Source organism: Oncorhynchus keta, chromosome 20, assembly GCF_023373465.1.
Source record: "Oncorhynchus keta strain PuntledgeMale-10-30-2019 chromosome 20, Oket_V2, whole genome shotgun sequence".
NCBI classification, from domain to species: domain Eukaryota; kingdom Metazoa; phylum Chordata; class Actinopteri; order Salmoniformes; family Salmonidae; genus Oncorhynchus; species Oncorhynchus keta.
Genome location: NC_068440.1, coordinates 20,002,050 through 20,074,138, shown reverse-complemented (window position 1 = coordinate 20,074,138; position 72,089 = coordinate 20,002,050). Strand labels below are relative to the sequence as shown.

Here is a 72,089-nt window from a genome sequence, read left to right as displayed (position 1 = left end):
ATTGTCCTGAGTGTCTTGATGTCCTTGTGCTGTGTTAGTTGACAGAAGTATAGGCTGTTTTCGGTTTTCATTTCGTTTATTGTTTTGTAGTGTTTATTCGTGTTTACGTTGTTTGATTAAACATGGATCGCAATATACACGCTGCAGTTTGGTCCGACTCTCCTTCACCACATGAAAACCGTGACAGATATCCAATTCAAGATATTGATAATATGGGCCATGCCTGGCTCTCCTCACTAAATCACATCACTATTTCTTTTAATGGTCCATCTCTAAAGGAAAAAACCCATCGCACCAAATGACGGTGCCGTTCGTTTGCAGTTTGTTCACTGTTCGTTTGGCGCAGTGTGTTGTTTCTAGGTGTAGAATCGGTTTGTACTCGGTTAACACACTGCTCAGAGGTGCTAAGTACTCTCAGCCGGAAAACGCTACCGGTGTGTCCGTGCCTTTATGACAGACTTCTGGGTTCCAAGATGACTTAATGGTTAATCAGGGGTTGGACCAAATACCGTAGGGATCGGAAAATGTAGAACTCATCTGTTTATGTGTAATTAGAAAACAGGATAAAGACTCTTGGTTTGATCAAATCAAACGTAATGACTCATGAAGAGAAGAAATGCACAGTATGACACGTATGTTCATGAACCAGGAGCCCTTATCAAAATCAAAGTCATGGTAATAAACAAAACAAACTATCCAAGGTAATAGCTTTCACTGCTTTGGATGACTAACGAGACCTTTGTACTGTTGAACGTTTCTGCATTGTGTTTCTGTAATCTACAAGGGTCGTCTTCTACTCTCTCTAAGTGTGAAGACTCAGTGACTCACAGATGCAGTGCCTTCAGAAAGTATTCATACCCCTTGTCTTATTACACATTTTGTTGTGTTACAGCCTGAATTCAAAATGGATTAAATAGATGTTTTTCCTCTCTACACACAATAACCCATAATGACAATGTGAAACCATGATTATAGACTTTTCATCACATTTATTGACCATGAAATACAGAAAAATCTCATTTATATAAGTATTCACATCCACGAGTCAATACTTTGTAGAAGATCCTTTGGCGGCGATTACAGATGTGAGTATTTTGGCAGCTAGACGTAACAGGGAGAAAAAAAAATCACAAGTGCAATACACCAAAATAAAGCTTCACTTGTTGTTAATCCAGCCACCGTGTCAGATTTCAAAAACCCTTTACGGCGAAGGCAAACCATGTGGTTATCTGAGGACAGCACCCCACCATACAAACACATGAAAATCATATTTCAACCAAGCAGGTGCGACACGAAAGTCAGAAATAACGATATAATTCATGCATTACCTTTGAAGATCTTCTTTGGCACTCCAATATGTCCCAAAAACATCACAAATTGTCCTTTTGTTCGATAAACTCCTTTTTATATCCCCAAAATGTCCATTTATTTGGCGCTTTTGATTCAGAAAAACACCGGTTCCAACTCGCCCAACATGACTACAAATGATCTAATAAGTTACCTGTAAACTTGGTCCAAACATTTCAAACAACTTTCCTAATCCAACTTTAGGTATCCTAAAACGTAAATAATCGATACAATTTAAGACAGAATATACTGTGTTCAATTGCGGATAAAATCAACGTGGAGCGCCTAACCTGGAGCACGCACCAAACAAGAGTACACTTGGCTTGACACTCATTCTGAACAGCCGTACATCTTCATTTCTCAAAGGAAAAACATCAACCAATTTCTAAAGACTGACATCTAGTGGAAGTCATAGGAACTGCAGCTTGGTGCCTCATAAATCTAGTTACCCATAGAAAACCAATAGAAAACACAGTCACCTCAAAACAAAATTCCCTGGATTGTTTGTCCTCGGGGTTTCGCCTGCCAAATAAGTTCTGTTATACTCACCGACAGTATTCTACCAGTTTTAGAAACTTTAGAGTGTTTTCTATCCAAATCTACAAATATATGCATATCCTAGCTTCTGGGCCTGAGTAGCAGGCAGTTTACTTTGGGCACGCTTTTCGTCCGGACGTGAAAATACTGCCCCCTATCCCAAACGGGCTAAGAGCCTTGCAAACCTGGATTGTACAGTACTTGCGTGTCAAGTTGATTGTTGATCATTGCCAGACAGCCATTTTCAGGTCTTGCCATAGATTTTCAAGACGATTTAAGTTAACTGTAACCTGGTCACTCAGGAACATTCAATGTAGTCGTGGTAAGCAACTCCAGTGTAGATTTGGCAGTATGGTTTAGGTCATTGCCCTGCTGAAAGGTAAATTAATCTACAAGTGTCTGGTGGAAAGCACACTGAACCAGGTTTTCTTCTAGGATTTTGCCTTTGCTTATAGCTTATAGTATTCTGTTTCTTTTTGTCCTAAAAACTCCCTAGTCCTTGCCATTGACAAGCATACCCATAATATGAAGCAGCCACCACCATGCTTGAAAATGTGAAGAGTCGTACTCAGTGAAATGTTGGATATGCCCTAAACATAACACATTGTATTCAGGTCAAAAAATGAAATTCTTAAAAAAAAAATCTGCAGTATTACTTTAGTGTCTTGTTGCGAAGAGGATGCATGTTCTGGAATAATGTTTTATTCTGTACAGGCTTCCTTCTTTTCACTCTGTCATTTAGGTTACTATTGTGGAGTAACTTCAATGTTGTTGATCCATTTTTCTCCTATCACAGCCATTAAACTCTGTAAAATCCCCATTGGCCTAATGGTGAAATCCCTGAATAGTTTCCTTCCTCTCCGGCAACTGAGTTAGGAAGGACACCTGCATCTTTGTAGATGTTGTGACTAGATGTTGATACACCATTGAAAGGCGAATTAATAACTTCACCATGCTCAAAGGGATATTTAGCGTCTGTATTTTTTTTTTTTAAACATCTACCAATGATTTTAAAAACCTCCCTGGTCTTTGTTGTTGAATCTGTGCTTGAAATTCACTATGCTACTTATTATGTGATTTGTTAAGCACATTTTAACTACTGAACTTATTTAGGCTTGTCATAACACAGTTGTTGAATACTTAGCGACTTAAAAGACATTTCAGCTTTTAAATTTGTATTAATTTCGAACACATTTCTACGAACAAAATTACACTTATTATGGGGTATTGTGTGCAGATCAGTGACACAAAATCTCAATTTAATCTATTTTAAATTCAGGCTGTAACACAACAAAATGTGGAAATAGTCAAAGGGTGTGAATAGTTTCTGAAGGCTCTGTACACACGGATCGGATCGTTAGTCATGCAGTTGGAGCAAACTGTGGTGCAACTGCAGGAAACAACACATCCAGATACTCTCTGTTTCTGTGAACAGGTTTCATTTACCCCAAGGCTCAAATTCAGTGGTTCCCAACCTTTTTCGGTTATTGCCCTACCAAATTAATTTTGCTCTACCCGGAGTACCGCCTGTGTGCATTTTACCAGTAAGCCTACGGAGTCTTCTCAAGTACCTCCTGTGGATAGGCCAAGTACCCCCAGGGGTCCTAGTACGGGTAAGATATTATCATAAGTGTTCATTCATTAAACACTGCATCATTAATTTCACATAACTCTCGGCAAGGTTTTAGATCTCAGGTCGGCTGTAACACACACACACACACACACACACACACACACACACACACACACACACACACACACACACACACACACACACACACACACACACACACACACACACACACACACACACACACACACACACACACACACACACACACACACACACACACACACACACACACACACACACACACACACACACACACACACACACACACACACACACACACACACACACACACACACACACACACACACACACACACACACACACACACACACACACACACACACACACACACACACACACACACACACACACACACACACACACACACACACACACACACACACACACACACACACACACACACACACACACACACACACACACACACACACACACACACACACACACACACACACACACACACACACACACACACACACACACACACACACACACACACACACACACACACACACACACACACACACACACACACACACACACACACACACACACACACACACACACACACACACACACACACACACACACACACACACACACACACACACACACACACACACACACACACACACACACACGGCCCCTGTGTGAACCCAGGGCAGCTCACAGGGGTCCTGATGTGATGTCAGTGATTGATGAGGGTCTTATCATGTTCCCAGAATGCTTTTTCTACTTCCTCCTGCGAGAACAAGGCCACTCTGACGCACCCATTACACGCCTCTAGTGTAAGGGCTAGCAGAGGACGGATATACACTGTGTATACAAAACATTAAGAACACCTGCTCTTTCCATGACCAGGTGAATCCAGGTGAAAGCTATGATCCATTACATTTACATTACATTTAAGTCATTTAGCAGACGCTCTTATCCAGAGCGACTTACAAATTGGTGCATTCATCTTATGACATCCAGTGGAACAGCCACTTTACAATAGTGCATCTAAATCTTTTAGGGGGGTGAGAAGGATTACTTATCCTATCCTAGGTATTCCTTAAAGAGGTGGGGTTTCAGGTGTCTCCGGAAGGTGGTGATTGACTCCGCTGTCCTGGCGTCGTGAGGGAGTTTGTTCCACCATTGGGGGGCCAGAGCAGCGAACAGTTTTGACTGGGCTGAGCGGGAACTGTACTTCCTCAGTGGTAGGGAGGCGAGCAGGCCAGAGGTGGATGAACGCAGTGCCCTTGTTTGGGTGTAGGGCCTGATCAGAGCCTGGAGGTACTGAGGTGCCGTTCCCCTCACAGCTCCGTAGGCAAGCACCATGGTCTTGTAGCGGATGCGAGCTTCAACTGGAAGCCAGTGGAGAGAGCGGAGGAGCAGGGTGACGTGAGAGAATTTGGGAAGGTTGAACACCAGACGGGCTGCGGCGTTCTGGATGAGTTGTAGGGGTTTAATGGCACAGGCAGGGAGCCCAGCCAACAGCGAGTTGCAGTAATCCAGACAGGAGATGACAAGTGCCTGGATTAGGACCTGCGCCGCTTCCTGTGTGAGGCAGGGTCGTACTCTGCGGATGTTGTAGAGCATGAACCTACAGGAACGGGCCACCGCCTTGATGTTAGTTGAGAACGACAGGGTGTTGTCCAGGATCACGCCAAGGTTCTTAGCGCTCTGGGAGGAGGACACAATGGAGTTGTCAACCGTGATGGCGAGATCATGGAACGGGCAGTCCTTCCCGGGAGGAAGAGCAGCTCCGTCTTGCCGAGGTTCAGCTTGAGGTGGTGATCCGTCATCCACACTGATATGTCTGCCAGACATGCAGAGATGCGATTCGCCACCTGGTCATCAGAAGGGGGAAAGGAGAAGATTAATTGTTTGTCGTCTGCATAGCAATGATAGGAGAGACCATGTGAGGTTATGACAGAGCCAAGTGACTTGGTGTATAGCGAGAATAGGAGAGGGCCTAGAACAGAGCCCTGGGGGACACCAGTGGTGAGAGCGCGTGGTGAGGAGACAGATTCTCGCCACGCCACCTGGTAGGAGCGACCTGTCAGGTAGGACGCAATCCAAGCGTGGGCCGCGCCGGAGATGCCCAACTCGGAGAGGGTGGAGAGGAGGATCTGATGGTTCACAGTATCAATAATAAGTATGATCCCTTATTGATGTCACTTGTTAAACTTTAATCAGTGTAGATGAAGGGGAGGAGACAGGTTAAAGAAGGATTTTTAAGCCTTGAGACAATTGAGACATGGATTGTGTATGTGTGCCATTCAGAGGATGAATGGGCAAGACAAAAAGTGCCTTTTAACAGGGCATGGTAGAAGGTGCCAGTCGTTCTTGTTTCAAGAACTGCAATACTGCTGGGTTTTTCGTGCTCAAACGTTTCCTGTGTGCATCAAGAATGGTCTACCACCCAAAGGACATCCAGCCAACTTGCCATAACTGTGGGAAGCTTTGGAGTCAACATGGACCAGCATCCATGTGGAATGCTATCGACACCTTGTAGAGTCCATGCCCTGACGAAATGAGGCTGTTCTGAGGAATAATAGTAAAGTGTTCTTAATGTTTTATACACTCAGTGTACATGAGAGTTCAAATCAAAGAGATGACACTGATGAATGGGTCTCCCTCCTTCTCTTTCCCCTTCTCCCACTCCTTCTCCTTCTTCTGTCTCAAAACTCTTTCAGTTACCCAACAACCCCAGGGCCCTGCAGGCAACATTAGCTCCACACACTAAAATAAAACATGAAATGAAGGGAACATATTAGCACCTCCTAGTTTTAAACAGCTACACTGATGCACCAGACTGATTTCAGAAGCAGTTTTGTGAGCCAGTACGACTTACAGCCTCTAGGAACATCACATGAACCATGGTTTAGCTCCTCTAAAATTGGGGTGTAGGGACCAGTTATACTGTGCTCTACTGTAATAATAATAATAATAATAATATATGCCATTTAGCAGACGCTTTTATCCAAAGCGACTTACAGTCATGTGTGCATACATTCTACGTATGGGTGGTCCCGGAAATCGAACCCACTACCCTGGCGTTACAAGCGCCATGCTCTACCAACTGAGCTATGGTTCACCGCTCTTTGTTCCTCCCGACTTCTGCCTTTCCCCTCCTTGCCTCTTTTGACCTCTCCAACTCACAGGGCAGGCAATAAGCTTGACCTCATCTTTACTAGAGGCTGCTCACCTACTGACCTCACTGGAACCCCCCTCCAGGTCTCTGATTACAACTTTTTTCCCTTTTCTGTCTCCCTTTCCTCCAACTCTAACCACATGATCATGTGCCATCGCAATCTTTGCTCTCTCCCACCACGCTCTCCGCTTCTATCCCACAATCTCTCCCTTCTGCTAAATCCTTCTCCCTCCCCGCTCCTCATTCTGCCTCTTCAACCCTACTCTCCTCCCGTTCCGCATCCTATGACTCGCACTGTCCCTTTTCCTCCCGTCCGGCTTGGCACACAGGCAACTGAGTGAAAATGGAGTAAAACTAAACTTCCGGAGGACCTATCTTCCTTTCACTCTACGTTCTCTTCCTCTGTATCTGCTGCTAAATCCACTTTCTACCACTAAATTTCAATCTTCTGCCTCTAACCCTAGGAAACTCTTTTCCACCTTCTCCTCCACCGCCTCCCTCTCTGCGGATGACTTATCAACCACTGTGAAAAGAAAGTTGATGACATCCAGTACTCATTCACTCAGCCTATTGAGTCTCACGCACACAGAACTACCCTATGCCTTGACCTCTTTGTCCCCTTTCTCCAGATGACATCCTGCAACTAGTGTGGTTTGGTTGCCCAACAACCCGCCAGCTCGACCCCATCCCCTCCTCTTGGCCATCTCTGGAGACCTTCTCCCATTCCTCACTTACCTCATCCCTGACCACAGGCTGCGTCCCCTCTGACTTCAAAATGGCCCGAGTCGCTCCCCTACGCAAGAAACCAACACTCAACTTATCTGACTTCATAAACTACAGACCTGTATCCTTCTTTCCAAAACACTTGAGCGTGCGGCCTCTGATCAACTTCCTCGTTATCCCTCTCAGAAACATATTCTTAACCCTAACCAGTCAGGCTTCAAGATAGGCCATTAAACCGAGGCTGCTCTTCTATGTCACGGAGGCTCTCCGCACTGTCAAAGCTGACTCTCTCTCCTCTTTTCCCATCCTCCTAGATCAGTCAGCTCCTCTCCACCCTCTCAGGGCTGGGCATCTCAGGCTCTGCACACTCTTGGATTGCATCCTACCCGTGTGTGCTGCTCCTACCAGGTGATGTGGACAGGATCTGTGTCTGCACCACACTCACTACTGGCATCCCCCAGGGCTCGGTTCTAGGGTCTCTCTTCTTCTCTCTATGCATAGTCACTCGGCCTTGTCATATCCTCACATGGTTTCTCCCATCATTGGTTTGTCGTTGACATTCCACTACTTCCCCCTTCTGAGACCCAGGTGGCGACATGCATCTCTGCATGCCTGGCAGATATCTCAACTTATGTCGTCCCACCACCTCAAGCTCAATGTCGACAAGACCAAGCTGCTCTTCCTCCACAGTGTCACCCTCCCAGGGTAAAAATAACCTTGATGTGACCCTGGACAACACCCTGTTGTTCTTTGCAAACATCAAAGCAGTGACACACTCCTGCAGGTTCATGCTCGACAATATACGTAGAGTATGACTCTACATCACACAGGAAGCGGTGCAAGTCCTAATCCAGACACTTGTTTCTCCTGTCTGGACTACTACAACACACTGTTAGCTGGGCTCCCCGCTTGCGCAATCAAACCCCTGTAACTTATTCAGAATGCTGCAGCCCGCCTGGTTTTCAACCTTCCCAAGTTCTCTCGTCACCCCGCTCCACCGCACACTGGACTGGCTTACAGTCGAAGGTCGCATCCACTACAATACCCTAGTGCTTACCTACGTAACAGCAAAAGGAACTGCCCCTCCCTACCTTTAGGCTATGCTCCAACCCTACACCCCAAGCCGAGCACAAGTTCTATCACCTCAGTTCTCTTGGTCCTCCCACTAAGAATTGACTGTGATAACTTACACTACCGGTCAAAAGTTTGTCTACTCATTCAAGGGGTTTTCTTTATTTTTTCTATTTTCTACATTGTAGAATAATAGTGACAACATCACAACTATGAAATAACACATATGGAATCATGTAGTAACAATAAAAGTGTTTCAACAAATCTAAATAGATTTGAGATTCTTCAAATAGCCACCACTTGCCTTGATGACAGCTTTGCACACTCTTGGCATTCTCTCAACCAGCTTCATGAGGTAGTCACCTGGAATGCATTTCAATTAACAGGTCTGCCTTCTTAATGTGTTTGAGCCATTCAGTTGTGTTGTGACAAGGTATACAGAAGATAGCCCTATTTGGTAAAATACCAAATCCATATTATGGCAAGAATAGCTCAAATAAGCAAAGAGAAATGACAGTCCATCACTACTTTAAGACATGAATGCCAGTCAATACGGAACAATTCAAGAACTTTGCGCTGTGATGAAACTGGCTCTCATGAGAACCGCCACAGGATTGGAAGACTCAGACTTACCTTTTGCTGCAGACGATAAGTTCATTAAAGTTACCAGCCTCAGAAATGTTTGCCCAAATAAATGCTTCACAGAGGAACAGACCCATCTCAACATCAACTGTTCAGAGGAGACTGTGCATCAGGTCTTCATGGTCAAATTGCTGCAAAGAAACCACTACTAAAGGAAACCAATAATAAGAAGAGACTTGTTTGGGCCAAGAAACACAAGCAATGGACATTAGACTGGTGGAAAGTTGTCCTTTGGTCTGTTGTCCAAATTGGAGATTTTTGGTTCCAACAGGTGACACTATCAGTGATTATTTAGAATTCAAGGCACACATAACCAGCATGGCTACCATAGCATTCTGCAGTGATACGCCATCCCATCTGGTTTGCACTTAGTGGTACTATTATTTGTTTTCAACAGGACAATGACCCAACATACCTCCAGGGTGTGTAAGGGCTGTTTTACCAAGAAGGAGAGTGATGGAGTGCTGCATGAGATGACTCGGTCTCCACAATCCCCCGAACTCAACAAAATTGAGGTGGTTTGGGATGAGTCAGACTGTAGAGTGAAGGAAAAGCAGCCAACAAGTGCTCAGCATATCTGGGAACTCCTTCCAGACTGTTGGAAAAGCATTCCTTATGGAGCTGGTTGAGAGAATGCCAAGAGTGTGCAAAGTTGTCATCAAGGCGGCAGGTAGCCTAGTGGTTAGAGCTTTGGACTAATAACCGGAAAGTTGCCAGATCAAATCCCCGAGCTGACAAGGTAAAAATCTGTTGTTCCTACCCCTGTTCCTAGGTGTCATTAAAAAGAAGACATTGTTCTGAAATTACTTACTTAGTTAAAAAAAGGCAAAGTGTGGTTATTTGAAGAATCTCAAATATATTTGGATTTATTGAACACTTCTTTTGGTTACTGCATGATTCCGTATGTGTTATTTTAGAGTTTTGATGTCTTCACTATTATTCTATAATGCAGAAAATAGTCAAAATTAAAATAAAAAAAACTTGAATGAGTAGGTGTTCTAAAACTTTTTAACGTTAGCGTATTGACAGGAAAGTCTCAAGGTGAGGGGGGCTGACCAGGGGCGGACTGGCCATCAGGCATTTTTAGCCCAGATGGCCTGTATAACAAAATGATCATTATCTGACTAATAATGTCAGCCTCAAGGGGAAAAAATGGGACGGCGTGGGGGCTTGAGGAAAAAAAGTATCTCGTATGTGGGCCTCAAAGAAAAAAAATTAAATGCCAGAATTTCAGAATGCCGAATTCTGGTCCCATTCCGCTCCTGGGGTTGACCCTCAAATAGCAATCCCTTTGTGTTTGTAAAACAGCTGATTGAGATGACAGGGGAGCCCCAGCTTGAGCCTCAGCTCCTGCCCAGTAACGACTGTGGGTATGCTTGGGCCCCTGACTGTGTCCCTGGCTCCCTGGCAGCATCCCCCTCCTGCTGCTGCCCTCTTTACAGAGTCAGAAGAATACATTTCCCTCCTCTCAGTCCCCTGCCATTGTTATCTGAGCTCTCAGGTCAATAACATTAATACAATATCAACACACTGGGCTGACAGGGGAGGGAGGGGGAGTGGGGTAAGGGGAGGAAGGGGAAGTGAGGGACAGGGGAAGGAGGAGCAAAACGGGAAAAATGTTTTGTTTTCATAAAGATCAGCTTCAGGGTGGCTTAACTATTCACTTTTGTTTGCAAACATTTACAGTGGACAGGGCTACTGTATATTGTAGTGTGGTAATGTTGGAGAGTTTTCACATGAAGTACTTTTGAGGATATTTGTGGCCTGTGTTTATAGTGGATTTACAACTCAGTTTTCCCATTGTAAAAGAATAGGGGTCTGACGCCCACTGTTAAAATATATGCAGGGATTCAGTGGTTGAAAAAGTATTCCAATGTCATACTTGAGTAAAAGTAAAGATACCTTCATAGAAAATGACTCAAGTAAAAGTGAAAGTCACCCAGTAAAATACTACTTGAGCAAAAGTGTGAAAGTATTTGGTTTTAAATATACTTAAGTATCAAAAGTAAATGGAATTACTAAAATGTACTTAAGTATCAAAAGTAAATGGAATTACTCAAATGTACTTAAGTATCAAAAGTAAAGGTAAAAGCATAAATAATTTCAAATTCCTTATATTCAGCAATCCAGACCGCACCATGTTTTATATATTCTTTATTGCCGGATAGCCAGGGGCACACTCCAACACTCAGACATATTTTACAAACAAAGTATATGTGTTTAATGAGTCTGCCAGATTGGAGGCAGTAGGGATGACCAGGGATGTTCCCTTGAATTTGTGTGTCAGGGAAAATTAACGGAGTAAAAAGTACATTATTTTCTTTTGGAATGTAGTGAAGTAAAAGTTGACTAAAATAAAAATAGTAAAGTAGGGTACAGATACTTTAAAAAGCTACTTAAATGACTCTCCAGTACTTCACAACACTGCAGGGATTACTTGCCTATCATAAGTAAAGGCCCAATGCAGCAGTTTGATGTCAATATCAAAAAATTACTAAGTAACAATTAAGTACCTGAACATGCTGGTTTGAATTAAAATGGTCAAAAATAAACCAATATAGCTTCTTAGCAAAGAGCAATTTCTCAAGCTAGATTTTGCTTGGACTGTGTGGGAGTGGTTTGAGTGAGGAGGGGAAAACCGAAATTGTTATTGGCAGTGACATTTGGAACTCGCTTTCTTATTCGTCTATTAACTAACTGGTGATGTCACCACGCAGATCAAAATTCCATCCCAATTAAACAAGCTGTAATTTCAGGCGGCCTTTCAAACCGCTGTTTCACCAAAAGGGTATTATCATAATTTTCACAATTTCACGGTATTATTCCAACCTCTTAGTGTGGAAATATATATAAAACACAGGAACGTCTCATTAGTGACTGCACCGGGCCTTTAAAGCATATTGTTTAGTAAATTAAACTGATTTAAAACTTAGTGTGTTTTCAGCATCAAAAATCAACATACAACTGTTGATGAATATTAACAATCTGAAATGACAGAGAGGACTGTTAGAACAGGCAAAAGTAATTAAACATGGCATGAGAATCAGCCGTTACTCAACTCAGCCCTTCCAAAATATTATTCCTCTGAGCCAGACAGTGTGCTGAAGGCTCAGTCTGTGATTGGTGAGTTGGTGCCAGAAGCGCACTGGGAAAGAGTTGTGGCCTATCTTACAACAACACCGCTACACAAACAGAGAGACGCACCCCCACACACACAGATGCACGCACCCATTCACACACACACACACACAGATTCATGCATGCATCCATGCACTCAGACACATTTTGGACAGTAAAAATGTTTGACCATTAAAAAACGTATTCGAACTTCTAAACCTAAACCCCTAAACTATCCCCAACCTCCAAAACCCTAACCCCCAAAACCCTAACCTTCACCACAAAACTCTCATGACTTTTGGGTGAATTGTTAGGACATTGGGGTACGAATAAGGTAGGAAACAAGTACACACACACACACACACACACACACACACACACACACACACACACACACACACACACACACACACACACACACACACACACACACACACACACACACACACACACACACACACACACACACACACACACACACACACACACACACACACACACACACACACACGTCTCCTGCTGGAGCATGTTCCAGAGCCTCATTTGGACATACCACAGCAGAGACGCTGTGGAGGGAAACTACACCAGCGTTACATAACAGTAAACGGCCCTGGAACAGACTACACTGTTGTGTTGTGTTTTGTCATCTTAGGGACACCTGATATGTGTACACTATCACAGATCTACCCTGTTTGATGTCCTCAAACATACACACACACACGCACACTCGCACACAGACACACACACTGTATTGTATAAGACTTAGAAAGGACAAATATTTAATTTCAAGGAGATGTGAGGAGGAACTGAATGTTCTTAAGCTGCTGTGGGATGTAATCCATTCCAGGTGGGATTTGTTTGTGTCAAATACTTGGCAACAGGAAGTCGTATATCTGAATACCTTTAAACATGTGGGGCTTTTTTGAAGGATACCTCATTGTCTTTGAGTAAACACATAGTCTATTTGAGGATTACATGTGTCTGTTTGAAGGTGTGTGAGCTGTTGCTCCTCCTGTCGATGTATCCATCAAAGATGATAATGAGGTGTCAGTCAGTGGCTCTCTGCATGTCCCATCCTGGAACTATATCTGTTACCTGCCAATAGGTAATCCTGTTGGTTCACCTCCGTAAACAGCCTTCCCATGGGCGTGTGTATGAGTGTGTGTATGGGTGTGTGTGTGTGGATGCGTGTGTTTGTGTGTATTTCCAGATAAAACATGGCTCTCCCAGTAGCACACGTGACACCTGTCCATCACCCTTCAGCAGGCCCAGTTGGGGTGTCCCTCGTTGGGGTGTAACAATAGATATACACTAGATTCAACACAGAACTTCTACCTAGGAAGTCTACTGTGTGTCTGCTGGGAGGAATCTCTTTGCGTGTTTTCACAGTGGTCTGCCTACCTGGTGTTTCCCTGATCATCGTGCCAACAAGTGTTGCATAAACCAAGCGACGCCATTTCCCTCCACTCTCCAATACCCATCAACCACACAATCTCTTTACATGGTATAGAATGGTACCATAGGAGGTTTGTGGCTCCTTAATTGGTAATGGATGGACCGGAAAAGTGGAATGGTATCAATTACATCAATCACATGGTTTACATGCCATTCCATTTGCTCCTAACCAGCCATTATTATGAGCCGTTCTCCCCTCAATCAAATATGGTGTAAAGGAAACGCTTCCTTGGAAACAGTTAACCCAAAATACTCCAAAAACATCTATGCCGCCTCCAGAGTGGCGCAGCGGTCAAAGGCACTGCATCTCTCAGTGCTTGAGGCGTCACTACAGACCTGGGTTTGATCCCAGACTGTGTCACAACAGGCTGTCACCGTGAGTCCCATAGGGCGGCGTACAATTGACTCAGTGTCGTCCGGATTATTGTGCTCTAGTGACTCCTCGTGGTGGGCTGGTCACCTGCAGGTTCACTTTGGTCGTCAGTTGAACTGTGTTTCCTCCGACACATTGGTGCAGCTGGCTTCTGTGTTAAGCGGGTGGGTGTTAAGAAATGCGGTTTCACGGGTCATGTTTCGGGGGAGGCATGACTTGACCTTCGCCTCTCCTGAGCCCGTTGGGGAATTGCAGCGATGAGACAAGATCTGAATTATATCAAAATGGTATGTGAAAAAGGGTGTGAAAAAGAAATCCTCTCTGCCTTTATCATTGTGGGTTTGAATGATTTTGATTTCAAGGCCCAAGCTAGCATACTTTTTGAGTCACACCGTCACGCCTTGAGAAAAGGTGGAAGGTGTAAGATGTGGTGGAGAGGAAACATTCAAAATCACTTTATTACAGCGCCTTTTATAACCTGCCTGTTTGTTTAATCTGGGATAGGCGGGATAATGCAGAGAGCCAAATTCAAGAAAATACTATAAAAATCTTAACTTTCATTCAATCACACATGTAAGATATCAAATTAAAGCTACACTTGTTGTGAATCCAGCCAACATGTCAGATTTCAAAAAGGCTTTTCGGTGAAAGCATAAGATGCTATTATCTGATGATAGCACAACAGTAACAAAGAGAGTAGCATATTTCAACCCTGCAGGCGCAACACAAACCACAGAAATAAAATAATCCAATATGTCCCATAAACATCACAAATGGTCCTTTTGTTTGATTAATTCCGTCGATATATATCCAAAATGTCCATTTATTTGGCGCGTTTGATCCAGAAAAACACAGCTTCCAATTTGCGCAACGTCACTACAAAATATCTCAAAAGATACCTCTAAACTTGCCAAAACATTTCAAACTACTTTTGTAATACAACTTTAGGTATTTTTAAATGTTAATAATCGATCAAATTGAATACGGGACTATCTGTTTTCAATACAGGAAGACAACAAACTGACGCTACTTTTCTAGTTATGCGCCTCTCTCAAAAAGGCCACTTCAAATGACTCTCATTCAAGATGGCCGTACTTCTTCATTACACAAAGGAATAACCTCAACCAATTTCTAAAGACTGGTAACATCCAGTGGAAGCGGTAGGAACTGCAAACAAGTCCCTTAGAAATCTAGTTTCCCAATGAAATCTCATTAAATAGACAGTGACCTCAACAACAAAAAAATCTGAATGGTTTGTCCTCTGGGTTTTGCCTGCTACATCAGTTCTGTTATACTCACAGACATGATTCAAACAGTTTTAGAAACGTCAGAGTGTTTTCTATCCAAATCTACTAATAATGTGCATATCTTATATTCTGGGGATGAGTAACAGGAAGTTGAAATTGGGCACGCTATTTATCCAAAAGTGAAAATGCTGCCCCCTATCCCGAAGAAGTTTGTTAAAGTGACTGAAAGTTGCATGAAGGGCTAACAGGGCACACAATACTGTCCACATACCTTGAATACTATAAAACAGCAAGCATGCACAGGGAGTAATAAACATGACATTATATAAGGTTCCTACACTGGTTGAATTAAAATTAAATTAAAATTAAAATGTATTTGTCACATGCGCCGAATACAACAGGTGTTTAACTTAAAGGTAATACTTACTTTCAAGCCCTTAACCAACAATGCAGTTTTAAGAAAATGAGAATAACAATATCGGGCTATATACAGGGGTACTGGTGTCAAGGTAATTGAGGTAATTATGTACATGTAGGTAACGTTTTTAAAGTGGCTATGCATAGATAATAACAGAGAGTAGCAGCAGCATGGGGGGGCAATTCAAATAGTTTGTGTAGCCATTTGATGAGCTATTCATGAGTCTTATGGCTTGAGGGTAGAAGCTGTTTAGAAGCTTCTTGGACCTAGACTTGGGGCTCCGGTACAGCTTGCCATGCGGTAGCAGAAAGAACAGAAATGAGTGGCTGGAGTCTTTGACAATTTTTAGGGCCTTCCTTCTGACACCGCCTGATATAGAGGTCCTGGATGGCAGGAAGCTTGGCCCCAGTGATGTACTGTGCTGTACGCACCGCCCTCTGTAGTGCCTTGCGGTCGGAGGCCAAGCATTTGCCGTACCAGGCAGTGATGCAACCCCTCAGGATGCTCTCGATGGTGCAGCTGTAGAACGTTTTGAGGATCTGAGGACCAGTGCCAAATCTTTTCAGTCTCCTGAGGGGGAATAGGATTTGTGGTGCCCTCTTCACGACTGTCATGGTGTGCTTGAACCATGTTAGTATGTTGGTGATGTGGACACCAAGGGACTTGATGTCAACCTGCTCCACTACAGCCCCATCAATGAGAATGGGGGTGTGCTCGGTCATCCTTTTCCTGTAGTCCACAATCATCTCCTTTGTCTTGATGCCTTCATGTTGAGGGAAAGGTTGTCCTTGCTCAACATGGTCAGGTCTCTGACCTCCTCCCTATAAGCTGTCTCATCATTGTCGGTGATCAGGCCTATCACTGTTGTGTCATCGGCAAACTTAATGATGGTGTTGGAGTTGTGCCTGGTCATGCAGTCATGAGTGAACAGGGAGTACAGGAGGGGACTGACCACGCACCCCTGAGGGGCCCCCGTGTTGAGGATCAGCATGGCGGATGTGTTGTTACCTACCCTTACCACCTGTCGATGGCCCGTCAGGAAGTCCAGGATCCAGTTGCAGAGGGAGGTGTTTAGTCCCAGGGTCCTTAGCTTAGTGATGAACTACTGAGCTGTAGTCAATGAATAACATTCTCACATAGGTGTTCCTTTTGTCCAGGTGGGAAAGGGCAGTGTGGAGTGCAATAGAGATTGCATCATCTGTGGATCTGTTGGTGAGGTATGCAAATTGGAGTGGGTCTAGGGTTTCTAGGATAATGGTGTTGATGTGAGCCATGACCAGACTTTCAAAGCATTTCATGGACATGAGTGCTACAGGTCGGTAGTCATTTAGGTAGGTTACCTTGGTGTTCCTGGGCACAGAGACTATAGTGGTCTGCTTGAAACATGTTGGTATTACAGACTCAGGGAGAGTTTGATAATGTCAGAGAAGACACAGCGCATGCACGGAGTACACGTCCTAGTTATCTGTCTGGCCCAGCGGCCTTGTGAATGTCGACCTGTTTAAAAGTCTTACTCACGTCAGCTGTGGAGAGCGTGATCACACAGTTGTCCAGAATAGCTGATGCTCTCGTGAATGTTTCAGTGTTCCTTGCCTCGATGCTAGCATAGAAGTAGTTTGGCTCGTCTGGTAGGCTTGTGTCACTGGGCAGCTCTCGGCTGTGCTTCCCTTTCTTTTCTGTAATAGTTTGCAAGCCCTGCCACATCTGACGATCGTCGCAGCTGGTGTAGTACGATTCGATCTTATTCCTGTATTGATGCCTGTTTGATGGTACATAGGAGGGCATAGCCGGATTTCTTATAAGCTTCTGGGTTAGAGTCCCACTTCTTGAAAGCGACAGCTCTACCCTTTAGCTCAGTGCGAATGTTGCCTGTAATCCATGGCTTCTGGTTGGGGTATGTACGTACGGTCACTGTGGGGATGACGTCCTCGATACACTTATCAATAAAGCCAGTGACATGTGGTGTACTCCTCAATGCCATTGGAAGAATCCAGGAACATATTCCAGTCTGTTCTAGCAAAACAGTCCTGTATTTCAGTATCTGCTTCATTTGTCCACTTTTTTTATAGACCGAGTCACTGGTGCTAAGCAGTAATCAGGAGGATAGAGATATGGTCAGATTTGCCAAATGGAGGGCGAGGGAGAGCTTTGTACGCGTCTCTGTGTGTGGAGTAAAGGTAGTCTAGAATTATTTTCCCCCTCTGGTTGCACATTTAACATGCTGATAGAAATTCGGTAAAACTGATTTAAGTTTCACTGCATTAAAGTCCCCGGCCACTAGGAGCGCTGCCTCTGGATGAGCTTTTTCCTGTTATTGAGTTCGGTTTTAGTGCCAGCTTCAGTCTGTGGTGGTATGAAGACAGCTATGAAAAATACAGATGAAAACTCTCTAGGTAGATAGTGTGGGCTACAGCTGATCATGAGATACTTTACCTCACGCAAACAAAACCTTGAGACTTCCTTAGATATTGTGCACCAGCTATTGTTTACAAGTATGCATAGGCCCCGGCCCTGTGTCTTACCAGAGGCTGCGGTTCTCTCCTGCCGATACAGTGTATAACCTGCCAGCTGTATGTTCTTAATGTCGTCATTCAGCCACGACTCGGTGAAACATAATATTTTACAGTTTTTAATGTCCCGTTGGTAGGATATATGTGCTTTCAGTTCGTCCCATGCATATTCCAGCGATTGAACATTAGCTAGCAGAATGGAAGGCATGGGCAGATTAGCCACTCGTCGCCTGATCCTCACAAAGCATCCTGATCTCTTTCCGCAAAACCTACTTCTACATTTCCTTTTCCAGCAAATCACGGGATCTGGGCCTGGCCGAGTGAGTAATCCCAGTTCTAATGTCCAGAAGCACTTTTTGGTCATAAGAGACGGTAGCAGCAACATTATGTACAAAACAAGTTATGAACAATGAGAAAAAACTAACAAAATAGCATGGTTGGCTAAGAGCCGATACAACAGCAGCCCTACCCTCTGGTGCCATCTTCTACAATAAAATTATTTTGAACCAACGTGGAGTAGACGTTGAATTGACGTCTGTGCCCAGTGGGTTTGGTGGAGAGAGGTGGAGGAAGGTACAACAATACAAGCCATCACACCTTCAGTTAGATCTGAGATCAGTATTAATAGTCAGTTTTGCTATTCAATGTTTAGAGATACACTGTACTGTAGATATAATTATATAGGGCTCAGTATACAGATAGGGCACAGTATCGAAAGACAAACATTTGAGCCTCTTCCTTAGAGTTGAACAGCATTGCATTGAAGGAAATCTTAAATCCTGTCCTCTCAGTGGGCTACCTCTTTCCGAGGAACACGTCAAAGACATCAACTCCTAACCCCAGTGTTACCCAGTGGGCTGTGTGTCGAGGCCGGGGTCGGGACAGAGAGCAGGAAGCTCAGGACATCCCCAACCTGTAAATGAACAAAAAACGTACAAATTCCTGGACTGATTCAGCAAGCTCCTGTTATATTGACCTCCTCTGCCCCTACTTCCATACTGTTCTACCCCAATGCTCCTCTGCCGTTCCCCTCTAGTTCTCCTCACCCCTCCTCACCCTTCCCAACCTATACTTCTACCACTCCCTTCTTCCACCTCCTCCCCACCCGTCTTAGTTCTCATCACCCCTCCTCATCCCTCCCTCTGCCCCTCCTTATCCACCCCTTTTCAGTTACTGCTTCCACCAGTATTAGTTTACTCTAATAATGCTCATAAATACTCTGACCTTAAGAGTCTGGAGCCATTAAAGACAAACAGACAATCAACGTCTTGACTGGCCCGCCATATTAAGACATAGAACTCACATATTGTATATTATCACTACATGCATTATGCTTCTGGAAATCATGTTGGATTCTGAACATGGTGGTGAACAATTTAGAAACATTTTCAACAAAACATCACTTAATTAATGTTGAATTTATTGATTTAACCAGAAAGACCCGTTGGAGTCACATGACCTCTTTGCAAAGGGTATTGGTATCTTATGTTTTGCATTTTCCCCTACTACAAAGAGAATTGATAAAAGGGCCCAAAGTACTATACCCGTTATAGAACATGCTCTTTTATCACACGAACAGGACAAGATGGTGTGAACTCGTGCTCTCCGAGCTGCCAAAGTGCCAACTGCCAACACTCCAGCTTTCATGTTTGTTTTATTTAACCCTAAACTTATTATGGAAATTGACTGAGAAGAGAAAACATTCTCATTCACAGCAACTTCTTTGAGGTTTTGTGGTGGTGTGCAAACTAATAAAAGGTGCATTCACAGCACCAATCTTGAGTAGAAAGGAGAGGAGATGGGTTGAATGAGCCAATTGGAAGGGGGACATGATTACGTAACCAATGATGGCCATAATAGTATGAGGGCCAGGGTGGCAATGTAACCAGAACACCAGGGTTAACACTCATACTACTACATATTGTTTATTTAGCCAGAACACCAGGGTTAACACTCATACTACTACATATTGTTTATTTAGAACACCAGGGTTAACACTCATACTACTACATATTGTTTATTTAGCCAGAACACCAGGGTTAACACTCATACTACTACATATTGTTTATTTAGCCAGAACACCAGGGTTAACACTCATACTACTACATATTGTTTATTTAGCCAGAACACCAGGGTTAACACTCATACTACTACATATTGTTTATTTAGCCAGAACACCAGGGTTAACACTCATACTACTACATATTGTTTATTTAGTTTATTTAGCAAGAACATCAGGGTTAACACTCATACTACTACATATTGTTTATTTAGCCAGAACACCAGGGTTAACACTCATACTACTACATATTGTTTATTTAGCCAGAACACCAGGGTTAACACTCATACTACTACATATTGTTTATTTAGCCAGAACACCAGGGTTAACACTCATACTACTACATATTGTTTATTTAGCAAGAACACCAGGGTTAACACTCATACTACTACATATTGTTTATTTAGCCAGAACACCAGGGTTAACACTCATACTACTACATATTGTTTATTTAGTCAGAACACCAGGGTTAACACTCATACTACTACATATTGTTTATTTAGTCAGAACACCAGGGTTAACACTCATACTACTACATATTGTTTATTTAGCCAGAACACCAGGGTTAACACTCATACTACTACATATTGTTTATTTAGCAAGAACACCAGGGTTAACACTCATACTACTACATATTGTTTATTTAGCCAGAACACCAGGGTTAACACTCATACTACTACATATTGTTTATTTAGTCAGAACATCAGGGTTAACACTCATACTACTACATATTGTTTATTTAGTCAGAACACCAGGGTTAACACTTATACTACTACATGTTGTCACAGGGACTCGGTTAGAGTAGGAGGACACCCTTTGAAGGCTGTGAAGTTCAGGACTTATGGAATAACAAATCCACAGGACTGTCCAGCCACCTCCCTCTAACCTCCCCCACCCTTCCCTCTTCCCCTCCCTGTCTCTCTTCCCATTGTCTCAGGGAGAAAGGGAAACCTGCTCTGTCCCACTTGCAAAGTTTCAGAAACAGTCATACAACTGGCAAAGTCTCCTGTTGATCACATCATATGTGGAGTGCAGCTACGGGGTGAGAGACAGACTGAATTAGAGTTCAGAACTTTTCTCTTCACTTAACACTTAATAATGTATGTGATTGAAGTTAAATGGAGATATGATTGCTTTTGTTAAACTCTCCTCTACACAGGGACAAGAAGAATTCTGGGGCATCCAAATTCAGGCCTTAGTTACGTAATGGAGTGAAGTAGGACTGCTTGGGTCTGAGGTGTTCCTCCATTGGCTCTACCACCCCTATATATATATATATATATATACACGCACACACACACACACACATACACACACATACACACACTGCACTAGTTGAACCGGTCTGTTTACTTGAAAGAGAATATTTGTACATGTTTTGTTGAACTGCCATTCAAGCCAAAATCAAATAAGTATATGAGAAAAATATCTGAGTTACATTTGAATAATCCCTTAGGGCATTTGGAAGGTTCACCTTGAAGAAAACAGGTCACAGATCCCAGAGCTTACTGTTCCCTGATATTATCTATTCCATAGTGAGCTTCAAATCCAATCACATTTGATTTGTCACGTGCCAAATACAACAGGTATTTAAGTGCTTTAAGTGCTTAAGTGAAGTGCTTAATTAAAAGCCCTTTTAACCAACAATGCCGTTTTAAGAAAAAAAAGTGTTAAGAAAGTATTTACTAAAATAAACTGAAGTAAAAAAATAAAATAAAAATAACATAATTCAGGAGCGACAATAAGCAACACACTTTGAGATATCAGCTGATGTAAGAAGGGCTATGTAAATACATATATTTCACTGTTGTGACGTCGGCAAAGTTAATGATGGTGTTGGAGTTGTGCTTGGCCATGCAGTCAGGAGTGAACAGGGAGTACAGGAGGGGACTGAGCATGCACCCTTGAGGGGCCCCTGTTTTGATCATCAGTGTGGAGGATGTGTTGTTGCCTACCCTCACCACCTGGGGCTGGCCCGTCAGGAAGTCCAGGATCCAGTTGCAGAGGGAGGTGTTTAGTCCCAGGGTCCTTAGCTTAGTGATGAGCTTTGAGGGCACTAGGGTGTTGAACGCTGAGCTGTAGTCAATGAATAACATTCTCAAGCAGGTGTTCCTTTTGTCCAGGTGGGAGAGGCCAGTGTTGAGTGCAATAGAGATTGCATCATCTTTTGATCTGTTGGGGCGATATGCAAATTGGAGTGGGTCTACGGTATCTGGGATAATGGTGTTGATGTGAGCGATGACCAGCATTTCAAAGCACTTCATGGCCACAGACGTGAGTGCTACGGGTCGGTAGTCATTTAGGCAGTTTACCTTTGTGTTCCTGAGCACAGAGACTATGGTGGTCTGCTTGAAACATGTTGGTATGATGGTTCGTCAGAGGGCATAGCGGGATATCTTATAAGCATCCAAGTCCCACGCCTTGAAAGTGGCAGCTCTACCCTTTAGCTCAGTGCGGATGTTGCCTGTAATCCATGGCTTCTAGTTGGGGTATGTACGTACGGTCACTGTGGGAATGACGTCATCGATGCATTTATTGATGAAGCCAGCGACTGATGTGGTGTACTCCTCAATGCCGTTGGAAGAATCCCGGAATATATTCCAGGCTGAGCAAGCAAAAGAGTCCTGTAGCTTAGCATCTGACCACTTCCTTATTGAGCGAGTCTCTGGTACTTCCTGCTTTAGGTTTTGCTTGTAAGCAGGAATCAGGAGGATAGATTTGCCAAATGGTCAGATTTGCCAAATGGAGGGCGAGGCAGTGCTTTTTATGCATCTCTGTCTGTGGAGTAAACGTGGTCTAGAGTTTCCCCCCTTGTCTTACCAGAGGCAGCTGTTCTATGTTGCCGATGGACCGAAAACCCCGGCAGCTGTATGTTATCCAAGGTTGTTTTTCAGCCATGACTCGGTGAAACATAAGATATTACACTTTTTAATATCCTGTTGGTAGGACAGTCCTGATCGGAGCTCATTCATTTTGTTATCCAATGATTGGATTGCGCCGGAGGAGGTTATCCAAATTGTAATTACAGTTGAAGTCAGAGGTTCACATACACCTTAGCGAAATACATTTAAACTCAGTTTTTCACAATTCCTGACATTTAATCCTTGTAAAAATTCCCTGTCTTAGTTCAGTTAGGATCACCACATTATTTTAAGAATGTGAAATGTCAGAATAATAGTAGAGAGAATGATTTCTTTCAGCTTTTATTTCTTTCATTACATTCCCAGTGGGTCAGAAGTTTACATACACTCAATAAGTATTTGGTAGCATTGCCTTTAAATTGTTTAACTTGGGTCAAACGTTTCGGGTAGCCTTCCACAAGCTTCCCACAATAAGTTTGGTGAATTTTGGCTCATTCCTCCTGACAGAGCTGGTGTAACTGAGTCAGATTTGTAGGCCTTCTAGCTCGCACACGCTTTTTCAGTTCTGCCCACAAATCTTCTATGGGATTGAGGTCAGGGCTTTGTGATGGCCACTCCAATACCTTGACTTTGTTGTCCTTAAGCTATTTTGCAAGTATGCTTGGGGTCATTGTTCATTCATTTGGAGGACCCATTTGTGACCAAGCTTTAACTTCCTGACTGATGTCAGGAAATATCCACATAATTATCATTCCTCATGATGCCATCTATTTTGTGAAGTGCACCAGTCCCTCCTGCAGCAAAGGACCCAACAACATGGTGTTACAGGCCAGTGCTTCACGGTTGGGATGATATTCTTCGGCATGCAAGCATCAACCTTTTTCTTCCAAACATAACAATGATCATTATGGCCAAACAGTTCCATTTTTGTTTCATCAGACCAGAGGACATTTCTCCAAAAAGTGCGATCTTTGTCCCCATGTGCTGTTGCAAACCATAGTCTGGCTTTTTTATGGCAGTTTTGGAACAGTGGTTTCTTCCTTGCTGAGCGGCCTTTCAGGTTATGACGATATCGGACTCATTTTCCTGTGGATATAGATACTTTTGTACCTGTTTCCTCCAGCATCTTGCACTTTTCGCACCAAAGTACGTTCATCTCTAGGAGACAGAACGTGTCTCCTTCCTGAGCGGTATGATGGCTGTGTGGTCCCATCCAGACTTGTGGAGGTCTACAATTATTTTTCTGAGGTCTTGGCTGATTTCTTTCGATTTTCTCATGATGTCAAGCAAAGAGGCACTGAGTTTCAAGGTAGGCCTTGAAATACATCCACAGGTACATCTCAAATTGACTCAAATGATGTCAATTAGCCTATCAGAAGCCATGACATCCTTTTCTGGAGTTTTCTAAGATGTTTAAAGGCATAGTCAACTTAGTGTATGTAAACTTCTGACCCACTGGAATTGTGATACAGTTAATTATAAGTTAAATAATCTGTCTGTGAACAATTGTTGGAAAAATTACTTGTGTCATGCACAAAGTAGATGTCCTAACTGACTTGCCAAAACTATAGTTTGTTAACAAGAAAATTGTGGAGTGGTTGAAAAACAAGTTTGAATGACAACATAAGTGTGTCTAAACTTCTGGCTTGAACTGTTTTTCGCCTCCCTATTCTTACTTTATTTGCACACACTTTATATAGATTTTTCTATTGTGTTACTGACTTTACGTTTGTTTATTCCATGTGTAACTATGTTTTTTGTGTTGCACTACTTTGCTTTATCTTGGCCAGGTCGCAGTTGTAAATGAGAACTTGCTCTCAACTGGCCTACCTGGTTAAATAAAGGTGAAATTATTTATTTTTAAATTGCATGTTGGCTAATAGGACTGATCGTAGAGGGGGATTACTCACTGGCCGTCAGATCCTTGCAAGGCATCCCTACCTAGGTCCCTAATATCTCAGTCTCTTCTTCATGTGAATGACAGGGGTTGGGCCTTCTCGGGTGTCATTTTTAGTCGGGTGGAGAAAACTTTGCGCCTGACTTGTTAAGTAAAAAATATTTGTCCAGTACGAGGTGAGTAATCGCTGTCCTGATATCCAGAAGGTATTTTCGGTCATAAGAGATGGTTGCAGAAACATTATGTACAAAATAAGTAAAAACACACACAATAACACAATTGGTTAGGAGCCCGTACAACGGCAGCCATCTTTTCCGGCGCCATCTCAATCACCCATTCATGTCCTGTTATTATGAAAAAGAAATTAAAACGGTTCATTGAGCCTTATTATGCAATTTAGCACAGCCATTAGTTGTTATTAAGGAGTATTTAGGCACAGAAATATTTTTTAATCTGATGGTTGTTTACCTTAACACAAAAAGGTGGAAATAATTGATGTTTCACAACATTAAACTGCGCTTTTCTAGAATTCATTATATCATTATTATTGGCAAAAAATTGCTGATATATGAGAAATAAACTGACTGAGAAAGGGTGAGACAATAGGCCATGCTTGTAAAGTGGGGAAAGGGTGAGACAATAGGACATGCTTGTAAAGTGGGGAAAGGGTGAGACAATAGGACATGCTTGTAAAGTGGGGAAAGGGTGAGACAATAGGCCATGCTTGTAAAGTGGGGAAAGGGTGAGACAATAGGACATGCTTGTAAAGTGGGGAAAGGGTGAGACAATAGGACATGCTTGTAAAGTGGGGAAAGGGTGAGACAATAGGCCATGCTTGTAAAGTGGGGAAAGGGTGAGACAATAGGACATGCTTGTAAAGTGGGGAAAGGGTGAGACAATAGGCCATGCTTGTAAAGTGGGGAAAGGGTGAGACAATAGGCCATGCTTGTAAAGTGGGGAAAGGGTGAGACAATAGGCCATGCTTGTAAAGTGGGGAAAGGGTGAGACAATAGGCCATGCTTGTAAAGTGGGGAAAGGGTGAGACAATAGGACATGCTTGTAAAGTGGGGAAAGGGTGAGACAATAGGCCATGCTTGTAAAGTGGGGAAAGGGTGAGACAATAGGCCATGCTTGTAAAGTGGGGAAAGGGTGAGACAATAGGCCATGCTTGTAAAGTGGGGAAAGGGTGAGACAATAGGACATGCTTGTAAAGTGGGGAAAGGGTGAGACAATAGGCCATGCTTGTAAAGTGGGGAAAGGGTGAGACAATAGGCCATGCTTGTGAAGTGGGGAAAGGGTGAGACAATAGGCCATGCTTGTAAAGTGGGGAAAGGGTGAGACAATAGGCCATGCTTGTAAAGTGGGGAAAGGGTGAGACAATAGGACATGCTTGTAAAGTGGGGAAAGGGTGAGACAATAGGCCATGCTTGTAAAGTGGGGAAAGGGTGAGACAATAGGCCATGCTTGTGAAGTGGGGAAAGGGTGAGACAATAGGCCATGCTTGTAAAGTGGGGAAAGGGTGAGACAATAGGCCATGCTTGTAAAGTGGGGAAGGGTGAGACAATAGGACATGCTTGTAAAGTGGGGAAAGGGTGAGACAATAGGCCATGCTTGTAAAGTGGGGAAAGGGTGAGACAATAGGCCATGCTTGTAAAGTGGGGAAAGGGTGAGACAATAGGCCATGCTTGTAAAGTGGGGAAAGGGTGAGACAATAGGCCATGCTTGTAAAGTGGGGAAAGGGTGAGACAATAGCCATGCTTGTAAAGTGGGGAAAGGGTGAGACAATAGGCCATGCTTGTAAAGTGGGGAAAGGGTGAGACAATAGGCCATGCTTGTAAAGTGGGGAAAGGGTGAGACAATAGGCCATGCTTGTAAAGTGGGGAAAGGGTGAGACAATAGGCCATGCTTGTAAAGTGGGGAAAGGGTGAGACAATAGGACATGCTTGTAAAGTGGGGAAAGGGTGAGACAATAGGACATGCTTGTAACGTGGGGAAAGGGTGCGGGGAAATGGTGTAGGGGAAAAAAAATCTTCATTTCCCACCCCCCTACACTTTGCAAAGTGTGAAAAGCTCTGCTGTAATGTCCTGTCTCTCACTCTGAGTGTTTGCGAGGGCAGGCCACTCTAGGCCTCTTCTCAGGAAAGCCATGCTGTAGGGAGTGGTAACTCTGGTTCCTCACCATCCACACCCTGGCTACAGCAGTTTACACACCTTGCCCCACAGCTCACACACGCTGGAACTGAGGGATGATTGGAGCTTCACACACACACCCATCCAACATGAATGATTCCACTCCCACATTCACACTTCTGGAGTACTGACAGTGCTAGACCTCTGAGGCAGACATGCTTCAAATGAATGGTAATAGTGATAGAGAAGCAGTAATATAGAGCTTGTTCTGGTAATACCTCCTCTCCTCAACCACAGGAAGCCATCAGATCAGACTAACCTCTTAGTGGACTACACAAAATGAACTCAATACAGAGTTGAGTGTGTTCACTTTCACATAATTGTGCTAATTGTGACTAAGTGGACTATCCTGGTTAAATAAATACATATGGCATGAAATTAAATGAGGAAGAAAAGGGTGGACAGAGATGCCATCAGCGTGTGAGCTTGGCTCTCATAATTTAGGGCACTGCCCTGCGTCACGTCACAGCAGCGAGAGCAGAAGGTACAGTGAAACATCTGGTGTAGATGAAAACATGTCCAGATCTGGCTCCACACTATATCCCTCCATGGAAACCCGTAATGACCATGTGCACAGTGATTTTGTATGGTTGTGAGCTTCTCTTTTGTGACCCTAGAGCAGGCCTAGTTCAGTGTCACATAGGAAGAGTGGAGGGTGTGGGGGGAGTGGGACAGCGAGGCTGTGTGACTTGAACAGGGTTGGACTGGAACAAGGTGTGGTTTGACATACAGCTTCTGAATCAGCTAGTTCTGAGGGCAGGGAGGAATCCCATGATGCTGGACAGCAGGTGCGCTTGATTTCGCTCAGAGTTTGCACTTTAAGGACAATTCCATTGGTTTAATTGTACAGGACAAATTAAGTCACGCAAAGCTCAATTTGAAGGGGCTTGGAGTCCGTGTGTTTAGCCCCTTAACACACTAATACCATGTTACTTACATCAAAAGATCAGAGGGCAGGGGCCCAGGCAGGGCTTGTAGTGGTACAGGAAGGGAGGAAAGGAGGAAGAGAGGGAGAATGATAGGAGGGTATGGGAACGACAACACCCCAATGTGACTGTTAAACTGTGTGCGTGCATGTGTGTGTGTGTATGTGTGTGTGTGTTTCCCCTGGCCTTAACCTCTGGTGCCACAAACATCTGTCTGACGTCACTATGATGGAAAAATCGACATGGGCATGCAGCCATTTAGCCCCAGAGAAGGGATGTCACAGAAACAGTGTGCCACCGTTTACATGGCAGGACCCCGGGCGATCATTCAGTCATATCCACGTGGTAGGAAAGTAACACTTGGTTAGGTGTAGTATTGAAAAGTTTTATCCCAATGTTTACAGTACAGTGAAGAGTAGTTTGAAAAAGTAGTGCGAAGCTTTACAAAGTCAAATTCATATTATTTCTGTTTTCTGCTGTTTATTTAGTTACATGTCTATGTTGCTCCTCCATTCATAAAAAAATACTAAATTCTTAAAATGTTTGAAAACACATTTGAAATTCTCTTTGACATTTTTGGTGCAGGACCAGGCTTGCTGTAGGTGCACATGCAGAGAGAGGACATGAATATGCAGAGAGAATATTTCTGCATATTTCATTATCTCTGAAACAATCAACTGTGTGCCAGTCTCACTACATTATCCCTCCCTATCAGATACCTGGGTGACCTGGATGCCTGGGTGATCACGTTGTGTGTGTGTGTGTGCGTGTGCGCATGTGTGTGCCCTCCCCTCACATGACTGTGCCTTCCCCTCCATCCAGCCATCAACCAGGAAAGGGCTTAACAGGGGAAACAAGTCCAGAAAAACAACTCCTTACTGGGTCATCTCCTCTGACTGATTGCCCCTCTCCTCCCTTTCTCTCTCCCTCTCTCTGTTAGTATCTGTTATTGTTCTGAGGAGGGCGGGTCTTCCTGGGCTAGAACTGGCTGTGACTGCTCGTCTCTTCTCCAAACAGATACAACCCAACACCACTGAAACCAGCCTCAGATAATATATATATAATAAACAAGGTAATACATCATTTAAACAGCTGGTAATGGTGTGAACATGTTATACTGCTTGTCCTGTAATGGAGGTAGCCTATATCCCAAGGCCACCTGATCAGCACCACTATCAGAGTTGTAATTCTGTGCCCAGCTCCAAATCCCACTGGTATGACCCTGTTCCCTGTTACATTATGCATATCATGCTTTTCCCTCAGTGTTTCACAGGAATATTCATGAGCCTCATTAGAACACCAGCCTCACTTCTAGCTAACAGTGAGAGTAGCTGTTGAACCTGAATTAGTTTCACAGCAGAATTCAGTGGGTTTGGGGCGTAGGTAGTGAATTAAGGGGTTTGGGGTGTAGGCAGTGAATTAAGGGGTTTGGGGCGTAGGCAGTGAATTAAGGGGTTTGGGGCGTAGGCAGTGAATTAAGGGGGTTGGGGCGTAGGCAGTGAATTAAGGGGGTTGGGGTGTAGGCAGTGAATTAAGGGGTTTGGGGCGTAGGCAGTGAATTAAGGGGTTTGGGGCGTAGGCAGTGAATTAAGGGGTTTAGGGCGTAGGCAGTGAATTAAGGGGTTTGGGGCGTAGGCAGTGAATGAAGGGGTTTGGGGCGTAGGCAGTGAATTAAGGGGTTTGGGGCCATAGAACTGCTGATAAGCTATGGTAGAAATGTAACTTAAATATTCTTCCTCTGAAGATAATATTCCTAACACCGTTGCCCAATGTCTAACGTTATCTAGGAAATTATGACATGGGAGAGGAGAAAACCACTGTGCGATGTCATGTTATTGCGTTTAATTGTTGCTTTATTCGAGTTGAACAAATTCCTACAAACAAACACATACATATGATCACCCCTCCCCCCTCACACATAGACAGAGTAAACAGGGGGACATAACTGACTGTCCAATGTGGTAACAACTTTTTTTTTTAAACGCTTCCTTCGAAACAATATCAATATTTGACTTCTTTTAAGTATCATAATAAACGTCATACACAAATCTGATGACGCAAGGTCAGAAAACGGACCAATAAAGTGCATTTACTTGAATGTCCCTATGGAATATGGAAGTCCATGGGTGCGTTCCAGGTAAACGAACTCTGCACAGATCTCTGCACAGGTCTCTTTACATCATTTGGAGAACTATTTTAATATCTCAGGAAGCACATCAACATGATATAAGGATCCTATAAACTGCGAGGACCTGAATAGAATGAGTGTATCTGGAACGCACCTAAAGTCTTAGGTAGGGCTGGATCTGACAGCAGAAAAGGTAGGGCTGGATCTGACAGCAGAAAAGGTGTATCTGGAACGCACCCAAAGTCTTAGGTAGATAGTGAAGTAGGGCTGGATCTACACCCTGGAACGTGCCCAAAGTCTTAGGCAGGTACGGGGCCTGGATCTGACAGATGCCTGACACTTTTGATGTACAGGGTCCAGATCAGACCGCTAGCCAAGCCAGGAAGGAATATTCAGAGATTGCTTAGCCAACTGAGCCTGACAATCAACAGAATTACACAAGACACAACTACAACCACCAATAGTGCTGAGTTGAACTGAGTTTATACCCCACCTTGACATACTTCACCCAAGTGATCGTAACATTAAATAGCCTAACTGCTGTAGATCCTAATAATTTATCACTGATGAGACACTAATGTTGTTACACTTACGTTTAAAAATGTCCATCTCTGTATTTTCTTCTCAGTGAATCATCATTGAGCTTATTGTGAACTTTTCTCTAAACTTGTATACAGAGGCGCAACTTTGGTTTTGGAAGAGGGGGGAACATCATTTTTTATTTTATTTTATCCAGTCGGACAAACACTCCAAACAGTTTACCCGACTGCTCGGAGGCGTCCGCATGGTCCTAAAGCACAGTTGCCTCATTTTGTATCACATTCCAATGATTAAACATTCTCAAAAATGCAATTTCAGAATGTGTGTGTGTGTGTGTGGGGATGTCCCCGTTCCCAGTGAAAGTTGCGCCCCTGCTTCTAATACTGACTGATTGTAAGACAACATTTCAGAGGTCACACTAACATGACTCCTACTGCAACTTGATCGTCATTCTTTGTGTTTTCGACATGTAATCTCCTTGTCAACAAAAGCTTTAGTAAACCTATCATTTCATTGTGTTTTCATGTTTCAAACTGATTGAACAATAAGCTAGATACCCTTGTAACACTTGTCAGTAAAGACAGCATACAGTCAAGTGTGCATTTGACTTCACTGACACTTCAACGTTTTGATTGTTTTGTCTCTCTGGGAACTCTTGATTGTCTCATGGTATGACGAAATAGTTAAAAAATACATTAGCGTCTACTGTCCCGTGTTGCTGTGCCAGCCAGTTCTGTTACCATCTAAAGTCCATGGCATGGTGAAACAAAAATCTATTCCATCAGTTCCCGTGAGGACATAGTGACAACACCCCGAGACAGCCCTGAACAAACTCAGTCCCATTCCATTTGACTGATACAACTGAGCCAAAACAGACTTGCAGGGAGGCAGGCAGTCCGGCAAGCAGCTGACCCATCACTGAGTGCTTCACATCACCTGGTCAATGTATTGATAAGGAGACACCTAGCATTATTGGTAGACCATACTGGTCAACAACACATGTCCAGCTCATGGTTAACAGGTTTTAACACCCCGTCCATCACCATTGGTATCTCACATTAAGTCCTTGTGTAACTCCACCAACTCCGCCATGATGGCGGTTGTGTGTGTGACCAATCCGATCATCTCTTCTTCTTCTGTTGAGCTTTCTGCGTCTTCCTCCTTTTGATGATCATGGTGTGGAGCTTCTCGAGACCTTCCTGTAGCCCCTCCCCTATGATGGCGCAGGTGGGCTGCAGGTGCCAGGGCGTTCCATTACCCAGCTCTGCTAGCGCCAGAGAGCGCTCCATCTCGTGAAGTGGCAGGGAGTTTCTCAGGTCCTGCTTGTTGGCCACCACTAGAACAGGCACCCCCTGGTTCTCTGCTAACCTCGTGATCTTATGGAGCTCCGTCTTGGCCTCCTCCAGACGCTCCGTGTCGACGGAATCAACCACAAACACGATACCGTCGGCGCACCGCGTGTATGAGCGCCACAGGGGGCGGAGCTTCTCCTGACCGCCCACGTCCCAGAAGTGGAAAGCCGCCTTCCGCCAGGACTTTCCGCCCGCGCTCAGGGACACTTTGATCTTCTCCGTGTTGAATCCCTTAGTGGGGACCGTGTTCACAAACTCATTGAAACGAAGGCGATAGAGGACAGTGGTCTTCCCAGCGCAGTCCAGACCCAGGATGACAATATGGAGGGCCTGGAAGGAAGGAAGGCTGGGGAAGATCTGGTCTGATAATCCATTCCCCATGGTGTTACTCACACTTTGAGGGAGACTCAGACAGGGGAGAAGCTGGCCGCCGCTGCTTCAACAAATAATCACAAGACTTCTTTGCTCATTCCTTTTCCAGGGGGCTGTGCTGCAGCATTCACCAAGACATAAAAGAGAGAGTATACAATGTAAGCAGATGTAAAAAGCACTCAACAACCAACAAGAACAGCAGTCTATTGCTTTACAATTGGAGGGGCTATGCACTGTAAGTGAATATAAACCTAGGCCTATAGGTCTCTCTCTTCCTTCTACATCTTTAATATTTCGGGCCATGAGATGAATGAGAGGTAAACCAGAGGGGTGTGAAAGGAGCATATTTGCACATGTAGCGTCTAGAGCAGCGTTCGGAACTCGGTGGATTTCATATGGTAATTCCCATTCAGAGACAGTAGGCTATCGATATTGAATGACAAGGACGCCGGCGTGCTCCCAACAAAATCAGACTTGAACTGTCTTCGGGTTGATGATCATTGCCGTTGGCACAAGGAATAACATTATTCTGCTCGTTGCCTGACAAATCGTAAATTGAGAGAATCATCTAAATTAGGCTACAGAAGATTGACTGGCTGGCCATCAAGAAACTGTTGCGCGGCAACATCAGTCTTCTACCACTAACGACAGAACGAATGGGTTGACAGGCAGACAGAGGGGTTATGACAACATGTGCTATGAAAAAACAAAACACTGCATCGAATGCTCTTATATATGTTAGTAGGCTATTGCTAGTTTGTTATTCAATCATATTGCACTCAATAATAGGCGGTCTAGGCAGACATTCAATGCAAACTGTCATGAAACATTGGCGACGATGGTTTGGGTATAATCTAATTCATTCCACATATTGTACTAAACGTAATCTCTATGCATAATCTCCAATCTCTACACAATTATATCGTTTGTAAAATGCACACCTACCTTTGTGATGTAGGACTATGGACTTTCCAAAACATGAGAGCGAAATCGTTGCAACAGGGTATCGTTTATGATCTCCTCTCTCTTGCTCACACTTTCAGGTCCACACGACTACTGAGCGATAAACGTGGATGGACTCCCTCTCCCTTCCATTCCGGCACCACGGGTTCAACCCAGAATGTGTCTAGCGAGAGCTCTGTTTGGTTGAAGTCCCAGAGCGCTCCGTTTTCACCTTGTCCGATTGGTGATGAGCGGTGTCTGTCGTCGTCGTCCTCACACGACACACCTCCACGCGCCACCTGTTTCTGTCACTTGGTGTCATTGAACTTTGAAATCACATTGTACTGGTTGCAATGAAATGGGCGTGTTATATATTCTAGATGTATTTGTACATGATATGATGTTTTCTGTGTAAAATGTGTATCTTATCTGGAACTCATCTATAGGCTACACTTGTGTGGCTTGTGATTGAAATGTTTTAAGTTTCATTGATTGCAACAAACGTCAAGAATATGAAAAATATTAAGATCTAGGTCTTCTTAAAAGATGTGTCCTGCCTAAATGTGTATGTTCAAATACAAATAGGGCCAATGTTTGCCGATTTTAAAAAATGAGTAGATCAGAAAGGAAAAAAGCAATCATGTAAGATCAAAGCACTGTACTTTTCTTTACCAAGATGAGGACCATCAAAGAGCACATTTACTGAGTGACTTGGGTGGTCTCTCGGGTCTGGTCTGATCGCTCAACAGTTTCAATCGTATGATCTGAAAGACGCCAGACATTGTGATGGTAGGAAATGTACATTTGAAATAACATTGCAGTGCAAACACACTGGGCACACATTGATTGAATCGACGTTGTTTCCACTTCAATGAAATTACGTTGAACCAACGTGGAATTAACGTTGAATTGATGTCTGTGCTCAATCGCATGCTCAATTTACTAGTGATAGTTATGTCTCTCATTGGAAAGCCTAGGTCTTTCTTTTGATATTCTAAAGTGACCAAAATGACTTTCAGGTACTCGAATATTGTAGGATATGAATTACAAGTTAATTTTACAGGCTACACAGGAGGCCAAGGTTTGAGATGAAGACAAGACACTGGAGCTAATACATTTTTAATAATGTATTAGCCCATCTTGAGTTAATTTGATTGTCCATCGTGGTTAGACTTTTAGCCTGGTAATTACCAGACTGATTTGCGATCCATTCATGTAAGCTCGCGAGATCAGGCGGCTTTCGAGGCAAAGTTAGACTCGAGGACAAAACAACTATGAAATTCTCTTTCTCGGTGTGAGTTCATGCAAATAACTCTCAGAAGGCGTTATGCATTTTCTATCAGAGTTTTTAATGACAAAAGCATTCAATCTTCCATACTCGCCAACACACAAATTACAAACGTCTTATTGGTATTTTTGTTTTTATAGAGCAAATAGCAATACTTATTTCCAGACGTAGTCCAAATGTAAAGATCCGCATTAAAATTAACATCATATATCTTATATATCATATATACTTTTTGGTCTTTGGAACAAAAACAACACAGATGTCCAAGCAGTACACATCATCTGTGGTTAACACTAGTTCCTGAAGGGCAAGCTAACCCTCCTTTCACACTAGTATTTGTAAACCCTCTACTGAATACAGAGTGAATGTTATAACTATTAGAACTGTCTAAACAGTGTTATTACAGTGTTATAACTTTTAGGATTCATTGATGCTAAATATGCAGTGTCTTCATGGTCCTGGCCATGGTGTCTGAGTCCCAGCGTGCCACGTCCCACCCCAGGAACCACCCTGTGAAGGTGGGGGGCTCATGACCCTGCTTCACCACCACTATGGAGGTCCTCTTATCCCGACCGCCCGGATCCGTCTCGATGTATGTCTTGGCTGTAAGGAAGGGAGCACATAGATGTTATCAATGGGATAAACCATAGAAAAGAGGGTGTTCACACTTCTTATATATTAAATATATATATATATATATATATATATATATATATACACACACACAGATATATTATACATATATGTATTATAGTAAACTATATATTAAACGTACTACGAAAAATAAATTACCCTATATACACACACACAACGCAAAGACCAAAACTCACCTGATTTTACAGATTCAGTTCTCTCAACTTCATTGGCATCTTTGCCAATCCAGATAAACACCTATCGCAAAAAGATAAAATCAATGTAGTTCAACCTCCATAGAGTTAGAAATGGGCAGAAAATGGTCATTTGGGGATATGTAACAAGCTCCATACCTGATCCCAGACGTCCAACAGCATCACGTCATCCTCTGCTAGATCCTCCTGACTGAACTCTCCTGGAACCTCCTCAATCTGAAAACAGTATTTGTCATCTATCTATTTGTGTGTGTGTGTGTGTGTGAGTGAGTGAGTGAGTGAGTGAGTGAGTGAGTGAGTGAGTGAGTGAGTGAGTGAGTGAGTGAGGGGGTGAGTGAGTGAGTGAGTGAGGGGGTGAGTGAGTGAGTGAGTGAGTGAGTGAGTGAGTGAGTGAGTGAGTGAGTGAGTGAGTGAGTGAGTGAGTGAGTGAGTGAGTGAGTGAGTGAGTGAGTGAGTGAGTGTGTGGTACTCACGATGAACCTGCCAGTCTTGTTGGAGCAGGCGAACAGGCGAGGTTGTTGAGTGAGGCTCTTACTCGCCAGTCTCTCTGATGTCTGGTAGTCCTTCTTTCCCCCTAAAGCTGCCCAGAGGTCCGCTACACCAAACAAAACAAATCTGCTTGGGTTTCTTTGCATCTTCAACTTGTGATATACATTTAGGACTAAAAACCTAAAACTTGTCAATCTGTCTGAAGACTTTCCTTGTGTCAGTGTTCCCCCTGGTGACTTTCCTGAGTACTACATCACATCACATCTCATTTTTATTTTATTTTACCTTTATTTGACTAGGCAAGTCAGCTAAGAAAAAAAATCTTATTTTCAATGACGGCCTAGGAACAGTGAGTTAAAGGCCTCGTTCAGGCGGAGAACAACAGATATTTAACTTGTCAGCTCGGGGATTCGATCGAGCAACCTTCCAGTTACTAGTCCAACGCTCTAACCACTAGGCTACCTGCCGCCCCTCATAAAGCTTCCCGGAGTAGAACTTCTGACCTAATATCAAGAACCCGTCCATATATTCTTATTCATTATGAACTAAAAAGGAAAACTAATACTACATTAGCACTCCTCCCCTGAGATGTTTTATGAACATGAGCCCAGGCCAAGGAATCTGTATGATATTCTCACCTGGTTCTTGTCCCTCTACGATGCGTTGCGTCTGACACTTCAGCACCTGACTCAGGTACTGGGCCCCCCGCTCTTCGTCCTCGCTGGCGCCCTTACCCACCCACAGGTAGCTCCCACCCGAGGGCAGTTTCAGCAGGTATGCGTCGTTAGAGTTCAGGCTGCCAGCCTCCGCATCCACCTGCCACAACACACACACACACAACAGACAATGCAACTGGGATCTAGTGGTGAGTAAATGCTGACCTCCAGTCTAGATGATAGGAAATGACAAAGGAAATGACAAATGAGCATCGAAAATTCCAATGCAAAAAAACTCAAATTTAGCAATAATCAGTGCCTATTCACAATATAGTGTGAAAACTGCATTAATGTGTGTTTACCTTGCATCTCTGCCAGTCAAACAACCATAGGTGTGTGTCTGTGTCAGAGAATATGCTTACCTCTGCGATGCGTGTGATGGTGCCCAGGTTACGTCGGACCTGAAACAGGCGTGTGGGGGCCGCAGGTGCCTGGCCTCCGATGCGTGAGGTACCACTCTTATACACGATGAGGGGTTTGGCTTTGAACAGACTCAGGAGATGGGCAGGCTCTTTTCCTTGGGATACTCTCACCTAGGAAACCAAAAGAGAGTATTAACGCATATCAAATTTGGTACAGGAGCTCATGGATAGCAAAGCCATAGCTGGAGGGCCAGGTAGAAAACTATGCTGTAGACAACCACTAGGGGGCACTATAACACGGAAAACACAGTGGAAGATTCTCATTTGGGCAAAATACGGTTATCTATCCTCTGTGACCCAGAAACCGATAAGTTGCCGAGTGGTCGAGGAAAGTGTCAATTCGTTAGTAGGCGAACAAAGGAGTCTGCTCCCTCTTCGATGGCCTCCTTCAGGCAGCGGATGCACAAGAGTGTCCTCGCGGCAGGTAGCGCAGAAGGGTTTTATAATCCGCCACACCCACTTTCAATCAGATGTTTTTTTCGAAGGAGAAAAACATGTACACATTTAAAAACTATACTCTACTTATCTATAAACTGTCTGCCACAACTAGCTCCATTTGTTGTCATCACTTTACACATTTATTTGGGTATTCCACCCCTGTAAACCCATTTTGAGAGTTTGGGACTATAAGATTGTATCTGCATTTTTGTCTAAATGTTGTTATTGACATAGCCTTGTTATGTTCAATGTTCTCTACCTATATAGTACTCTAAATACCCCAAATCATGTTGTTAATTTCAAAAGAATACAAGATAAACATCGCGGACACCATTCAAACCATTGAGGGATCAGAACTTTAATTATCTTAGAATCATCTTTTTCCACATTGAACCTTTTAGCCCCAAGCTCTCGATTTGCCTGATGAGGCACGAGTGGAGAAGGAGATTCTCATTTCATACAAGCGCATTTGTTTCCACGTTTCCTCTCCTTGATTACCTTTGACCTTTAAAAAAAAAAAAGATGAGGAGAGGATGGAGGAGTTAGTAAAACCAATTGAGAATCTCCCAGCGGCACCCTGAGCTAACAGTTTATCATAAAACATTGAATCAGATAATGAGATACCAACTTCACAACCAGAGAAAATATTTCATCATGCCCTGTAGGCATGGAGTAAACCCTGATGAAACAATCAAATTAGGGAACTATGGGCTGGAGAGAAAAACCTCTAGTATCACACTTTACAACTGTGATCTAAAAAAAAAGGTTTAAAACGTTCTACAGCTTTTACACATGTCCACTGAGCAGTAGTGTGTGTGTCTTTCGGAGGGGTTGGGATAAAGCACATCCACTGGACATCTGTGGACATTGGACAATAAGAGATCCTCAACTTAATTTAGCTTAGATTTACCTGAACTGCATTCCCACCCAGAGAGCGATCGAGCTCCACAGTTAGGAAGGCAGAAGCTGTGAGCTCATCTAGAGTGCTGCTAGCCCCCTGCCTGCCACAGGAAGTATAGGGATCAATCAATTCATTCATCAATCAATCCATCCAACCAATCAACCAATCAATCTAATTGAATATATAAGTACAGGTCTACCAGACTCACCAGGTGTAGATGATCTGTCCTCTCTTATATGTATAGAGGATGATGTAACAGTCTCCTCCATAGAACTGACCATACGTCTTTGGGTCAACTGGGACTCGACCACTGCTCTCCACTCTGAAGATCTGGAACATGAAACATGCATCTGGCTTGTTATTCTACTATCATTTGTTTACAATCCATGTGATTGGAATTGTCAGTTGAATAAAACACGTGACTCATTTTTAGATTAGCACATTTCCTTATTCACTGCTCGTAATGCTTGCTTAATGAGGAACCTTGCCCGATACCTGAAGGCCTGTGTTAGCTCCCTGATCTATTGCTTAGACCTTAGCTCAGCGGGCTAATAGTCTTGTGACAGTAACACATGGTTCTGTACCTGAGTGTCTCCTGTGCCGTCATCCACCATGTTATAATGGGCTGCCATGCCCTGGGACTCATGGAGTTTGGAGGCATCGAACTCCACCTGACGTATCTTTGCGATCCTCTCGGTCACAAAGACCTTCCCAAACCCTTCGCTCTGGTTTTTATCCTTCCAGCCCTGGAAGAAATGCCTGAAGATGGGAGTCTCCCCACCCTCTGGAAGTACCTGGATCTGGAGATAGAGGAGTTGTTTCTATGAATGTCAGGGTTGGGGGATCAACTCTTCTTCAGTCCTGATGAAGACGGCGCCAAAGAGGATTGCTGCCGTTTTACATGTTCCTAACCAATTGTGCTATTTTGTAATTTTTTGCCTTGTTTGTAACTTATTTTTTAAACTTATTTTGTACATAATGTTGCTGCCACCATTTCTTATGACCGAAAATAACTTCTGTACATCAGAACAGCGATTACTCACCACGAACTAGTAGAATCTTTTTTCTTTAACGAGTCTGACGAGAAGGATATACTGCTCTCCCGGGAACAGGCCCAGATCCCCATCATTTGCGTAAAGAAAAGAGGACGCAGATCTGGCTGCCTTCTGAGAATCGGTAAGCGAGCGAGTAAACTCTCACTGCCATCCATTCTACTTGCTAACATGCAATCTGTCACACCCTAATCTGTTTCACCTGTCTTTGTGATTGTCCCACCCCACTCCAGGTGTTGCCACCTTCCCCATTATCTCCTGTGTATTTATTCTGGTGTTCTCTGTTTGTCTGTTGCCAGTTCGTCTTGTTTGTCAAGTCAACCAGCGGTTTTGTATCAGCTCCTGCTTTTCCCCAGTCTGTCTTTTCTCGTCCTCCTGTTTTTGACCGTAGTCTGTTCTGACCCTGAGCCCGCCCGCCTGACCACTCTGCCTGCCCCTGAGCCTGAGCCTGAGCCTGAGCCTGAGCCTGAGCCTGAGCCTGCCTGCCATCCTGTACCTTTGCCCGTCTCTGGATTACCGACCTCTGCCTGACCTGACCCTGAGCCTGCCATCCTGTACCTTTGCCCCTGTTGCTGTAATCAACATTGTTACTTTGACACGGTCTGCATCTGGGTCTTACCTTATCCTGATACAATCATTGGAAAATAAAATTGATGACCTACGATTACGATTATCCTACCAACGGGACATTACGAACTGTAATATCTTATGTTTCACCGAGTCGTGCCTGAATGTCAACACGGATAATATGGAGCTGGCGGGATTTTCCATACACCTGCTGAACAGAGAAGCTAGGTTTGGTAAGACGAGGGGTGGGGGTGTGTGTCTTTTTGTCAATAACAGCTGGTGCACGATGTCTAATATTAAAGAAGTCTCGAGGTATTGCTCGCTTGAGGTAGAGTACCTTAAACTGTAGACCACACTATCCACCAAAATAATTCTCATCTATATTATTTGCAGCTGTCTATTTGCAACCACAGAAGAAGCTGGCACTAACACCGCACTCAAACAACTCCATAAGTCATAAGCAAACAAGAAAATAATCACCCAGAAGCGACGCTCCTAGTGACCAGAGACTTTAATGCAGGAAAACTTAAATCAGTTTTACTAAATATTTACCAGCATGTCACATGTGTAACCAGAGGGGAAAAAACTGTAGACCACCTTTACTCCACACACAGAGATGCATACAAAGCTCTACCCCGCCCTCCATTTGGCAAATCTGACCATAATTCTATCCTCTTTATTCCTGCTTACAAGCAAAAACTATAGCAGGAAGTACCAGTGACTCGCTCTATACGGAAGTGGTCAGATGACGCGGATGCTACGCTACAAGATTGTTTTGCTAGCACAGACTGGAATATGTTCCAGGATTCATCCAATGGCATTGAGGAGTACACCACCTCAGTCATCGGCTTCATCAATAAGTGCATTGACGACGTCATCCCCACAGTGACTGTACGTACATATTCCAACAAGAAGCCATGGATTACAGGCAACATCCGCATCGAGCTAAAGGCTAAAGCTGGTGCTTTCAAGTAGCGTGACACTAATCCCACTATGCCCTCAGACGAACCATCAAACAAGCAAAGCGTCAATACATGATTAAGATTGAATCCTACTACACCGGCTTTGACTCTCATCGGATGTGGCAGAGCTTGAAAACAATTATGGACTGCAAAGGGAAACAGACGTGAGCTGCCCAGTGACGCAAGCCTACCAGACGAGCTAAATGCTTTTATGCTCGCTTCGAGGCAAGCAACACTGAAGCATGATCGAGAGCACCAGCTGTTCTGGATGTCTATGTGATAACGCTCTCGGTAGCCGATGTGAGCAAGACCTTTCAACAGGTCAACATTCACAAAGCCGCAGGGTCAGATGGATTACTAGGACGTGTACTCAAAGCATGCGCGGACCAACTGGCAAGTGTCTTCACTGACATTTTCAACCTCTGAGTCTGTAATACCTACATGTTTCAAGTAGACCAACATAGTTCCTGTGCCCAAGGAAGCGACGGTAACCTGCCTGAATGATTACCGCCCCTTGGCACTCACGTCGGTAGCCATGAAGTGCTTTGAAAGGCTGGTCATGGCTCACATCAACAGCATCCTCCTGGATACCCTAGACCCATTCCAATTCGCATACCGCCCCAACAGATCCACAGATGACGCAATCTCACTCCACATTGCCCTTTCCCACCTGGACAAAAGGAACACCTTACTACAGCTCAGCGTTCAACACCATAGTGCCCACGAAGCTCATCACTAAGCTAAGGACCCAGGGACTAAACACCTCTCTCTGCAACTGGATCTTGGACTTCCTGACGGGCCGCCTCCAGGTGGTTAGGGTAGACAACAACAACACGTCTGCCATGCTGGTCCTCAACACTGGGGCCCCTCAGGGGTGTGTACTTAGTCCTTTCCTGTACTCCGTGGTCACCCACGACTGCGTGGCCAAACACGACTCCAACATCATCATTAAGTTTGCTGTTGACACAACAACGGTAGGCCTGATCACCGATAACAAAGAGACAGCCTATAGGGAGGAGGTCTGAGAACTGGCAGTGTGGTCAGAGAACTGCCCCACCCCCATTTGTTTTGTACACTGCTGCTACTCGCTGTTTATTATCTATGCATAGCCAATTCACCTCTACCTACATGTACAAATTATTATTTATTAATTTGGTAAATATTTTCGTAACTCTTCTTGAACTGAACTGTTGGTTAAGGGCTTGTATGTAAGCATTTCACAGTAAGGTGAAGTTTGATTTGATCAGTTTAGCAGGTCATGAACTGACATAGACTGATATTTGAGTCACGAGTTGATCCAATCAAAAGATCCAACCAAAGCAATTATGACTGACGCTATATGGATGATAATGAGCATGAACCTGTGTGTTAGCTGGGTAGCCCATCTGCTTGATGAAGCCCTCAGCAGTCTTCATGGCAGTCTTCCTCTCGCTGGGGTTGGCGTTACGGCCTTTATGGGTGATGATGGAAGATTCATGGAGAAGAAGAGGTACAAAAAAGATGGGAGGTACTAAAGGATGAGGGGATGAATTTAGATGGCCAAGATAAGCATGTGTAGCAGTTTAAATAAGTACCTTTCCAGACAAAGATCATCTTGCTCTTCTCGTGGTCCAGGATGAAGCACTCGTCAGACAGCAGATGGCTCTGAGAGAACGGGTTCTCCTCTGAGACCAGGGTCACCTGCATTTCTCCGGACGCATCAGATACCTGAAAGGAACAACAGCGAGATGAGTGTGTGTGTGTGTGTGAGTGTGTGTTAGAGTGTGTATAGACAATGTACCGTACCATGTATAGTTTGGCCATCTTCCTGTTGGAGATATCTGCCACCATATCGTCATTGTCATCACCTTCTGGTAGATCTGGCTTGTTGCCAAGTACCTGTTAAAGTTGACCGGTAAAAACACAAAGACAAAAAAGACCAAGATAATATTGACTTGTGTTAATGGAGATAGCAAAATGATAGTGTACAGAACTGGATTATTTAACTGTCATACAGTTAAGTGCCTGCAGTAATTCAAGATAAATGTCCATTCAAGAGTGCAAATTTTAGACTAGGGAATGAAAGTTCAATATTGTAAAAATACATATTGAATTAGCATCTGTCACCTCAGTTAACTCAGGCGGCTCGCTCCACTCTTCCACGACAACCAGCTTTGCTCGGCCATTCCTCTCATTGTCCCGGATACTGGCAGCCACCTGTGCTGCCTTCAGGCGCTCAAATTTGTTGCACTCTGAACCGCACCACTGGTAGATAACCTATAGACAGGTAACAGGTACGGTTCATTTGAAAGAAGGTTGTTGCTCACTTTATAAAGTTCCAGGTGCATACAGGCGTTTAGCTTCGAGGGATAACTAACACTATGCTGGGGCAAGCAGATGACCCAGGTTCAAACCCAGTGGGTCACTGTTATGTGGCAATACATCCTGATTTCAGGCAATATTAAAATAAGAGAACAGTACAGCTTTTGGATTTAGTTTGGTAAACATTAGGACACCTTGTATATCAAATGATCTGATACATAAACCCACCTCAAGTCAACATACCGTAGGCCTACATATTTAAGAAGAACTCAAGCCGAACAGTTAATATTTGACTTTCAACAGAATTTGAAGTTTGACTGGATAATTTGTCTGTTTTCTCAGGAAGGTGACAGTCAAACAAATGAACTGTTGTTACAGGGTGACTGAGTGCACTACCATCTGTGCCATACAAGTGGCAGAGGCAGTGTTCCCAACATAGACACTATATCATTGATACATGTTCTATATCTATATGGTATACTCTCACATAGAGGGAGGCTAAAGTACAATCTACTGATCTGTCGATCCATCGATGAGTCAATTAGTCAATCAGTAGATCAATTAATCAATCAATCAAAACTTACTGCTCCAAGGTCCACGATGAAGCAGTCCCCTGTGTTGAAGCTGGACCAGTTGAGGGTGACCTCAGTTGCTCTGACGACGCGGCGACCTTTGATATGGAATAGTCTCAGAGCTGACAGGTCGTTGGTGACCACGTGATGGAACCCAGAGGCCACACCTCCAGCCTAAAATAGAACAGGATATAATAGACAAAATGGAGTAGATCAGGATAAAATTGAATACTTCATTGCTCCCAAGAGGGAATGTGTCTTGCTCAGTTTAAAAGCAATACAAGATGTAGATGTACATAGCATACATCACGTACAAAACAAGATACACAGTTACATAGTACCCAACACAAACATCCCTGAAGCAACATATAAAAGGCAACGTCAGAGCCTATGAGCCTGTGAGGTTGAACAAGGTTAGAATGTCAAGTTGTTCCTTCTAGTGATTGGGCAATATTAAGGGAAATTAAGAAAGGTTCAGAACCAAGAAAAACAAACAATGTGAGGATCAGGCATAACTGTTTTTCCTTTTCATCTGCACACCAGGTTCCTTTACCATCCCATGAGTCAGTGTTGCTGCCCATGGTCAGGACCAAACAAAACATTACAACAAGTGTTTATTTAATAGCACACCTCCAGAGTATGATGCCCAGGGTCTGAAATGTGGCAAATGGAATGAATGTTCACTGCTAAAAATAAGGGTGCATTTTGGTTCAATATAACACCATATCTTCTAGTAGTAAATAGCAGTAAGACAGATACAGGAACAAATATAATATTAGTGAAATAAACTGAAATAAAATGCATCAGTAAGACAATATTGTACTTTATATGTGATGCCTCCCTTGAAGTAGCGTGTGAAGGCGGTAGACTCGAACCCCTGCAGTTCTCGGTACTGGACAGGCTTCCCTCCTAGGAAATCATCCAGCTGAACAGTAAAGATGGCCGCCGCCGTGCTCTCGTCCTGGCTGCACTCCTTACCTAAGGAGAGAACATGAGTGGTACAGTACTGAAGTAAAATGTGATAAATGTTAGCATGAAATGAGAGTATTCAAATTTAGACAAAGGAACTTAAGCACAATGTTCATTCTTATGAGTCAAACTGCCTAGATGATGTTATCACTGTGATGTTCATAGTATGCTTTATTTTCACACTGTGTGGCGTGGGCCTGTTTGTTCACATCTTTTTTGTCACCCTTGCAGATAGATAGCTTGGCAATAATAATCACACTGGTGATGCGGTTTTCATATTTTCACTCTCAAACAGAATCTAACAGCCTTGCGTGTTGCCATTGTACATTTCTGGGTAACTGCTGCTGCTGCACAACACAACAGTGGTTTAACACCTATCTCAAGCCTTCAGACTGTTAAACAGCCATCCCCAACACAGAGATGCTGCTGCCTGGGTACAGACTTGAAATCATTGGCCACTTGAATAAATGGATCACTCGTCACTTTCATAATGCCACTTCAATAATGTTTACATATCTTGCATTAGTCATCTCATATGTTTATACTATATTTTCTACCATTCTATTGCATCTTTCCTATGCCGCTCTGTCATTGCTCATCCATATATATCCATATATATATATATATATATGTATATGTTTTTATTAGGTAGTTGTTGTGGAATTGTGAGAATACAGTGTTAGATATTGCTGCACTGTCGGAAATAAAGGCACAAGCAATAACATCTGCTAACCATGTGCATGTGACCAATGCAATTGGATTTGATTTGAGGAGCTGGATCCCTGTCAGTGGTACCTTGTAGGCCTGATGAGGTAGGTAAACAGTCCAAGTCATACCTACTATTTTGGTGTGACTAACATAGTTAGACATTAGCTAGCAGTCTATGACATGTTGCCATTCTAATTTAGTGAGTGACTGAATGAAGGAACTGAGGGAAGAAAGCATAGTGTGAAAGAAATCCTTTGGGGGTCCATTAGCGTGTTTAGTGGTTAATGATTAATGATGGAGGGGGGTGAAGGAGGAGAGGAAAGAGGAAGGGTGGAAGAGAGAGAAGGTGGGAGAGAGAGAGAGAGAGAGAGAGAGGGTGTGGGAGAGAGAGAGACATAAAAATATATGATTATGTGTCAAGGAAGGAAGCTGGAGTTACAGATCAGTAGCCTTGACTTGCATGGTTCAGTCATCCCACCACAAAACTAACAGTACTTTCAGGTACAATGGGTGTACTCTGAGGCAGCTGAACAGAGAAGTTACTCAAAGGTTAATGAAAAGGCGTGATCGTTTTCCCAGATTAGGTGTGGAACGAGGACTGATATAGTTTACGACCACTGCTGAGAATGACCGTATCTTATCCAGGAAGATTCATGATCGTCAATCACCCCACCCAGATAGTCACTTTCATTTTTTACTTCAGGCAACAAAAAAACTGTATTCAGCTCAGCTGATGACAAGATCGGCTGATTTGCTTCTGCTTTACTTCTCTGTACACTAAGACAACAGCACCTCAAGACCTCACAGTTGTGAAACGTTACGAAACGTCACTCACACACAGGGATGGAAATTAAGCTAGCCCATTAACTCATTGCCAGTACTTTTCAGACAGGGCTAGTACAAAATGTGCCCAACAAGCTACCCGGATATTGACATTTTGTCTTTTCAAACATCGCATGGCATTTAGACCTGGGCTCTGACAAAGGCCTTGAGGCCTATACGTAAGACTGGCTGTCCAGTGCCCCAAATCCTTCTGTTCCATCCCTGCTCACACATGATCATCCACAAAGAGCAGAGGCATTCTACTGTTAGGTTGACATGGGGTCTTTCAGGGGAGGTGCAGGCCAACAATGCCAAATAATAGTGATTATTTAATCCATTTCTCAACTATCTTTTTTGTGTTTTTTTCGTTTTGAATTTTTTTTTTACCCCTTTTTCTCCCAAATTTCGTGGTATCCAAATGTTTAGTAGTTACTTTCTTGTCTCATCGCTACAACTCCCGTACAGGCTCGGGTGAGACGGTTGAAAGTCATGTTTCCTCTGATACACGACCCAACCAAGCCGCACTGCTTCTTAACACAGCGCCATCCAACCCGGAAGCCAGCCACACCAATGTGTCGGAGGAAACGCTGTGCACCTGGCAACCTTGGTTGGCGCACACTGCGCCCGGCCCGCCACAGGAGTCGCTGGTGCGCGATGAGACAAGGATTTCCCTACCGGCCAAACCCTCTCTAACCCGGGCGACACTAGGCCAATTGTGCGTCGCCCCACGGACCTCCCGGTCGCAGCCGGTTACGACTCAACTATCTTTCTCAACATTATCAGCATCTCATATCTGCATTTGTGGTGTCAAGCCAAACCATCTATCTTGTTCTGTCTTGTAATGTACAGCCTGTTCTTCTCTTATGTGAATATATCTACTCAGATATGATCCTATGATGAAGGGAATGTGTTATAACACTGTTGGTATATTATGTCCTTTGATGCGAAGCTATTTTAGCTATTGCCAATGTATTTATTAATGTTAATGAGAAGGTTCTGAGAATATTATGCCATGGATTCCAGCCTGTAGATATAAAACGTGAATGTCTATGACGCTCTCCCCACATGTATTCACGTTGATCTCCAAGGATCCATAACCCTCCGTCAGTAAACAAATCATCCAGCGTGTGACATGTTGTGTGGAAGAGCCTGAGGAAACACACACGCTCATTCACTCCGACTCACCCAGCCAGAAGTGCAGGTCGTAGAAGCAGCTATCCCGCTGTTTGACGGTGTGGAGGACCACGTACGCGTCCCCAACATAGAAGCTCCCGTGCAGGTTCTCAGGCACAGGGACCAGCTCAATCTTCTCTATCCTCCATATCTGGAGACCGGCTGCCCTGCCTGCCTTGTCAAACTCCCTGTGGTAGAGCACCATGGTTCCTCTGGTTGTCTGGTGGCAGACGGGCGACGGCTGGATGTGGATCCCTGGTGTGGTGAGAAGAGTATGAGGTGAGAGCGAGGCACAGACTGCTGCTCTGTTCTCTGTCTGGTCCAGGGGAGGAGTGAGTCAATAACAGCAGTGTGCAGGGCTCTAAGGCTGAGGTTGAGAGGAGGTGGGTGTGTCTTAGAAGTGGCCAAAGTACACACACAATTCGTGCGCAAACACACATTTTGTGCGCGCACACACACACACACACACACACACACACACACACACACACACACACACACACACACACACACACACACACACACACACACACACACACACACACACACACACACACACACACACACACACACACACACCTTTTCTTTACACCTACATATTACTGTCTCTATCCATGCTCAATATTTCCAATATGCCCTTGGAAAAGCGCTCAGAGTAAAGGTTCTGCTATAATAACTTTATTACATCATAATATTAGGCTTCAAATAACTTGCATTCAGATCAGGTCAACAGAGATGTTTATCTTGTAGTTTCCACAGAGCTCAGCAGATCAAATCAAATTATATTTATCACATGCGCTGAATACAACATGTAGACCTTACCTCGAAATGCTTACTTACAAACCCTTAACCAACAATGCAGTTTAAAAAATAGAGGTAAGTAAATATTTACTAAATAAACTAAGTAAAACATTTAATAAAAAGTAACACAATAAAATGACGTAACAATAACGAGGCCATATAGACAGGGGGTACCGGTAGAGAGTCAATGTGCGGGGGTTCAGGTTAGTCGAGGTAATGCTACCTTGTCCCGGACCTGCTGTTTTGGACTCTCTCTCTACCGCACCTGCTGTATCTAACTGAATGATCGACTATGAAAGCAAACTGACATTTACTCCTGAGTTGCTGACCTGTTGCACCCTCTACAACCAATTTGATTATTATTATCTGACCCTGCTGGTCATCTATGAACGTTTTAACTTCTTGGCCATGTTCTGTTATAATCTCCAGCCGGCACAGCCAGAAGAGGACTGACCACCTCTCAGAGCCCGGTTCCTCTCTAGGTTGCTTCCTAGTTTCTGGCCTTTCTAGGGAGTTTTTCCTAGCCACTGTGCTTCTACATCTGCATTGCCTGCTGTTTGAGGTTTTAGGCTGGGTACCGGTACAGCACTTTGTGACATCAGCTGCCGTAAAAAGGGCTTTAAAATACATTTGATTGATTGACACTTGTAAGTAGGGGTAAAGTGACAATGCATAGATAAATAAAAGCGAGTTGCAGCAGTGTAAAAACAATGGGGGGGGGTCAAGGTAAATAGTCCAGGTGGTCATTTGATTCATTGTTCAGAAGTTGGAGGTAGAAGCTGTTAAGAAGCCTTTTGGACCTAGACTTGGCGCTTCGGTAGGATAGCAGAGAGAACAGTCTATGACGTGGGTGACTGGAGTCTTTGACCATTTTTGGGGACTTCCTCGGATGCCGCCTAGTATATAGATCCTGGATGGCAGGAAGCCTGGCCCTAGTGATATATTGGGCCATACCCATACCCAGACGCCTTACGGTCGGATGCCGAGCAGTTACCATACCCGGCGGGGATGCAACCGGTCAGGATGCTCTCGAAGGTGCAGCTGTAGAACTTTTTTAGGATCTGGGGATCCATTCCAAATCATTTCAGTCTCCCCCGATGGAAAAGGTTTTGTCATGCCCTCTTCATGACTGTTTTGGTGTGTTTGGACCATGATATCAGTGTGTGGTTATTTGTCTCTGCACTTATAAACACAAAGAACCGGAAAAAAATCCCCCAAAAATCCCCATAATTGCATCAATTCAGAACTGATCTCTACTGGTTTAAAGAAATATTACCATTTGACCAAGAAACTAAATATAAACCAGACATTACAGAATGGTTCCCTTTCAAGTTCCCTATTTCTTGTTTCGAATTAGACTGGTCTCTAAAGGTTATGGTTTAGGGGAGAGCCCTAGTTCAAGTTTTTTACGATGGTATTCAAAACTTGTAGATTTACCAGCCGTACCTGCTCAATTCCAACACATTGCACAGCTTGGGGCCAAATCTTTGGAAAATGTCAAGCATTTTCCTCATAAGTCTTGAAATGCATTGACAGTCTGTAGTACAACTACTTACTACTAACTATTACATAAGTGTTTTTTTTACAAGACCAATCTGCTAATGTTGTGCAACTAATCTGTTTTGAGTACTGTAGAGTTTTAACCCCCTCAAAATTAAGGTTATTTATAACCAGGACAAAATAAGACCATGATTCGGGACTTTCACAACATTTAATAAATAGAATGGTCCTTTGGAGGAAGTATTGTTGACATATATTTGACATTTGTATCAAAAAACATAATTGAGAAATAATCAAAGTTGGCATATTTATGACATTTTTGGACCATAATATTTCATACGTAGGTGCTATGAAGCAAAAACTGGAGTCAAATGAAGCTTTACCACTTGTTCTGAAATATGAGTGCTATTTTGAGTTCAATAACAATTTCCATACATTCATTTTTTATAGATTTTTTTTTGATTTGGGTAATTTTTCAATATAATGCTGAAAATAATATAGTCTATGGGCATATGAAAGATAGACAGGGAAAATAGGTGATCTATGTCAGAAATGAAATGGAGCAAAACAGTGCTGTTGCTTAGCACTGTAAACATATCAAAACACAGTGTCATGTGATATCCTGTTTTTGGTGTGGATCTGATATTAAAGTACAAGCAATGGGTGTCAATTCCCTTGTTACTTCATCTGCAATATACACCCACACTTCATCGTCACTTAAAGTGACTATGTTCAGCTTTACATTGGCTGTGTTATTTTCTCATAGTATTTTCTATACAATGGTGAGGTAGGCAAAATATTTTATGGTAAGAAAGGGCATTTAGGGGAAGTTTACAGGCAGTGGTACTCTGAAATGAGTGCAGTAAAAGTGTGTGTGTGTATTAGATTCAAAGACAGGCTGTGACCTCTCCACCAGTAAGTGATTGCATGCAGTTAAGCAAACAAGTTCTGTCATGTGTCATCTATTACAAGTTTATTACATGGCTCATAATTAAATCAAACGTTTACTGGAATTCAATTCAACAACTTCTAGTTGACACTGTTTCAAAGTTAAAAGGTACCACCTGCTGGGAATTGAATCTTTGAGAGGTTTAATTCATTATTTCGTAAAGAACAGCTATGATGTCATAAATACCAGATAAATTCCTGTTCATCTTATAGAATATTAGCTCAAAAGTATTGTGGAGCCCCTACACCTAAATAAAAACAATACCGACACCCAAAATGAGTACCGGAACCTATTTCAGTCCAAGTCAAGCACTGATAACACTACATAACGAGCTATGATGTAGCATTAACTGTATGATGTAATAGCCTACAGTATCAATGTATTAACTGACTCCCGTAGCAAACTGTCATAGCACAAGCGCAGACAATATTTCAATCTGTCTGCCTCTAGACAGCAGTGTCGTCAATTTCATTAAGGCAATTTTTCACTGAGTGCTTTCTTCTGGGTCAGCATGTTACACAAGATGAATCGTCTGCTTGATTGGGCCAGATATTATGTCTTCATATTGGGTCTCCATGTGAACAGAAGTCTTGCCCTGTTCTGTTGTGTCCTTTGGGGCGCTTATCCTCTTGAGAGGATAAGGCCTACACACATAGTCCTTAAAATCAGACAACTGCTTCAAACGACAGCCACAGTTCCAACAGCAGAAAACAAGTGCTGAAAAAAATATAGCACCTTGTCTTCCTTCCTCGTCTTGATATGTTATAGTCCTGTTTGTCATCATTGCTGCCTGATATCAATCAATAACGTAAATCCACCAACTACATTTCATTTCCCAGAGACATGGAGATATCAAAATGACTAGTTAATCAACTAGCTAACAGTGTCACGTTATTCACACTTGCTAATCTATAATGAAGGTATTCTATTTCCTACTACTGATTCTAGTGTAAACAAACACACATATTACATTAGAATAAACAACAGCAGAGCATTGTCTTTATTCCAAATGTTTGTTGGTTATTTTCCCATAGTCACAGTCACTGTGTTGCAGTCAGTGAACAGGTAGAGGTCCAGTGTGAAGTCCTCCCTGTCAGCCAGTGGGTTGCGGCCCAGAGGCCATATAATGTATCCCGGGCCTCCTGCTGCATCAGTCTCTGGGCCTCCTGCTGCATCAGTCTCTGGGCCTCCCTCTTCATCGGCTCGCTCTCCGCACTCAGCACTAATGGCTGAATCTTGGCTCTGGCTCTGGGGAGGAGGCAGGCTCAGTAGAAATATAGTCAGTGTCCCAAAAAGGTTGTTCCTCCAAGTGGTTGCCTGAATTGGTGTAGTCTTCTGGCTGCATGGGCTCTGGAGTTATAGCTAAAGGGTCAAATCAAATGTATTTATATAGCCCTTCGTACATCAGCTGATATCTCAAAGTGCTGTACAGAAACCCAGCCTAAAACCCCAAACAGCAAGCAATGCAGGCGTAGAAGCACGGTGGCTAGGAAAAACTCCCTAGAAAGGCCAAAACCTAGGAAGAAACCTAGAGAGGAACCAGGCTATGTAGGGTGGTCAGTCCTCTTCTGGCTGTGCTGGGTGGAGATTATAACAGAACATGGCCAAGATGTTCAAATGTTCATAAATGACCAGCATGGTGGAATAATAATAAGGCAGAACAGCAGCAGCACGGCCAGGTGGACAGGGGACAGCAAGATAGGATAGGTAGGAGCAAGCCCATGTAATGCTTTATAGGTTTGCAGTAAAACCTTGAAATCAGAGCTTGCTTTGACAGGAAGCCAGTGTAGGGAGGCTAGCACTGGAGTAATATGATCAAATTTTTTGGTTCTAGTCAGGATTCTAGCAGCCGTATTTAGCGCTAGCTGAAGTTTATTTAGTGCTTTATCCGGGTAGACGGAAAGTAGAGCATTGCAGTAGTCTAACCTAGAAGTGACAAAAGCATGGATGAATTTTTCTGATTTTTGCAATGTTACGTAGATGGAAAAAAGCTGACCCCGGAATGGCTGTAGGTATTGGTGTAGTCGGCATCACCTGGCTGCTGGGGTTCTCGGGAGGCAGGTTACTGGTCCTCAAAACGGCCAGCTGTATTGGTGTAGCCAGCATCACTGGGGTTGCCATGGGTGACTCAGTCGCTGTGGGTAGATGGTGTGAGTAGGTCTGGAGTCTCTCCATAGACTGGGCCGAGGTGAGGTTGCAGAGGGAGGATGGAGGGTACAGGTAAGGGAGGACGCGGCAGATGAGGGAACATGTTCATGAGAGTGGCATATTGTGAAAGGATCATGTTGCTCAAAGCGCCCTCTGAGAAGTCTAGGTATCTTGGGACTGCTGAGGGCCCATCCGGCACTTCTGAGAGCAGGTCCGCCTCGTCATTGCCCTCTGCTACTAGGTAGAATAAGCACTCCAGTGGTCCATCGGTCTGTGTCTCTACCAGAGATGAGGATATGTCAGATTGCTGAAAGTATCCGTCGTCTTGGTTTAGTCGGTTAGCCTAGTTACAGCTCCTACTTTTCATTGTTGCTTTTTTCCCTTTTGATGCACTGCTTTTTCCCTTTACTCACCGCTGTCACCATTCGATTCATATGTTGCTCAGACTCACTGTCAGTGTCTGTTAGTCAGTGTCTCATCCACCACCTCCACTTCGTCTTTCCTCAGCAGTTACATTATTCTCTTGTACTTGTCCAATTAAAGCTGCCATCTGGGTTCCTCTGTTTAGGTGCAGCATGCTTCTTCTTTCTCTTCTTCTTGGGTGGCTCAGAATACTCCGAACTCTGGCTCCAGTCAGAACTCCCGTGGCTCCAGTCAGAACTCCCGTGGCTCCAGTCAGAACTCCCGTGGATCCAGTCAGAACTCCCGTGGCTCCAGTCAGAACTCCCGTGGCTCCAGTCAGAACTCCCGTGGATCCAGAACAGAACTCCCGTGGCTCCAGTCAGAACTCTGGCTCCAGTCAGAACTCCCGTGGCTCCAGTCAGAACTCCCGTGGCTCCAGTCAGAACTCCTGTGGCTCCAGTCAGAACTCTGGCTCCAGTCAGAACTCCCGTGGCTCCAGTCAGAACTCCCGTGGCTCCAGTCAGAACTCTGGCTCCAGTCAGAACTCCCGTGGCTCCAGTCAGAACTCCCGTGGCTCCAGTCAGAACTCCCGTGGCTCCAGTCAGAACTCCCGTGGCTCCAGTCAGAACTCCTGTGGCTCCAGTCAGAACTCTGGCTCCAGTCAGAACTCCCGTGGCTCCAGTCAGAACTCCCGTGGCTCCAGTCAGAACTCTGGCTCCAGTCAGAACTCCCGTGGCTCCAGTCAGAACTCCTGTGGCTCCAGTCAGAACTCTGTCAGAACTCCCGTGGCTCCAAGAACTCCTGTGGCTCCAGTCAGAACTCTGGCTCCAGTCAGAACTCCCGTGGCTCCAGTCAGAACTCTTGTGGCTCCAGTCAGAACTCCCGTGGTTCCAGTCAGAAACTTCCTGATGCTGGCTTGTCTCAGGTGTTTCAACAGGGCTCATGGGAACAGTGCAGTGGTGGAAAAATTACCCCATTTTCATTCTAAAAGTAAAGATACCTTAAAAGAAAATAACTAAAGTAAAAGTAAAAATCACCCAGTAAAATATTACTTGAGTAAAAGCCTAAAAGTATTGGTTTGTTTTAAATGTACTTAAGTATCAAAAGTAAAAGTATAAATCATTTAAAATTCCTTATATTAAGCAAACCAGAAGACATGATATTCTTGTTTTTTAAATTTACAGATAACCAGGGGCACAGTTCAACACTCAGACATAATTTACAAACGAAGCATTTGTGTTTAATGAGTCCGCCAGATCAGAGGCAGTAGGGATGTCCAGGGATGTTCTCTTGATAAGTGTGTGAATTAGACAATTTTCCTGTCCTGCTTAGCATTCAAAATGTAACTAGGACTTTGGGTGTCAGGGAAAATGTAAAAAGTACATTATTTTCAATAGGAATGTAGTGGAGTAAAAGTTAAAGTTGTCAAAAACATAAATAGTACAGTACAGATACCCCCAAACTTCTTAAGTAGTACTTAAAAGTATTTTTACTTAAGTACTTTACACCACTGGAAATGTGCCCCTTTGTATCTCTGAAGTGGTCAAGGCCAGCTGGTGAGGTGGGGGACACAGGAAGACCATGCCAGGATGCCCATGGTGCTGCGTGGTACACCTGGTATACCCCGTTAGGGGCAGCATTGTTCCAAGTAATGAAACTGCTGGTACTGCATACACAAAATGCAAAATAAACAAGTTATACATTATGTGTAATATTCAATACTATTCGCAGAGACATTCTTTTCATATTTGCTGGTGGTGAGGGGTACCTAAGGGCACAATGATACTGGGTATAGAACATAGGATATTGGAGCCAGCAACTGCTGCAACTTCCTCCAGATTTCCCTGTCCGTCCTGGGACTCAAACTTTGGTTACTGGCCTGTTCCAGGATCAATTGATGCTCTTGCTCCATTGTCAAGTCAAACACCTTTGCGGCTACAACCATTAAGGCTCATCTGACAAGGTAGTAAGTATACAAGCTTGCATCAACATGTCATCAGTGATATCAACTTACCACTATTTTGCAGTAAGGCAAAAGAAAGATCACCTTCCAAATTGGCCTGAAAGTGCATGGATGCCAACATACCTTCAGCCACCTAAGGAAATTAAATAATGTGCCAAATGCCACCGAAAGGGGCTATTCATGCACAGGTGTTTGTCAAATATGGGGTTTAAGATGTAAAAACTGTTCCCACGGCAACACTGTGAGAGTTCAGATTTGCTCAGGAGACAACAGTTTGGCTAACATCCATCAAAATCAGAATTACCAGTATGATTCCAATTCTGGTTCATGAACTCATTGTGAGTGAATTGTGATGTCACACTGATTCATGTGCTAAAGCATGTGAGTGTTCAATTTCTTACCAGTTCCTCTGTGGTTTGGAAATATAAAAAGGTATGAACAAAGACTGAAGAAAATACAAGATAACAGACAAATGTGGTGACAACTTTATTCATGCTATTACATTTCTTCCTGAAAGCATGACAACATACCTAGGTAGGACAAACAATTTAATGTGATGAAAAGCAAATAACAAATAAAACTACATTTATACTCTTTAAAAACAGCTTGTATTTACATCTTGTCAAATAGTTGTTAATCAGAATAATGTATCTACCCCACAGAAGTAGACATTCAGAAAGAACAATCTCATCAGATCATTAAAACCACTCTTCTTGATGTACCAATAGTATTTCAAGTCTTCACTCGATCCTAACATTCCATCAAAAGCTGAACCACTCTTCCATACACGATTAAGGTGTATGATTAGGAACAAAAACCAAATTAAATGTGCTCTACGATAACCTAGGAAACTGCTAATTACAAACTACACAGTTTGATTATTCATTAAGAAATTCAAGGTATATTTTTCTATGACAGAGGGTAGTTTATATTACAGTTGTATAATTCAAGGTATATTTATATCTATGAAAGAGGTTAGTTTATATTCATTTGAGTTCATATTTCAAAAAGGTTCATATTACAAAAGTTGTATTAAAACAGGTTTTCATTAAATCTAGGTAGTTCTACAAACTCAACTGAGTTTGATAGGCGGGGAAGTAAATGATCAAAACGCAGTTCCTTGCAGGTTATTAATAAATCCTCTATGTATATCATGAAAATGGATCCGATGGAATGTAAAAATTCAGTTGGTCAAATACAAATCAGCAGTAGGTACGGATCGCAAAACATTACGCAACTCCCTCTTGGTCACAAACAGAGGAGTAAATTACTGATAAGGAATCACTATCAATCAATCAATAGTTTACCTATTGGGAACAGAGTGGTGGAAGGAACTTAATATCTTAAAATTTACTCAATTTCAGGGATATAAGACTTTCAATTCACGTTAATGGATCACACACACACAACGGATCGCAGTAAACTGGTCCAAATTAACAGATTGTACAGAGCCAGCTAAAGGAGAACCTGGTCATTATTAGCTGAGAAATTCTGGCTTCATCTCAAATGGCACCTTAATTCCGATATCAGGGGAATTCAACTCTAACCCGACGAGGTCCAGAGCCTGCTGGTTCTCTGTTCTACCTGATAATTGCACCCCACATGTTGTCCCAGGTCTAAATCAGTCCATGACTAGAGGGGAACAATGAAAACACACAATGGAACTGGCGTCGAGGTCCAGAGTGGAGTTTGAGGGCCCTATATAGCGCACTACCTTTGGACAGAGCCCTAGTAGTGCAATATAGGGGATTGTGATTTACCAGCATATTTAAATGGACTAGATTAATGTCTTGACAACACACACTATTGTGTTAAAACAGGTTTAACTTTGAGAATAGAAGACTGGTCCCAGATCTGTTGGCTCAACTTCTCTGACTATCATAATGATTTGAGATCAGATTACTGAGAGAACTCTTTCAGAGGTTATCCTCATCCATAGACAGGAAAGTGTTATTACTTCATATACATTTACAGTTCAAAGTGGTTTGGAGGAGTCGGGAGTGGCATCGTGAAATGTTACATTGTCACAGTGACAGGATGAATTTGAACTGCATCAATAAAGTGCATAATGGTTTGGTACTGAAACATTGTGGTAGTGTTAATACATTTAAAACAAGTATTTTTCCTCTCAACTGCACATTTGGCATATACTCTCAACAAAATGGCAAGCTAACACAGAAATGCATGACAGTGGGGTCTTCATCAGTAGATGGATGGTGAAGAGGAAGGAGAAACACACCCCCCTCCTGGAGAGCTACTGGGTGGACACGTTTATCCCTGCTCTAACAGTCTATATCCTGCTGATCAGCTGTGTTAGAAAGGGGCTGGAACAATAGCCTACACACACACAGCTCCTCTCCAGATTTGGCAGGTTTCCTAGATCCCTTATCTAAGACTAGCATCCAAGGACCCTCACCAGGACCGGGCTCAGGTCAGGTAGAGGGGCAAGTATGGGGGTATTGGGGCATTCGACACCATGTGCTGCTCCCCCCTCACAGTGGTGGTGTTACCTCCACAGTCTACATACTGGTACATCTCCTGAGTAACCTGCTCCATGTGGCCAAAGTACGCTGTGGTCACAGTCACCCTGGAAACAGGATTATTCAATATATTATTGACAAGTATTACAAGTGCATTAACAATTATTACATGGGAGAATGGGAACCAGGCTTCTGTGGTCATGTATGAATATTTAAAAGAGATATGCAGACAGAGTACTTACTGCATCATAACCACAATGTTGTGCACCTTTATGGCCTGTAGGGTGCAGTAATCACTGGGAAAAAGAACAGAAGTTTCAGTCAGATTGGGGGTTTCATGTGATAAGAAAACAAAACAAATCATCTTGTCCACCAGCTGGCTCTTTCTCTGTCAAACAGTCTGCTTTCACAGAGTTTCAGAAAGGGACTTGAAAGAAGCATATTGCTGACCTTTCAGTCCATCAGCATACCCCTTGAACCACCCCTATACGTTGTGGATTTCAAAGCAGGAGCAGCACAAGTGAAAGGCTAAACAAGAAATTAAGTTTGGGAAATCGGAAAGTATGAATTTAAGACCGGGGTCTTCAACCTTTTCTTGCCCAGGGACCCCCTCCCAGGAAAACTGGTGACCCCAAAAATGGATTTTTGACTTGCCCACATTATAAATGGAAGTATAAACTATAATAGGTAGAAAAGAAACTGCAAACACATGTTCTCTAAGAGCAGCTGTTTAAAATAAAAGGTTAGCCATGTGTTGCAAAAATGTATGTCCAAGTCAAGAAAGCTTACTGGCAGCACTTTTCATAGGTGTTTTTTTAAAGCCTATAGTTGAAGTCAGAAGTTCACATACACCTTGGCCAAATACATTTAAACTCAGTTTCACAATTCCTGACATTTATTCCTAGTAAAAATTCCCTGTTTTAGGTCAGTTTAGATAAGCACATTGTTTTAAGAATGTGAAATGTCAGAATAATAGGAGAGAATTATTTCTTTCAGCTTTCATTTCTTTCATCATATTTCCAGTGGGTCAGAAGTTTACATGCCATCAAATACTAATAGAGTGTGTTGTCTATAAACTGTTTAACTTGGGGCAAACTTTTTGGGTAGCTTTCCACGATAAATTGGGTGAATTTTGGCCCATTCCTCCTGACAGAGCTGGTGTAACTGACTTGTAGGCCTCCTTGCTCGCATGCACTTTTTCAGTTCTGCCCACACATTTTCTATAGGATTGAGGTCAGGGCTTTGTGATGGCCACTCCAATACCTTGACTTTGTTGTCCTTAAGCCACAACTTTGGAATTATGTGGGGTCATTGTCTATTTAGAAGACCCATTTGCGACCAAGCTTTAACTTCCTGACTGATATCTTGAGATGTTGCTTCAATATATCCACAATTTTCCTCCTCATGAAGCTATCTATTTTGTAAAGTGCACCAGTCCCTCCTGCAGCAAAGCACACACACAAAAGGATACTGCCACCCCAGTGCTTCATGATTGAGATGGTGCTCTTCGGCTTGCAAACCTCTCCCTTTTCCCTCCAAACACAACAATGGTCATTACGGCCAAACAGTTCTATTTTTGGTTCATCAGACCAGAAGATATTTCTAAATTAAAAATGAAATAAGATCTTTGTCCACATGTGCAGTTGCAAACCAACCGTCTGGCTTTTTAATGACGGTTTTGGAGCAGTGGCTTCTTCCTTGCTGAGTGGCCTTTCAGGTTATGTCGATATAGAACTAATTTTCCTGTGGATATAGATACTTTATTATCCGTTTCCTCCAGCATCTTCACGAGGTCCTTTGCTGTTGTTCTGGGATTTGCACTTGTCGCACCAAAGTATCTTCATCTCTAGGAGACAGAACGCGTCTCCTTCCTGAGCGGTATGACGCCTGCGTGGTTCCATGGTGTTTATACTTGTATACTATTGTTTGTACAGATGAACGTGGTACCTTCAGGTGTTTGGAAATTGCTCCCAAGAATGAACCAGACTTGTGGAGATCTACAATTTTTTTCTGAGGTCTTGGCTGATATCTTTTGATTTTCCAATGATGTCAAGCAAAGAGGCAATGAGTTTGAAGGTAGACCTTGAAATACATCCACAGGTACACCTCCAATTGACTCAAATGATGTCCAAAATGAAATCTAGAATAGGCTTCCTATTTCACAACAAAGCATCCTTCACTCATGCTGCTAAACTTACCCTAGTAAAACTGACTATCCTACCGATCCTTGACTTCGGCGATGTAATTTACAAAATAGCCTCCAACACTCTACTCAGCAAATTGTATGCAGTCCATCACAGTGCCATCCGTTTTGTCACAAAAGTCCCATATACTACCCACCACTGCAACCTGTATGCATGCTCTTGTTGGCTGGCCCTAGCTTCATATTGGTCATCAAACCCACCTGGTCAGGTCATCTATAAGTCTTCGCTAGGTAAAGCCCCGCCTTATCTCAGCTCACTGGTCACCATAGCAGCACCCACCCGTAGCACACGCTCCAGCAGGTGTATCTCATTGGTCACCACCAAAGCCAATTTCTCCTTTGGCCGCCTTTCCTTCCAGTTCTCAGCTGCCAATGACTGGAACTAAATGCAAGAATCACTCACAGATCACTGCACATAGCCCATCTGTAAAAGCCCATCCAACTATCTCATCCCCTATACTGTATTTGCACCCCTGTATCTCTACTTGCACACTCATCTTCTGCACATCTATCACTCCAGTGTTTAATTGCTATATTGTAATTATTTCGCCATTATGGCCTATTTATTGACTTACCTCCCTTATTTGCACACACTGTATATGGACATTCTTGTATTATTGACTGTATGTTTGTTTATTCCATGTGTAACTCTGTTGTTTGTGTCGCACTGCTTTGCTTTATCTTGGCCAGGTCGCAGTTGTAAATGAGAACTTATTCTCAACTAGCCTACCTGGTTAAATAAACGTGATTATTTATTTTTTTGCCTTTCAGAAGCTTCTAAAGCCATGACATCATTTTCTGGAAATGTCCAAGCTGTTTAAAGGCACAGTCAACTTCGTGTATGTAAAAATATATTTGTGATACAGTGAATTATAAGTGAAATAATCTGTCTGTAAACAATTGTTAGAAAAATTACTTGTCATGCACAAAGTAAATGTCCCAACCGACTTGTCAGGACTATAGTTTGTTAAAAAGACATTTGTGGAGTGGTTGAAAAACGAGTTTTAATGACTCCAACCTAAGTGTATGTAAACTTCCCACTTCAACTGTATGTCAGATATTCCATTGAGGGTAACTGGCTCAATATATGAAGTTTACGAAATAAAGTTGACATAAGATATTATCCTCTTTTCTATTGTAGGTATGTAATAATAAATTAAAATTGGTTGCTAGCGATACATGCATACAAAAATAACAAAAAACATGTTTCATGGACCCCTGGTTGAATACCCTTGATCTAAAAATACGTTTTCACATAAACGTTACATGCCGAAGATCAGAATCAATGGGGCTTCCAAAAAGTCATGTGTGTCGGTGTGATCCAACATGGCTATTTACTGCAGATTTAATCCAGCTGTGACAGGCTCTCTGTCCCTCTCCAGCCTTTAGCATGTGCCCCTTTCAAGTCACACTTTAGTGCCCCGTGGTTTCCAGGCTCTATATGAGGTAACATATGAGCCTGTGGACGAGGTTAAGCAAGAACTGAAAGAGGACTCCACACTGCAATCTGTACTCCCATAGGATTGATTTTAGGCTCCCAGTGTTCTCATAATACTAGTACTGTGACGTGCTGTACTTACTACATGTAGCTCATCTCGTCTGCTATAATGGCGGGAACCATGTAGTCAACCTGGGAACAACAACACACAGGGTTATGATCAAAAAGGTGACATGGAGAAAGTGTGCTCTAAGAACCAAAAATAGGAAATTGACCTGAAATCCTCACTATGACAAGGGATGCAGGACAGGGAAGAGGTGTCTGAATCTAGTACAAAAAAACCCAGCTAGGGGTTGTTGGATCTTGAATTTAGTGAAACTGGAGTTTCTGCTGCACGTCCAATAATGATTGTTGTGTAATAACCACACTACTACAGTGCGGTTAGTGTTATTACCAGTGGTGAAAGTAGAATTGTAAGGGCCTGATCATAGAATTACATATAGAAACCTTATTAGGATCTCCGTGTGCCTCGTCGTAAAGATGTCATTTAACTTGTAAAACGTATTACCTATTACTGTAGCATAAATACAACCAGTCATGTTTTCATCCTATTGTCAAACAATCACTTCAAAGGGCTCATATACTAGCTACCCGCCCACATTCATCCACTGGCAACATATTACCAGCCTCCAAACAGTGGTGAATGGAAAGAGTCATCTGTTACAGTGTAATGACATTTAGGCCAAAATGTATGTGTCCACTGCTGCCTGCGCGTGTCTCGGCAATGGCCACAGATCTCTGCCGTGGCAAAATGTCAGTGTTCTCGACAAACCACATCACATTTTGCGGCATAGGCTATGTCACCTGTTTTCATGCCGCTGACCTGCAGTAATGATACAAAGTGGTTTAATAGTCTACAATTGTCTTGACATTTTGTTACAATTATTGTGATAGGCTCATGTACCCCAGCTATATATTTGGACGCTGTACCCCCCCCCGGTTATTGCAGAGTTGTTACCGTGTTATTAGAGTCGTGTACCTGCTGCAAGCCCAGAGGACTGATAGCGGTGCTTTTATTGATGCGGGACTTCCCGATCACTGTGTTGAAGAACTGGATCTGGGCTGTGATGTTAGACACCTCTACACTGTAGTAGTTGTTATTGGTGATATTCAGAGTGTTCTGGAATGAAGATGAATATTTTGTCATTTTATGATCACAGAAATTAATCTTTTCACACAAATAATATATAATATAATAATAATATATGCCATTTAGCAGACGCTTTTATCCAAAGCGACTTACAGTCATGTGTGCATACATTCTACGTATGGGTGGTCCCGGGAATCGAACCCACTACCCTGGCTTTACAAGCGCCATGCTCTACCAACTGAGCTACAGAAGGACCCCATACAAACACACAGGAAACTAGAGTTAGCCAGTGCGGCAACCCTGGTGCAGTTTAGGAGTTAAGTGCCTTGCTCAAGGGCTCAATCGCCGGGGATGGCAGGATACCTAGAATCCCACTATATTTGTGACCCAACTCATCTGCCCGAACACGGGCAACCTTTGGAGCAAAGCACCGGTTGATAAGGAAAAGCAGTCCTGTGACTGTCCTACTTGATCCAAATCATCATGGTGTGGTTAGAACATAGGAGGCTCACCGTCACATTGAGATAGACAATCCTCTTATCCTCATCATAGGTGACGAAGACAGACTTGACGCCCCCGTAAGAGACGTCTATGGTACGAGGGAATAGGAAGAAGACAGCCAGGCTGGACAGCAGCAGACACACAGCCACTGAGGCCATCACATACAGCTTTCTGTGAAAGAGAGAGCCAAAGGCAGGGTCAGAAGTAGCAGGATACAAAGAATATTGCAAGAAAGGAATAGTTACTTGCAGTCACATGGGAAAACATTGTGACGTTTAGCCTATAGCTACAAACCCAACAACAACATTCCACTTACGTTCTCCTGGGCCTGAGTCTCTGGTCACTGTATGGAATCAATGCCACCAGCTGGTTCTCTTGGCCTGTGTAATGCAAGGAAATATTTAAACTAATCATCTGACATAACTACAACATTACAGCAATACTAGGAATGTAACGATTGACCAACAGACATCAGTCCCTGGTTCAACTGTTTAAGATGAGTGCACTGATTCACGGGAGCCCAAACCGATCCAAATCCGGTTCACAAATGTTTTGTTTTTTTACTCGTAATTGTATGTCCCCCATCCAAAAATAGCTCTAAATCTTGTGACTGAAATTAGCAGCCTATCATTGATCTCCAAGTCAGATAACAACTGTGCACACAGAGATCCGCAATTCAAGGCAACGAGAGCCTATCCCTGATCTAATATTTGTGTATCTGCGTAGCACCTTCAGCACTTAAACAATTGTAAAATGGCTTTCGCAATGTCAAATCATAAGCTTTATTAGTTAGGTGACAAATGTAATTTGGGTAATTGTTAACAAATGCGCTGTATGGTGTTTTACCGGCTGAGTGAAGGCTACCGGAGTGAACACGACTCAAATCTTGCTGAATGAACAGCTTAATGCTAATGAGTGCTTTTCAATTGCCAGGGTCACCATAAGATATACTGTACCAGTCAAAAGTTGACAACCCTACTCATTCAAGGGTTTTTATTTTTACTATTTTCTACATCGTAGAATAATAATGCAGACGACAAAACTATGAAATGACAAATATGGAATCATGTAGTAACCAAAAAAATTGTTCTCCAAATGAAAATATATTTATAGTTCAGATTCTTCAAAGTAGCCACACTGCCTTGATTACAGCTTTGCACACTCTTAGCATTCTCTCAACCAGCTGCATGAGGTAGTCAACCTGGAATGCATTTCAATTAACAGGTATACCTTCTTAAAAATTAAAATTGTGTAATTTATTTCCTTCTTAATGCGTTGTGACAAGGTAGGGGTGGTATTCAGCAGATGGTCTTTTACCAAATAGGAGTCAATAAGTCAATATTTTGTCAAAAACAGCTCAAATAAGCAAAGAGAAATGACAGTCCATCATTACTTTAAGACATGAAGGTCAGTCAATACGGAACATTTCAAGAACTTTGAAAGTACAGTTGCAAAAACCATCAAGCGCTATTGAAACTGGCTCTCATGTGGACCGCCACAGGAAAGGAAGACCCAGAGTTACCTCTGCTGCAGAGGATACGTTCATTAGAGTTACCATCCTCAGAAATCAAAGCCCAAATAAATGCTTCAGAGTTCAAGTAACGGATACATCTCAACATCAACTGTTCCGATGAGACTGTCGAATTGCTGCAAAGAAACCACTACTAAAGGACACCAATAAGAATAAGAGACTTGCTTGGGCCAAGAAACATGAGCAATGGACATTAGACCGGTGGAAATGTCCTTTGGTCTGATGAAATGTGTCCTTTGGTCTCCACAATCACTCGACCTCAAACCCAACTGAGCTGGTTTGGGATGAGTTGGACCACAGAATGATGGAAAAGCAGCCAACAAGTGCTCAGCATATGTGGGAACTCCTTCAAGACTGTCAGAAAAGCATTCCTCATGAAGCTGGTTGAGAGAATTGCAAGAGGGTGTAAAGCTGTCATCAAGGCAACGGGTGGCTACTTTGAAGAAACTATTTTATATATTTTTTTACATGTTTTTTAGGGATGCACGATATATTGGTCGAGCAGTCATAGTAAGAATATTTCAGCGAGACAACTCAAAAGGTGAAATCCATTAAAGCCATGATAATGGAATCAATTTCCCTTGATAATCAACCGTTCTCTGTAGTGGGTGATGTTGGCTTTCGCCGACTGGTCGAACACCGGTGCACACTACCAAGTGCGCTATTTTTCAGATGTTGCCCTACCGGAGTTACACAGTAATAGAGTCACTGCTATTGACTTCACGACATACATACTAATGTAAACTCACTCACTTTTGTACATCGCCTTGGTCCGTACAATTTACCTTATTTTAGCACCCAAAAAACATAATACTTCCAGATCAACTGTAATGTCAATACCATTGTAAAGCACAATTTCTCCCCTTTCCAACAAAATCAATGACATGACCTCCACGCTGCCCGTTTCTGCATAATTCAACAAGGCAATGAGCTCCGTCGGGTCTTTGTAAAAATGGCGGGTGTGGAAGCAATACTAATGTGTGACAGTGAGAAGGACAGATGGAGTGTGGGAACACTTATTTTTCCACCCGATCTGTCCAACTTATCACCTCTAAAATGTAAATAAAACACTATAAAGAGTTTAAATAATGTGTCATTCAAAACTATGCTATATTAACTGGCTGTGTCATAGCTAGAGCTTAAATAATTTCACCGATTTCATTGGCCAATATGGTATTTTACCGATTTTGGATGATAATTCCACAGATATTCGGAAAAATAGGATGAAAAAGGCAAATATATATTTGAACTTTATAATTATTTTAGGAGGCTCAAACAATAGCAGGAAGTCACTTTCTCAGCAAAACCTCTCACAGTGCTATCCTGGTTCCAAATACATGTGCTTCAGGGAAGCAAAACCTAAAACCAACTTGGGCACAGAGGATGGGAAAAACAACTAGAGCAGGCTCTCACCACTGGTGGGTGTGATGACATGATGTAACGTCCTCAAACAAGTGAACATCTAGTTCCACAATTCAAATACTTTTCGGTTTTGTGTGCCAAAACTAAGACTTCTGTGTGGCCTAGGGAAAAAATCAAGGAAAATAGTCAGATTATTTGTCAGAGACATTAAGGAGTGACTGCACAGCTGCAGTGTTTTTCCCATGAAAAATAGGGGTTATTATTTGACTGCCTGTGCTTGCATGTTTGTGTTCATGGTGTGTCAGAAATCTGTGTGTGCATTAGTACGTGTTCAATCATGTGGTGTTCCTAGTTGTGGATTGGTGCTGGCCCTCAGAACTTCTTCTCCAACGCTATTGACACCTATGCCGCCGCGTTGCGGAAAAACTCTTAGAAGTAGTTCATTCTTCATAAGATTTGTTTCATCAAATTGTGAAATAATCAAATGGATAGATGGGTATCGGATCAGGCTTGAAAGGAGAGATTCACATCACTAATCATTATTGTACATTATTATCCCTCAAAGGGAAAATTCACCAGACTCTGGGGATAAAATCATAAACTACAAACACAGCTTTGATTATAGTGAGTCTACGGGCAAAGCATGTGTCCTTCATATGCCAAATTCAGTCATTGGTCTCATTCCTCAAGCCCACAGAGTGAGCCGGAGTCACACTATTCATTATCCACAAGATAGCACCAACGTGGTTTTCCATATACATCAGCACTTGAACTGCCGTCTGACTATGATCCTGAGCTGATCAAAACTCTTACCGAGCCATATTCATTCAAATGGTCTAGCAGCTTATCGATGTTATCTGAGACCAGGCTAGTAGTACTCTACTCCTCCTGTTTACCTCTAGGTATCCTCCCAGTGCCCTGGCAGCTGGGACATGTGACGCTGTCCTGGCCTGTGAACTCTATGTAGGGGAACTGGGACACGTCCTCTCTCTTCCCATCATCGTCCTGTGTGGTGGCCAGGGAGTCATCGTAGCATGCCTGAATGGACAGGAGGGAGAAGGCTTTCCCCATGGTCACACCTGGAGGAGGAGGGGGTCAAAGGTTACTGGTTGGTGTTTGACATGTTTTAAAAATATATATTTACATTGGAATGCTAAGACAATCAAGGCAGTTTAAATAATGACATTTAGACTTCTGTTTTCTTCAAGAGTACCTTGATGGGAGAACTACAGTGGCTTGCATAAGTATTCAACCCCTGGCATTTTTCCTATTTTGTTGCCTTACAACCTGGAATTAAAATGGATTTTTGTGTGAGTTTGTATCATTTGATTTACATAGCATCTTTAAAGTGGTAGGCATGCTAAATATTTTTGCCAAAAAAAAAAACAAGAAATAAGAAAAATAAAAACTTGAGCGTGCATAACTCTTCACGCCCCCAAAGTCAATACTTTGTAGAGCCACCTTTTGCAGCAATTACAGCTGCAAGTCTCTTTGGGTATGTCTCTACAAGCTTGGCACATCTAGCCACTGGGATTTTTGCCCATTCAAGGCAAAACTGCTCAAGCTCCTTCAAGTTGGATGGGTTCCGCAATATTTAAGTCATACCACAGATTCTCAATTGGATTGAGGTCTGGGCTTTGTCTAGGCCATTCCAAGACATTTAAATGTTTCCCCTTAAAGCACTCGAGTATTGCTTTAATAGTATGTTTAGGGTCATTGTCCTGCTGGAAGGTGAACCTCCGTCCCAGTCTAAAATCTCTGAAAGACAGAACCAGGTTTCCATCAAGCATTTCCCTGTATTTTTCACCATCCATCATTCCTTCAATTCTGACCAGTTTCCCAGTCCCTGCCGATGAAAAAGATAGTTATGGTGTTCTCAGGGTGATGAGAGGTGTTGGGTTTGCGCCAGACACAGCATTTTCCTTGATGCCCAAACAGCTCAATTTTAGTCTCATCTGACCAGAGTACATTCTTCCATATTTTGGGGGGAGTCTCCCACTTGCCTTTTGCCAAACGTCTCTTTTTTGCATCTCTGATTAATGCCCTCCTTGCCTGGGCCGTGAGTTTTGGTGGGCGGCCCTCTTTTTGCAGGTTTGTTGTGGTGCCATATTCTTTCAATTTTTAATAATGGATTTAAATGGTGCTCTGTGGGATGTTCAAAGTTTTAGATATTTTTTTATAACCCAACCCTGATCTGTACTTCTCCACAACTTTGTCCCTGACCTGTTTGGAGAGCTCCTTGGTCTTCATGGTGGTGCTCCTTGCTTAGTGGTGTTGCATTCTGGGGCCTTTCAGAAAAGGTGTATATACACTGAGATCATGTGACAGATTGCACGCAGGTGGACTTTAACTAATTATGTGACTTCTGAAGGTAATTGGTTGCACCAGATCTTATTTAGGGGCTTCATATCAAAGGGGGTGAATACATATGCACGCACCACTTTTCTGTTTTAAACAAGTACTTTTTTTTATTTCACTTCACTAATTTGTGTATGTCCATTACATGAAATCCAAATAAAAATCCATTTAAATTGCAGGATGTAATGCAACAAAACAGTAGCGCCTCTTCAACCTCAGGAAGCTGAAAAAATGTGGCTTGTCATCAAAAACACAAACTTTTACAGATGCACAATCAAGAGCATCCTGTCGGGCTGTATCACCACCTGGTACGGCAACTGCTCCGCCCACAACCCTAAGGCTCTCCAGAGGGTAGTGAGGTCTGCACAACACATCACCAGGGGCAAACTACCTGCCCTCCAGGACACCTACAGCACAGGAAGGCCATAAAGATCAAGGACAACAACCACCCGAGCCACTGCCTGTTCACCCTGCTATCATCCAGAAGGCGAGGTCAGTACAGGTGCATCAAAGCAGGGACCGAGAGACTGAAAAACAGCTTCTATCTCAAGGCCATCAAACTGTTAAACAGCCATCACTAACATTGAGTGGGTGCTGCCAACATACTGACTAATCTCTAGCCACTTTAATAAAATAAAAAAATGGATGTAATAAATGTATCACTAGCCACTTTAATAAACAATGCCACTTTAAATAATGTTTACATTCCCTACATTACTCCTCTCATATGTATCGCTCATTCATATATTTTTATGAACATATTATTGTGAAATTGTTAGGTTAGATTACTTGTTAGATATTACTGCATAGTCGGAACTAGAAGCACAAGCATTTCGCTACACTCGCAGTAACATCTGCTAACCATGTGTATGTGACAAATACAATTTGATTCGACCAGCTCGGGAACCGGAATGCATAGCGGATAAGGTACGGTGGGATTCGAGATGGTCGATCTGTTTGCTCACTTGGTTTTCGAATGCTTTAGAAAGGCATTTGTAGGGATCCAGATTCTGCAGCCCTTTCAGGACATCAGCTGTCTGGATTTGGGTGATTGCTAAATAACGTTAACTCAATTGAGTTTAATTGGCTTCTTCATTCGGTTAGTAAGAACCATGGTTGTCGATTGGTTTGTAAACTAGCTAGCTGGTTTGTAAATGAACTAGTTAGTAAATAACATAAGCTGGTTAACGTTAGCTAGATAGCGAAAATGACAGCAACAGGATAACGTTAGCAGGTTAGCTAACGATATTAGCAACAGCACAGCAGCAGGCCAGTGCTGTTTGATTTGCACTGGAATTAAATGACACATATTTAACTGCATACTATTCATAACGGTAAATTACTATTGCCCATCTTACCAGAATACGATTTAAGTTTTTCGTTGTAATTGTTTAAGCTTATGCAGTTCTTGTTTATCTATCAAACTGACATGCGCAGTGCATTTCGAGTGAAGACGTAACTGTCTTTTTCTTAGATGAGATTTAAATGGCAGTTGGCATTCAACAAATGTTGCATTACCGCCACCTACTAGACTGGAGTACAACTCCCTCATACTTAGTTTGAAAAAATAAATAAAATACAATCTACCACAACTCTGACAAAACATATTTTAATAAAAATGAAATAATAACTTAGTCCTACTTCAGGCCAACAGCCTGAAAGGATGTGACACCACCACTTAACATATCTTGTAACTCTTCTGATGTCAAGTCTTGCACACCCATATACCTCTCTGCAGCTGCCACCACAACCTCAATTTTCTGTGACTTACGTTCAATCCCTGTACAGTACAGTTGATAACCATTGCTATAAGGCTAAAAATCCAATCTTACTGAAACATATATCACTTGTTGGCCTCCTCTCAGGATCCCTCCCCCTTGACCCATCTTCCTCTACTTTCTTCACTGTCTCAGCATATGATAACTTCTGCACTACTCTAACCCTGGAAACCCAACCTGTCTCTCTCGCTCCGGACAATTCGGATCCCCAGCCCCATGGGCACCCCTACAATTAATTAATTATATCACTACTTTCCCAAATTCTACCCATTCTTTATGTCTCATGCCCTTCTGCACACTTCTCACACCTAGGAATATCCCTCCTACACACTGCTGCCACATGCCCATAAGCTTGACACCTGTAGCAACGTAATGTAATTGGCACAAAATCTCGTACGGGATAACTTATACAGTGGGGCAAAAAAGTATTTAGTCAGCCACCAATTGTGCAAGTTCTTCCACTTAAAAAGATGAGAGAGGCATGTAATTTTCATCATAGGTACACTTCAACTGTGACAGACAAAATGAGAAAAAGAAATCCAGAAAATCACATTGTAGGATTTTTAATGAATTTATTTGCAAATTATGGTGGAAAATAAGTATTTGGTCACCTACAAACAAGCAAGATTTCTGGCTCTCACAGACCTGTAACTTCTTCTTTAAGAGGCTCCTCTGTCCTCTACTCTACTCGTTACCTGTATTAATGGCACCTGTTTGAACTTGTTATCAGTATAAAAGACACCTGTTCACAACCTCAAACAGTCACACTCCAAACTCCACTATGGCCAAGACCAAAGAGATGTCAAAGGACACTAAAAACAAAATTGTAGACCTGCACCAGGCTGGAAAGACTGAATCGTTCTCCTGCGCCTGGCTTCCCTGCCACCAGCACGCACCCATTACAGAATCACCGACCACAAATGGAGTCAGCAGGAGAAGGTGCCCTGGCCATTGAGGTGGAGGAGCGCATCCAGGAGCCGGCACCATTCTCACCCAGAGCCCTCTGTTGCACATATGTTTGTCTGTCACTTTTCCTGAGTTTTCCCTGCATTCCCAGCATAAGGCGCTCATAGATTCAGGCACAGCTGGGAATTTCATTGATTGAGCATTAGCTCATAGTTGTTCCCGTGGATGTGCCCTTCCCTGTTCACGCCTTAGATAGTCGACCATTAGGGTCAGGGTTAATTAGGGAGGTCACCGTTCCTTTGGGCATGGTGACGCAGGGGGGTCACACGGAGAGAATTAGTCTTTTCCTTATTGACTCTCCTGCTTTTCCCGTGGTGCTGGACCTACCCTGGTTAGCTTGTCATAACCCCACTGTTTCTTGGCCACAGAGGGCTCTCACTGGGTGGTCGCGAGAGTGCTCAGGTAGGTGTTTAGGGGTTTCCGTTGGTGCTACTATGGTGGGTTAGAGTCCAGACCAGGTCTCCACCATGCACATGCCCCCTAAATATGCCGATTTGTCTCTCACCTTCTCCAAAAATAAGGCGACACAATTACCACCTCATCGACGGGGCGATTGTGCGATAGATCTCCTGGTAGACGCTGCACTTCCCAGGAGTCAGGTGTATCCCCTCTCACAGGCGGAGACAGAGGCTATGGAAACATATGTCTCCGAATCTCTGGAGCAGGGGTGCATTCGGCCCTCCACTTCACCTGCCTCCTCAAGCTTCTTTTTTTGTGAAGAAGGATGGAGGTCTGCACCCGTGTATTGACTATTGAGACATCAACCAAATCACTGTGAGGTACAGTTACCCGCTACCTCTCATAGCCAGTGCGATTGAGTCAATCCACGGG

At 43.1% G+C, this 72,089-nt stretch overlaps 3 protein-coding genes across 8 annotated transcripts; all 3 read right to left on the bottom strand.

Annotated features, from left to right (window-relative positions):
- Nucleotides 1-29,993: 29,993 nt before the first annotated feature.
- On the bottom strand, nucleotides 29,994-33,656 carry LOC118399519 (ADP-ribosylation factor-like protein 4A). 2 transcript variants are annotated; one of them, XM_035795659.2, is made up of 2 exons: nucleotides 33,504-33,656; nucleotides 29,994-32,671 (listed from the first exon to the last, which is right to left on the bottom strand). In XM_035795659.2, the coding sequence occupies exon 2, from the start codon at nucleotides 32,565-32,567 to the stop codon at nucleotides 31,956-31,958; it is 612 nt and encodes a 203-aa protein (XP_035651552.1). In that variant the 5' UTR covers nucleotides 32,568-32,671; nucleotides 33,504-33,656; the 3' UTR covers nucleotides 29,994-31,955. The 2 variants fall into 2 exon arrangements, with proteins under 2 accessions (XP_035651552.1, XP_035651551.1); XM_035795658.2 differs by having other exon boundaries at nucleotides 29,994-32,676; nucleotides 33,504-33,653.
- A 1,169-nt stretch (nucleotides 33,657-34,825) lies between these two features.
- LOC118398969 (scinderin-like) lies at nucleotides 34,826-48,072 on the bottom strand. Its single transcript, XM_052472251.1, has 16 exons — nucleotides 47,741-48,072; nucleotides 44,880-45,034; nucleotides 44,069-44,230; nucleotides 43,290-43,439; nucleotides 42,969-43,061; nucleotides 42,758-42,890; nucleotides 42,545-42,633; nucleotides 39,187-39,402; nucleotides 38,811-38,932; nucleotides 38,612-38,702; nucleotides 37,204-37,374; nucleotides 36,764-36,941; nucleotides 36,110-36,231; nucleotides 35,775-35,852; nucleotides 35,619-35,679; nucleotides 34,826-35,391 (listed from the first exon to the last, which is right to left on the bottom strand). Exons 1-16 carry the CDS (start codon nucleotides 47,931-47,933, stop codon nucleotides 35,222-35,224), a joined length of 2,184 nt encoding a protein of 727 aa, XP_052328211.1. The 5' UTR covers nucleotides 47,934-48,072; the 3' UTR covers nucleotides 34,826-35,221.
- Nucleotides 48,073-55,964: 7,892 nt separating this feature from the next.
- Nucleotides 55,965-70,013, bottom strand: LOC118399518 (transmembrane protein 106B-like). 5 transcript variants are annotated; one of them, XM_035795657.2, is made up of 9 exons: nucleotides 69,873-69,946; nucleotides 68,380-68,444; nucleotides 67,053-67,235; nucleotides 63,580-63,643; nucleotides 63,275-63,434; nucleotides 62,631-62,792; nucleotides 61,755-61,804; nucleotides 58,214-58,267; nucleotides 55,965-58,078 (listed from the first exon to the last, which is right to left on the bottom strand). In XM_035795657.2, the coding sequence occupies exons 3-9, from the start codon at nucleotides 67,225-67,227 to the stop codon at nucleotides 57,919-57,921; spliced, it is 825 nt and encodes a 274-aa protein (XP_035651550.1). In that variant the 5' UTR covers nucleotides 67,228-67,235; nucleotides 68,380-68,444; nucleotides 69,873-69,946; the 3' UTR covers nucleotides 55,965-57,918. The 5 variants fall into 5 exon arrangements, 3 of the variants coding, with proteins under 3 accessions (XP_035651550.1, XP_052328208.1, XP_052328210.1); XR_008072835.1 differs by lacking the exon at nucleotides 68,380-68,444 and adding an exon at nucleotides 60,376-60,556 and having other exon boundaries at nucleotides 57,987-58,078; nucleotides 69,873-70,013; XR_008072836.1 differs by lacking the exon at nucleotides 68,380-68,444 and adding an exon at nucleotides 60,376-60,556 and having other exon boundaries at nucleotides 57,987-58,078; nucleotides 62,652-62,792; nucleotides 69,873-70,013.
- Between the last annotated feature and the right edge of the window lie 2,076 nt (nucleotides 70,014-72,089).

What these genes read in the sequence shown, in the direction of transcription:
- LOC118399519 (XM_035795659.2), bottom strand. Translation starts at nt 32,567, where the DNA reads ATGGGGAATGGATTATCAGACCAGATCTTCCCCAGCCTTCCTTCCTTC.
- LOC118398969 (XM_052472251.1), bottom strand. Translation starts at nt 47,933, where the DNA reads ATGGTGCTCTACCACAGGGAGTTTGACAAGGCAGGCAGGGCAGCCGGT. An exon ending in CCATCACACGCATCGCAGAG is followed by an intron (nt 36,942 to 37,203) that starts GTAAGCATATTC and finishes GTGTTGTGGCAG; the next exon opens with GTGGATGCGGAGGCTGGCAG. An exon ending in CGTAGAGGGACAAGAACCAG is followed by an intron (nt 36,232 to 36,763) that starts GTGAGAATATCA and finishes TGTTTGGTGTAG; the next exon opens with CGGACCTCTGGGCAGCTTTA.
- LOC118399518 (XM_052472248.1), bottom strand. Translation starts at nt 67,227, where the DNA reads ATGGGGAAAGCCTTCTCCCTCCTGTCCATTCAGGCATGCTACGATGAC. An exon ending in CACTGGGAGGATACCTAGAG is followed by an intron (nt 63,644 to 67,052) that starts GTAAACAGGAGG and finishes TGCATTACACAG; the next exon opens with GCCAAGAGAACCAGCTGGTG. An exon ending in TACACGACTCTAATAACACG is followed by an intron (nt 61,805 to 62,630) that starts GTAACAACTCTG and finishes TGTTGTTCCCAG; the next exon opens with GTTGACTACATGGTTCCCGC.